Source organism: Pongo pygmaeus, chromosome 14 (genome assembly GCF_028885625.2).
Source record: "Pongo pygmaeus isolate AG05252 chromosome 14, NHGRI_mPonPyg2-v2.0_pri, whole genome shotgun sequence".
NCBI lineage: Eukaryota > Metazoa > Chordata > Mammalia > Primates > Hominidae > Pongo > Pongo pygmaeus.
The window spans coordinates 21,176,992-21,249,080 of record NC_072387.2 but is presented as its reverse complement, the minus strand read 5'-3'; positions in this window follow the sequence as shown (position 1 = coordinate 21,249,080).

Genomic DNA, 72,089 nt, shown 5'->3' with positions numbered 1-72,089 from the left:
GGAATGTGGAATGCAGAGGGGAATGGAATGTGGAATGGAACAAAATGGAATGTGCAATGGTATGTGGAATGGAGTGTGGAATGCAATGTAGAGTGGAAAAGAATGGAATGTGGAATGGAATGTGGAAGGGAGTGTGGAATGGAATGGGGAGTAGAACAGAATGGAATATGGAATGGAATACGGAATGAAATGTGGAATGGAATGGAAGAGAGTGTGGAATGGAATGGATTGTAAAGGTACGGAACATGGAATGGAACAGAATGGAATGTGGAATGGAACGTGGAAACGAACGTGGAAGGGAACTTGGAATGGAACGAGGAATGGAAGATGGAACAGAATGGAATGGTACATGGAATGGAATATGGAATGGAGTAAAAAGGAACATGTAATGGAATGTGGAATGTAAGGTGGAATGGAACGTGGAATGGAACGGAATAGAATGTGGAAAGGAATGTGGAATGGAATGTGGAATGGAACGTGAAATGGAATGGAACGGAATGTGAAATGGAACTTGGAATGGAATGGAAAGTGGAAAGGAACATTGAATCTAACGTGGAATGTTGCGTGGAATGGAACGTGGAGTGGTACGTGGAATAGAAAGTGGAATGGAATTGAATGGAATGTGGAATTGAATGTGAAATGGAATGTGGAATGGAATGGAATGGAATGTAGTAGAGAATGGAATGGAATGTGGAGAGGAATGGAATGGAAACTGGAATGGAATGTGTAATGGAATGTAATTGAACGTGGAATGGAACCTGGAATGGAATGTGGAATGGAACGTGGAAAGGAATCTGGAAAGGAACGTAGAATGGAATGGAATGGAATGGAATGTGGAATGGAATTTGGAATGCAATGGAAAGGAATGTGGAATGGAATGTGGAATGCAATGGAATGGAATATAGAATGCAATCTGGAATGGAATAGAATGGAATTTGGAATGGAATGGAATGGAATGGAATGTGGAATGGAATGAGCAATGCAATGGAATGGAATGTGGAATGGAAAGCAATGGAATGGAATGTGGAAGGGATTGGAATATGTAATGGAATGGAATGGAATGTGGAAGGGAATGGAATGGAAAGTGGAAGGGAACGGAATGGAATGTGGAATGGAATGAGGAATGGAATTTAATGGAATGAGGAAAGGAATGGAATGGAATGGAATGGAATGTGGAATGGAATGGAATGGAATGTGGAATGGAATGAAATGAAATGGAATCGAATGTGGAATGGTATGGAATGGAATGTGGAATGAAATGTGGAATTGAATGGAATGGAAATTGGAATCGACTGTGGATTGGAATGGAATGGAATATGGATTGGAATTTGTAATGGAATATGGAATGGAATTTGAAATGGAATGGAATGGAATTTGGAATGGAATGTAAAGGAATGTGGATTGGAATGGAATGTGGAATGGAATGGAATGGACTATACAATGGAATGGAATGGAATGTGGAATGGAATGGAATGGAAATTGGTATGGAATGGAATGCAATGTGGAATGGAATGTGTATTGGAATGGAATGTGGAGTGGAATGGAATGGAATGTGGAATGGAATGAAATGGAATGTGGAATGGATTGTGGAATCGATTGGAATGGAATGTGGAATGAAATGTTAAATGAAATGGAATGGAATTTAATGGAATTTGGAATGGAATGGAATGGAAAGTGGAATCGAATGGAATGGAATGCTATGTGGAATGGATTGGAAAGGAATGGAAAGGAATGGAATGCGGAAAGCAATGGAATGGAATGCGGAATGGAATGGAATGGAATCTGGAACAAAACGGAATGGAATGTGGATTGGAATGTGGAATGGAGTTTGGAATGGAATGCGGAATGGAATGGAATTGAATGTGGAATGGAATAGGGAATGTAATGTGGAATGGAAAGGAACAGAGTGTGGAATGCAATGGAATGGAAAGGTATGGAACATGGACTGGAATGGAATGGAATGTGGAATGGAACGTGGAAACGAACGTGGAATGGAACTTGGAATGGAACGTGGAATGGAAGGTGGAATGGAATGGAATGGTAGGTGGAATGGAATGTGGAATGTAATGAAATGGAACATGTAATGGAACGTGGGATGGAATGTAATGGAATGTGGAATGTAAGGTGGAATGGAAAGTGGAATGGAAAGGAAAAGAATGTGGAAAGCAACGTGAAATGGAATGTGGAATGGAACGTGAAATGGAATGGAATGGAATGTGAAATGGAACTTGGAATGGAATGGAATGGAAAGTGGAAAGGAACATTGAATCTAAAGTGGAGTGTTACACGGAATGGAACGTGGAGTGGTACGTGGAATAGAAAGTGGAATGGAATTGAATGGAACGTGGAATTGAATGTGAAAAGGAATGTGGAATGGAATGCAATGGAATGTAGCAGAGAATGGAATGGAATGTGGAATGAAATGTGGAATGCAATGGAATGGAATGTGGAATGGAATGGAATGGAAACTGGAATGGAATGTGCAGTGGAATGTTATTGAACGTGGAATGGAACGTGGAATGGAACCTGGAATGGAACGTGGAATGGAACGTGGAAAGGCATATGGAAAGGAATGTAGAATGGAATGGAATGGAATGAGTATTGGAATGGAATGGAATGTGGAATGGAATTTGGAATGCAATGGAATGGAATGTGGAATGGAATGTGGAATGAAATGGAATGGAATATAGAATGCAAAGTGGAATTGAATAGAATGGAATTTGGAATGGAATGTAATGGAATGGAATGTGGAATGGAATGAGGAATAGAATGGAATGGAATGTGGAATGGAAAGGAATGGAATGGAATGTGGAAGGGAATGGAATGAGGAATGGAATGGAATGGAATGTGGAAGGGAATGGAATGGAATGTGGAATGGAATGAGGAATGGAATGGAATGGAATGTGGAAAGGAATGGAATGGAATTGAATGTGGATTGGAATGGAATGTGGAAATGGAATGTGGAATGGAATGAGGAATGGAATGGAATGGAATGTGGAAAGGAATGGAATGGAATTGAATGTGGATTGGAATGGAATGTGGAAAGGAATGGAATGGAATGGAATGTGGAATGGAATGGAATGTGGAATGGAATAGAACAGAATGAGGAATGAATGGAGTGGAATGTGGAATGGAATGTTGAATGAAATGTGGAATCTTATGTGTCTTGCAATGTAATGGAAAGTGGAATGGAAAGTTGAATTGAATGTGTAATGGAATGTGGAATGGAATGAAATGGAATGGGGTATCAAATAGAATGGAATGTTGAACGGAATGTGGAATGTAATGCAATAGATTATGGAAAGGATTTTGGAATGGAATGTGGAATGGAATGGAACAGAATGTGGAATGGATTGTGCAATGGAGTAGAATGGAATGCGGAATGGAATGTGGAATGGAAAGGAATGTGGAAAGGAATGGAATGCAACGTGGAATGGAATGGAATGGAATGTGGAATGGAATGGAATGGAATGTGGATTGGAATGTTGAATGGAATGTGGAATGGTATGTGGAATGGAATTTAATGGATTCTGCAATGGAATGTGGAATGGAATGTGGAATGGAATGGAATGGAATGTGGAATAGAGTGGAATGCAATGTTGAATGGAATGTGGAATGTAATGAAAGGGAATGTGGAATGAATTTTGTAATGGAATGTGGAATGAAATGGAATAGAATGTGGGATGGAATGGAATGTGGAATGGAATGTTAAAAGGAATGGAATGTGGAATGGAAATGAATGGAATGGAATGGAATGTGAAATGGAATGGAATGGAAAGTGGAATAGAATGGAGTGGAATGGAATGTGGAACGGAAAGTGCAATAGAATGGAGTGGTATGTAATGCGGAATGGAATGTGGAGTGGAATGTGGAATGGAAAGTTATGGGATGCGGAATAGAATGGAACGCAATGCGGAATGGAATGGAATGAAATGCAGAATGGAATTTGAAATGAAATGCAATGGAATGTGGAATGGAATGTGGAATGGAATGGAATTTAATGGTATGGAATGTGTAATTTAATGTAATGCGGAATGGAATGTGGAATGGAATGTGGAATGGAATTCAGTGGAACATGGAATGGAACGTGGAATTGAACGTGGAATGGAACATGGAATGCAACGTAAAATGAAACATGGAATGAAATATATAATGGAATGTAATGGAATGTGGAATGGAAGGGAATGGAATGAAATGGAATGTGGAATGCAATGTATTGGAATGTGTAGTGGAAAGGAATGGAATGTGGAATGGAATGGAATCATAGGGAAAGTGGAATGCAATAGAATGGAATGAAATGCGGAATGGAAAGTAATGGAATGTGGAATAGAATGGAATGGAAAGTGGAATGAATTTCAATGAAATGTGGAATGAAACGTGGAATGATATTGAAAGGAACTTGGAATAGAATGTAGAATGGAAAGTGGGATGGAATGTGGAATGGAATGGAATGGAATGTGAAATGGAATGGAATCAAAAGTGGTATGAAATGGCATGGAATATGGCATGGAATGTGGAATGGAATGTGGAATGGAATGGACTGGAATGCGGAATCACACATGGAATGGAATGTGGAATGCAATGTGGAGTGGAACGGAATGGAATGTGGAATGGAATGTGGAGTGTAGTGTGGAGTGGAATGTGGAATGGAAAGGAATAGAAAGTAGAATGGAATATGGAATGGAATGTGGAATGGAACTTTAAATGGAATGGAAAGCAATGTGGAATTGAACGTGGAATGGAATGTGGAAAGGATTGGAATCTGGAAAGTAACGGAATGGAAATTGGAATTTAATGGAATATAATGGAATGTGAAATGGAAAGTGAAATGGAACGGAATGGAATGTGGAATGGAATGGAATGGAAAGTTGATTGGAACCCCGAATGGAATGTGGAATGGAAAGTGGAATGCAAAGTCGAATGGAATGGAATGGAATGTGGAAAGGAATGTAATGGAATGTGCAATGGAATGTGGAAGGGAAAGGAATGCAATGTGGAATGGAATGTGAAATGCTATGTGGAAGGTAATGTGGAATGGAATGTGAAATGGAATGTGAATTGGAATGGAATGCAATGTGGAATGGAATTGCATGGAATGTGGATTAGAATGTAATGGAATGGAACTTAATGTGGAAAGGAACGTGGAATGGAATGTGGAATGGAATGGAATGGAATGTGGAATGGAATGGAATGTGGAATAGAATGGAATGGAATGGAATGTGGAATAGAATGGGAAGAAAAGGAATGGAATTCGGAATGCAATGGAAAGGAATTAGGAATGGAATGGAATGGAATTCCGAACATAACGGAATGGAATGTGGAATGCAATGTAATGTAATCTAATGTTAAATTGTATGGAATGGAATGTGGAAAGGAATGGAATGGAATGTGGAAAGAAATGGAATAGAACGTGGAATGGAAAGTGGAATGGAGTGTGGAATGGAATGTGCAAAGGAATGGAATGGAATGGAATGTGGAATAGAATGGAATGGAATCAAAGGTGGAATGGAATGTGGAATAGAATGGAATGGAACGTGGAATGGAATGCAATGGAATGTGTAATGGAATGGAATGGAATGGAATGGAGAATGAAATGGACTGCGGAATGAAATGTGGAATGGAATGTGGAATGGAATGGAAAGTGGAATGGAAAGTGGAATGGAACGTGGAAGGGAATGGAAAGGAACGTGGAATGGAACCTGGAAGGGAATGGAAAGGAACGTGTAATGGAACGTGGAATGGAACGTGGAATGGAAAGTGGAGTGGAAGGTGGAATGTAATGGAATGGAATGCAAACTGGAATGGAATGTAATGGAATGTGGAATGGAATCGAATGGAATGTGGATTGGAGTGGAATGGAATGCAATGTGGAATAAAATGGAATGCTCTACAATGTGGAATGGAATGGTATTGAATGTGGAATGGAAAGCAATGGAATGTAGAATGGAATGGAATGGAATGGCATAGAATGTGGAATGGAATGGAATGGAAAGTTGAATGGAATGGATTTGAATCTGGAATGCAATGGAATGGAATGGAATTCAATTTGCTATGGAATAGAATGCAACGTTGAATGGAATGCAATCGAATGTGGAATGGAATGGAATGGAATGGAATGAAATGTGGAATGGAATGGAATGGAGTGCAATCTGGAATGGAGTAGAATGGAATGTGGAATGCAATGGAATGGAATTTGGAATGGAACGGAATGAAATGTGGAATAGAATGGAATGGAATGTAGAATGGAAAGTGGAATGGAATGGAATGGAATGAAATGTGGAATGGAATGGAATGGAATGCAATGTGGAATGGAATGCAATGTGGAATGGAATGTGGAAAGGAATGGAATGACATGGAATGGAATATGGAACGGAATGGATCGTGGAGTGGAATGTGGAATGTAATGGAATGGAAAGTGGAATGGAATGTGGAATGGAATGGGATGGAATGTGGACTGGAATCTGGAATGGAATTGAATGGAATGGAATATGGAACGGAATGTAATGGAATGGAATGGAATGTGGAACGCAATGTCATGGAATGTGGAATGTAACGGAATGTGCAATGGCATGGAATACAATGTTTAATGGAATGTGAAATGGAATGGAATGGAATGTGGAATGGAATGGAATGGAACGTGGAAAGAAAATGAATGGAATGTGGAATGGAATGGAATGGAATGAGGAATGCAATTGAATGGAATGGAATAAAATGTGGAATAGAATTGAATGGAATGTGGAATGGAATGTCGTATGGAATGGAATGGAAAGTGGAATGAAATGTAGAATCGAACGTAATGGAAGGTGGAATGGAACATGGAATGGAATGTGGGATGGAACGTGGAATGGAATGCAATGGAATGTGGAATGGAATGTGAAATGCAATGTGGAATGGAAAGTGGAATGGAATGTCTACTTTAATGTGGAATGGAATGTGAAGTGGTAGGGAATGGAAAGTGGAATGGAATGTGGAATGCAATGTGGAATGGAATGTGGAAAGGAATGTCAACTTTAATGTGGAATGGAATGTGGAATGGAATGGAACGGAATGTGGAATCAAATGGAATGGAATTCTATAGAATGTGGAATGGAATGGAATGGAATGTGCAATGGAATGGAATGGAATGTGCAATGGAACGGAATGGAATGTGGAATGGAATGGAATGGAATGAGGAATGGAATGGAATGAAATTTGGAATTAAATGGAAAGGAGTGGAATGTGGAATGGAGTGGAATGTGGAATGGAGTGGAATGTGGAATGGAATGGAATGGATCGTGGAATGGAATGTGGAATGTAAAGTGGAAGGGAATGTGAAATGGGATGTGGAATGGAATGTGGAAAGGAATGCAATGGAAAGTGGAATGGAAAATGGAATGGAATGGAATGTAGTGTGAAAGGATTGGAATGGGATGTGGAAATTAATGTGGAATGGAATTGAATGGAACGTGGAATAGAGGGGAATGGAATGTGGAATGGAATGTGGAACGTGGAATGGAACTTGGAATGGTATGTTGATTGGATTTCAATGGGATGTGGAATGGATAGTGGACTGGAATGGAATGGAATTTGGAATGGAATGATATGGAAAGTGGAATGGAATTGAATGGAATGGAATGGAATGTGGACTGGAATGGAATGGAATGTGGAATAGAATGGAACTGAATGGAAAATGGAATGGAAAGGAATGGAATGTGGAGTGGAATGGAAAGGAATGGAATGTGGAGTAGAATGGAATGGAATGGAATGTGGAATGGAATGGAATGGAATGTGCAATGGAGTGGAGTGGATTGTGTAATGCAATGTAAAATGGAATAGGATGGAATGTGGAATGGAATGTTTAATGGAATGGAATGAAATGTGGAATGGAATGTGCAATGGCATGGAAAAGAATGGAATGGAATATGGAATGGAATGGAATCGAATGGAATGGAACGTTGAATGGAATGGTATGTGGGAATCAATGGAACGGTGTGGAAAGTGGAATGGAATGGAAAGGAATGGTATGGAATGGAATGTGGGATGGAATGGAATGGAATGTGGAATGGAATATGGAATGGAATAGGAGGCAATGTGGAATGGAAAGTGGAATAAAATGGAATGGAATGTGGAATGGAAAGTGGAATGGAATGGAATGGGTAATGGAACGGAACCGAAAGGAATGTGGAATGGAATAGAATGGGATGGAATGGAATGTGGAAAGGAAAGGAATCGAAAGGAATGGAATGTGGAATGGAACGGAATGGAATATGGAAAGGAAAGAATGGAATTTGGAGTGGAATGGAAAGGAACGGAATGAGGAATGGAAGGGTATGTGTTATGGAATGGAATGGAATTGAAGGTGGAATGGAGTGGAATGGAATGAGGAATGCAATGGAGAACGGAAAGGGATGGAATGTGGAATGGAATGTTTAATTAAATGGAATGAAATGTGCAATGGAATGTCCAATGGAATGGGCTGGAATGTGGAATGGATTGTGAAATGGAACGTGGAATGGAATGGAATGGAATGTGGAATAGAATGGGATGGAAAGGAATGGAATTCGGAATGGAATGGAAAGGAATTAGGAATGGAATGGAATGGAAATCCGAACGCAATGTGATGGAATGTGGAATGCAATTGAACGGAATGGAATGGTTTGGAATTTGGAATGCAATTGAACGGAATTTAATGAAATGTGGAATGGAATTGAATGGAATGCGGAATGGAATGTGGAATGAAATTGAATGGAATGTGGAATGGAATGTGGAATGGAATGTGGAATGGAAAGTGGAATGGAATGGAATGGAATGGAATTTGGAATATAATGTGGAATGGAATGCAATGGGATGTGAATGGAATTTAATGGAAAGTGGAATGGAATGGAGTGGAAAGTGGAATGGAATGTAGAATGAAATGTAATGTAATGTGGAATGGAATGTGGAATGGAATGGGGTGGAATGTGGAATGGAAAGTGGAATGTAATGTAATGGAATGTGGAATGGAATGTGGAATGGAGGGTGGGGTTGATTTGAATGTGGAGTGGAAGGTGGAATGGAATGGAATGGAATGTGGAATGGAATGTGGAAAGGAAAGTGGAAGGGAATGTGGAAGGGAACGTGGAAATGAAAGTGTAATGGAATGTGGAATGGAATGTGGAATGTGGAATGGAACGTGGAATGAAATTTGGAATGGAAGTGAAGGGAATGTGGAAAGGAATGTGGAATGGAATGGCATGAATCGTGGAATGGAATGGAATGGAATGTGGAATGGAATGTGGAATGCAATGGAATGGAATGTAGAGTGGAATGTGGACTGGAACGTGGAATATAATGCAACGTGGAATTGAATGGAATGAAATGGAATGAGGAATGGAATTGAATGGAATGGAAAGGAATGTGGAATGGAATGTGGAACAAATGGAATGGAATGTGAAATGGATTGTGGAATGGAATGTGGAATGAAAAGGAATGGAAAGTGGAGTGGAATGTGCAATGAAAAGGAATGGAAAGTGGAGTGGAATGCGGAATGGAACGTGGAATAGAATGTAACGTGGAATGGATTGGAATGTAGAAAGTAATGTGGAACGGAATGGAATGAAATGGAATGTGGAATGGAATGGAATGGAATGTGGAATTCAAAGGAACGAAATGAAATGTGGAATGGAATCCAATGGAATGGCATGGAATGGAATGCGGAATGAAATGGAATGTGGAACCTAATGGAATCAAATGTGGAATGGAAAAGACTGGATTGGCATGGAAAGTGGAATGGAATGGAATGACATGGAATGTGGAACGGAATGGAATGGAGTTTGGAATGGAATGTGGAATGGAATGCTATGGAATGTGGAATGGAATGGAATGGAATGGAATGGAATGGAATGGAATGTGGAATTAAATGCTATGGAATGTGGAATGGAATTGAATGGCATATGGAATGGAAAGTCGAATGTAATGGAATGGAATGTGGAATGGAATGTGGAGTAGAATGGAAAGGAATGTGGAATGGAAGGTTGAAGGGAATTTATTGCAATGTGGAAAGGAATGTGGAATGGAATCAAATGGAATGGGGAATATATTGTGCAATGGAATGGAATAGATAGTGAATGGAATGGCATGGAAAGTGGAATGGAATGGAGTGGAATGTGGAATGGAATATGGAATGTAATGTAATGTAATGTGGAATGGAATGTGGAATGGAATATGGGATGGATTTGAATGTGGAATGGAATGTCAAGTGGAATGCAATGTAATGTGGAATGGACTGTGGAATGTTATGTAATGTAATGTGGAATGGAATATGGAATGGAATGTGGAAGAGAATGTGGAATGCAATCTGGAATGGAATGTGGAATGGAATGGAAAGGAATGTGGAATACACTGCGGAATGGAAAGGAATGGAATGGAATGGAATGTGGAAAGCAATGTGAAATGGAATGGAATGGAATGCAGAATGTAATGTGGTATGCATTGGAATTGAATGTGGAATGAAATGTGGAATGCAATGGAATGGAAAGTTTAATTTAATGTGGAATGGAATGGAATGCAATGAGGAATGGAATGTGGAACGGAACGTGGAATGGAAGATGGAACAGAATGGAATGGAATGTGGAATGGAAGATGGAACAGAATGGAATGGAATGTGTAATAGAATAGAATGTGGAATGGAAGGTGCAATGGAATGGAATGGAATTTGGAATAGAATAGAATGTGTAATGGAATATGGAATGGAATGTTTAAAAAGAATTGAATGGAATGTGCAATGGAATGTGGACTGGAATGGAATGCTATGTGGAAAACAATGTGTAATGGAATGGAATGGAAAGTTGAATGGAATGTTCAATGGAACGTGGAATAGAATGGGGAATGGAATGTGGAATGGAATGTGGAATGGAACGTGGAATGGAACCTAATGGAATGTTGAATTCAATATGGAATGGAATGTGGAAAGGAACAGGGAATGGAATGTGGAATGGAAAGCGGAATGGAACGGAATGGAAAGTGGAATTTAATGTGGAATGGAATAGAGTGTGGACTGGAACGTGGAATGGAAATTGGAATGGAATGGAATGGAACGTAGCATGGAATGTGGAGTGGAATGGAATGGAACGTGGAATGGAATGGAATGGAAAGTGGAATGGAAAGGAATGGAACGAGGAATGGAACATAGAATAGAACGTGCAAAGCAACATGGAATGGAACGTGGAATGGAATGTGAAATGGAATGGAATGGAATGTGGAATGGAATAGAATGGAATGCGGAATCGAGTGGAATGGAATGTTGAATGGAATGTGGAATGCAGAGGGGAATGGAATGTGGAATGGAACAAAATGGAATGTGCAATGGTATGTGGAATGGAGTGTGGAATGCAATGTAGAGTGGAAAAGAATGGAATGTGGAATGGAATGTGGAAGGGAGTGTGGAATGGAATGGGGAGTAGAACGGAATGGAATATGGAATGGAATACGGAATGAAATGTGGAATGGAATGGAAGAGAGTGTGGAATGGAATGGAATGTAAAGGTACGGATCATGGAATGGAACAGAATGGAATGTGGAATGGAACGTGGAAACGAACATGGAAGGGAACTTGGAATGGAACGAGGAATGGAAGATGGAACAGAATGGAATGGTACATGGAATGGAATATGGAATGGAGTAAAAAGGAACATGTAATGGAATGTGGAATGTAAGGTGGAATGGAACGTGGAATGGAACGGAATAGAATGTGGAAAGGAATGTGGAATGGAATGTGGAATGGAACGTGAAATGGAATGGAACGGAATGTGAAATGGAACTTGGAATGGAATGGAAAGTGGAAAGGAACATTGAATCTAACGTGGAATGTTGCGTGGAATGGAACGTGGAGTGGTACGTGGAATAGAAAGTGGAATGGAATTGAATGGAATGTGGAATTGAATGTGAAATGGAATGTGGAATGGAATGGAATGGAATGTAGTAGAGAATGGAATGGAATGTGGAGAGGAATGGAATGGAAACTGGAATGGAATGTGTAATGGAATGTAATTGAACGTGGAATGGAACCTGGAATGGAATGTGGAATGGAACGTGGAAAGGAATCTGGAAAGGAACGTAGAATGGAATGGAATGGAATGGAATGTGGAATGGAATTTGGAATGCAATGGAAAGGAATGTGGAATGGAATGTGGAATGCAATGGAATGGAATATAGAATGCAATCTGGAATGGAATAGAATGGAATTTGGAATGGAATGGAATGGAATGGAATGTGGAATGGAATGAGCAATGCAATGGAATGGAATGTGGAATGGAAAGCAATGGAATGGAATGTGGAAGGGATTGGAATATGTAATGGAATGGAATGGAATGTGGAAGGGAATGGAATGGAAAGTGGAAGGGAACGGAATGGAATGTGGAATGGAATGAGGAATGGAATTTAATGGAATGAGGAAAGGAATGGAATGGAATGGAATGGAATGTGGAATGGAATGGAATGGAATGTGGAATGGAATGAAATGAAATGGAATCGAATGTGGAATGGTATGGAATGGAATGTGGAATGAAATGTGGAATTGAATGGAATGGAAATTGGAATCGACTGTGGATTGGAATGGAATGGAATATGGATTGGAATTTGTAATGGAATATGGAATGGAATTTGAAATGGAATGGAATGGAATTTGGAATGGAATGTAAAGGAATGTGGATTGGAATGGAATGTGGAATGGAATGGAATGCACTATACAATGGAATGGAATGGAATGTGGAATGGAATGGAATGGAAATTGGTATGGAATGGAATGCAATGTGGAATGGAATGTGTATTGGAATGGAATGTGGAGTGGAATGGAATGGAATGTGGAATGGAATGAAATGGAATGTGGAATGGATTGTGGAATCGATTGGAATGGAATGTGGAATGAAATGTTAAATGAAATGGAATGGAATTTCATGGAATTTGGAATGGAATGGAATGGAAAGTGGAATCGAATGGAATGGAATGCTATGTGGAATGGATTGGAAAGGAATGGAAAGGAATGGAATGCGGAAAGCAATGGAATGGAATGCGGAATGGAATGGAATGGAATCTGGAACAAAACGGAATGGAATGTGGATTGGAATGTGGAATGGAGTTTGGAATGGAATGTGGAATGGAACGGAATTGAATGTGGAATGGAATAGGGAATGTAATGTGGAATGGAAAGGAACAGAGTGTGGAATGCAATGGAATGGAAAGGTATGGAACATGGACTGGAATGGAATGGAATGTGGAATGGAACGTGGAAACGAACGTGGAATGGAATGTGGAATGGAACGTGGAAACGAACGTGGAATGGAACTTGGAATGGAACGTGGAATGGAAGGTGGAACGGAATGGAATGGTAGGTGGAATGGAATGTGGAATGTAATGAAATGGAACATGTAATGGAACGTGGGATGGAATGTAATGGAATGTGGAATGTAAGGTGGAATGGAAAGTGGAATGGAAAGGAAAAGAATGTGGAAAGCAACGTGAAATGGAATGTGGAATGGAACGTGAAATGGAATGGAATGGAATGTGAAATGGAACTTGGAATGGAATGGAATGGAAAGTGGAAAGGAACATTGAATCTAAAGTGGAGTGTTACACGGAATGGAACGTGGAGTGGTACGTGGAATAGAAAGTGGAATGGAATTGAATGGAACGTGGAATTGAATGTGAAAAGGAATGTGGAATGGAATGCAATGGAATGTAGCAGAGAATGGAATGGAATGTGGAATGAAATGTGGAATGCAATGGAATGGAATGTGGAATGGAATGGAATGGAAACTGGAATGGAATGTGCAGTGGAATGTTATTGAACGTGGAATGGAATGTGGAATGGAACCTGGAATGGAACGTGGAATGGAACGTGGAAAGGCATATGGAAAGGAATGTAGAATGGAATGGAATGGAATGAGTATTGGAATGGAATGGAATGTGGAATGAAATTTGGAATGCAATGGAATGGAATGTGGAATGGAATGTGGAATGAAATGGAATGGAATATAGAATGCAAAGTGGAATTGAATAGAATGGAATTTGGAATGGAATGTAATGGAATGGAATGTGGAATGGAATGAGGAATAGAATGGAATGGAATGTGGAATGGAAAGGAATGGAATGGAATGTGGAAGGGAATGGAATGAGGAATGGAATGGAATGGAATGTGGAAGGGAATGGAATGGAATGTGGAATGGAATGAGGAATGGAATGGAATGGAATGTGGAAAGGAATGGAATGGAATGGAATGTGGATTGGAATGGAATGTGGAAAGGAATGGAATGGAATGGAATGTGGAATGGAATGGAATGTGGAATGGAATAGAACGGAATGAGGAATGAATGGAGTGGAATGTGGAATGGAATGTTGAATGAAATGTGGAATCTTATGTGTCTTGCAATGTAATGGAAAGTGGAATGGAAAGTTGAATTGAATGTGTAATGGAATGTGGAATGGAATGAAATGGAATGGGGTATCAAATAGAATGGAATGTTGAACGGAATGTGGAATGTAATGCAATAGATTATGGAAAGGATTTTGGAATGGAATGTGGAATGGAATGGAACAGAATGTGGAATGGATTGTGCAATGGAGTAGAATGGAATGCGGAATGGAATGTGGAATGGAAAGGAATGTGGAAAGGAATGGAATGCAACGTGGAATGGAATGGAATGGAATGTGGAATGGAATGGAATGGAATGTGGATTGGAATGTTGAATGGAATGTGGAATGGTATGTGGAATGGAATTTAATGGATTCTGCAATGGAATGTGGAATGGAATGTGGAATGGAATGGAATGGAATGTGGAATAGAGTGGAATGCAATGTTGAATGGAATGTGGAATGTAATGAAAGGGAATGTGGAATGAATTTTGTAATGGAATGTGGAATGAAATGGAATAGAATGTGGGATGGAATGGAACGTGGAATGGAATGTTAAAAGGAATGGAATGTGGAATGGAAATGAATGGAATGGAATGGAATGTGAAATGGAATGGAATGGAAAGTGGAATAGAATGGAGTGGAATGGAATGTGGAACGGAAAGTGCAATAGAATGGAGTGGTATGTAATGCGGAATGGAATGTGGAGTGGAATGTGGAATGGAAAGTTATGGGATGCGGAATAGAATGGAACGCAATGCGGAATGGAATGGAATGAAATGCAGAATGGAATTTGAAATGAAATGCAATGGAATGTGGAATGGAATGTGGAATGGAATGGAATTTAATGGTATGGAATGTGTAATTTAATGTAATGCGAAATGGAATGTGGAATGGAATTCAGTGGAACATGGAATGGAACGTGGAATTGAACGTGGAATGGAACATGGAATGCAACGTAAAATGAAACACGGAATGAAATATATAATGGAATGTAATGGAATGTGGAATGGAAGGGAATGGAATGAAATGGAATGTGGAATGCAATGTATTGGAATGTGTAATGGAAAGGAATGGAATGTGGAATGGAATGGAATCATAGGGAAAGTGGAATGCAATAGAATGGAATGAAATGTGGAATGGAAAGTAATGGAATGTGGAATAGAATGGAATGGAAAGTGGAATGAATTTCAATGAAATGTGGAATGAAACGTGGAATGATATTGAAAGGAACTTGGAATAGAATGTAGAATGGAAAGTGGGATGGAATGTGGAATGGAATGGAATGGAATGTGAAATGGAATGGAATCAAAAGTGGTATGAAATGGCATGGAATATGGCATGGAATGTGGAATGGAATGTGGAATGGAATGGACTGGAATGCGGAATGAAACATGGAATGGAATGTGGAATGCAATGTGGAGTGGAACGGAATGGAATGTGGAATGGAATGTGGAGTGTAGTGTGGAGTGGAATGTGGAATGGAAAGGAATAGAAAGTAGAATGGAATATGGAATGGAATGTGGAATGGAACTTTAAATGGAATGGAAAGCAATGTGGAATTGAACGTGGAATGGAATGTGGAAAGGATTGGAATGCGGAAAGTAACGGAATGGAAATTGGAATTTAATGAAATATAATGGAATGTGAAATGGAAAGTGAAATGGAACGGAATGGAATGTGGAATGGAATGGAATGGAAAGTTGATTGGAACCCCGAATGGAATGTGGAATGGGAAGTGGAATGCAAAGTCGAATGGAATGGAATGGAATGTGGAAAGGAATGTAATGGAATGTGCAATGGAATGTGGAAGGGAAAGGAATGCAATGTGGAATGGAATGTGAAATGCTATGTGGAAGGTAATGTGGAATGGAATGTGAAATGGAATGTGAATTGGAATGGAATGCAATGTGGAATGGAATTGCATGGAATGTGGATTAGAATGTAATGGAATGGAACTTAATGTGGAAAGGAACGTGGAATGGAATGTGGAATGGAACGGAATGGAATGTGGAATGGAATGGAATGTGGAATAGAATGGAATGGAATGGAATGTGGAATAGAATGGGAAGAAAAGGAATGGAATTCGGAATGCAATGGAAAGGAATTAGGAATGGAATGGAATGGAATTCCGAACGTAACGGAATGGAATGTGGAATGCAATGTAATGTAATCTAATGTTAAATTGTATGGAATGGAATGTGGAAAGGAATGGAATGGAATGTGGAAAGAAATGGAATAGAACGTGGAATGGAAAGTGGAATGGAGTGTGGAATGGAATGTGCAAAGGAATGGAATGGAATGGAATGTGGAATAGAATGGAATGGAATCAAAGGTGGAATGGAATGTGGAATAGAATGGAATGGAACGTGGAATGGAATGCAATGGAATGTGTAATGGAATGGAATGGAATGGAATGGAGAATGAAATGGACTGCGGAATGAAATGTGGAATGGAATGTGGAATGGAATGGAAAGTGGAATGGAAAGTGGAATGGAACGTGGAAGGGAATGGAAAGGAACGTGGAATGGAACCTGGAAGGGAATGGAAAGGAACGTGTAATGGAACGTGGAATGGAACGTGGAATGGAAAGTGGAGTGGAAGGTGGAATGTAATGGAATGGAATGCAAACTGGAATGGAATGTAATGGAATGTGTAATGGAATCGAATGGAATGTGGATTGGAGTGGAATGGAATGCAATGTGGAATAAAATGGAATGCTCTACAATGTGGAATGGAATGGTATTGAATGTGGAATGGAAAGCAATGGAATGTAGAATGGAATGGAATGGAATGGCATAGAATGTGGAATGGAATGGAATGGAAAGTTGAATGGAATGGATTTGAATCTGGAATGCAATGGAATGGAATGGAATTCAATTTGCTATGGAATAGAATGCAACGTTGAATGGAATGCAATCGAATGTGGAATGGAATGGAATGGAATGGAATGAAATGTGGAATGGAATGGAATGGAGTGCAATCTGGAATGGAGTAGAATGGAATGTGGAATGCAATGGAATGGAATTTGGAATGGAACGGAATGAAATGTGGAATAGAATGGAATGGAATGTAGAATGGAAAGTGGAATGGAATGGAATGGAATGAAATGTGGAATGGAATGGAATGGAATGCAATGTGGAATGGAATGCAATGTGGAATGGAATGTGGAAAGGAATGGAATGACATGGAATGGAATATGGAACGGAATGGATCGTGGAGTGGAATGTGGAATGTAATGGAATGGAAAGTGGAATGGAATGTGGAATGGAATGGGATGGAATGTGGACTGGAATCTGGAATGGAATTGAATGGAATGGAATATGGAACGGAATGTAATGGAATGGAATGGAATGTGGAACGCAATGTCATGGAATGTGGAATGTAACGGAATGTGCAATGGCATGGAATACAATGTTTAATGGAATGTGAAATGGAATGGAATGGAATGTGGAATGGAATGGAATGGAACGTGGAAAGAAAATGAATGGAATGTGGAATGGAATGGAATGGAATGAGGAATGCAATTGAATGGAATGGAATAAAATGTGGAATAGAATTGAATGGAATGTGGAATGGAATGTCGTATGGAATGGAATGGAAAGTGGAATGAAATGTAGAATCGAACGTAATGGAAGGTGGAATGGAACATGGAATGGAATGTGGGATGGAACGTGGAATGGAATGCAATGGAATGTGGAATGGAATGTGAAATGCAATGTGGAATGGAAAGTGGAATGGAATGTCTACTTTAATGTGGAATGGAATGTGAAGTGGTAGGGAATGGAAAGTGGAATGGAATGTGGAATGCAATGTGGAATGGAATGTGGAAAGGAATGTCAACTTTAATGTGGAATGGAATGTGGAATGGAATGGAACGGAATGTGGAATCAAATGGAATGGAATTCTATAGAATGTGGAATGGAATGGAATGGAATGTGCAATGGAATGGAATGGAATGTGCAATGGAACGGAATGGAATGTGGAATGGAATGGAATGGAATGAGGAATGGAATGGAATGAAATTTGGAATTAAATGGAAAGGAGTGGAATGTGGAATGGAGTGGAATGTGGAATGGAGTGGAATGTGGAATGGAATGGAATGGATCGTGGAATGGAATGTGGAATGTAAAGTGGAAGGGAATGTGAAATGGGATGTGGAATGGAATGTGGAAAGGAATGCAATGGAAAGTGGAATGGAAAATGGAATGGAATGGAATGTAGTGTGAAAGGATTGGAATGGGATGTGGAAATTAATGTGGAATGGAATTGAATGGAACGTGGAATAGAGGGGAATGGAATGTGGAATGGAATGTGGAACGTGGAATGGAACTTGGAATGGTATGTTGATTGGATTTCGATGGGATGTGGAATGGATAGTGGACTGGAATGGAATGGAATTTGGAATGGAATGATATGGAAAGTGGAATGGAATTGAATGGAATGGAATGGAATGTGGACTGGAATGGAATGGAATGTGGAATAGAATGGAACGGAATGGAAAATGGAATGGAAAGGAATGGAATGTGGAGTGGAATGGAAAGGAATGGAATGTGGAGTAGAATGGAATGGAATGGAATGTGGAATGGAATGGAATGGAATGTGCAATGGAGTGGAGTGGATTGTGTAATGCAATGTAAAATGGAATAGGATGGAATGTGGAATGGAATGTTTAATGGAATGGAATGAAATGTGGAATGGAATGTGCAATGGCATGGAAAAGAATGGAATGGAATATGGAATGGAATGGAATCGAATGGAATGGAACGTTGAATGGAATGGTATGTGGGAATCAATGGAACGGTGTGGAAAGTGGAATGGAATGGAAAGGAATGGTATGGAATGGAATGTGGGATGGAATGGAATGGAATGTGGAATGGAATATGGAATGGAATAGGAGGCAATGTGGAATGGAAAGTGGAATAAAATGGAATGGAATGTGGAATGGAAAGTGGAATGGAATGGAATGGGTAATGGAACGGAACGGAAAGGAATGTGGAATGGAATAGAATGGGATGGAATGGAATGTGGAAAGGAAAGGAATCGAAAGGAATGGAATGTGGAATGGAACGGAATGGAATATGGAAAGGAAAGAATGGAATTTGGAGTGGAATGGAAAGGAACGGAATGAGGAATGGAAGGGTATGTGTTATGGAATGGAATGGAATTGAAGGTGGAATGGAGTGGAATGGAATGAGGAATGCAATGGAGAACGGAAAGGGATGGAATGTGGAATGGAATGTTTAATTAAATGGAATGAAATGTGCAATGGAATGTCCAATGGAATGGGCTGGAATGTGGAATGGATTGTGAAATGGCACGTGGAATGGAATGGAATGGAATGTGGAATAGAATGGGATGGAAAGGAATGGAATTCGGAATGGAATGGAAAGGAATTAGGAATGGAATGGAATGGAAATCCGAACGCAATGTGATGGAATGTGGAATGCAATTGAACGGAATGGAATGGTTTGGAATTTGGAATGCAATTGAACGGAATTTAATGAAATGTGGAATGGAATTGAATGGAATGCGGAATGGAATGTGGAATGAAATTGAATGGAATGTGGAATGGAATGTGGAATGGAATGTGGAATGGAAAGTGGAATGGAATGGAATGGAATGGAATTTGGAATATAATGTGGAATGGAATGCAATGGGATGTGAATGGAATTTAATGGAAAGTGGAATGGAATGGAGTGGAAAGTGGAATGGAATGTAGAATGAAATGTAATGTAATGTGGAATGGAATGTGGAATGGAATGGGGTGGAATGTGGAATGGAAAGTGGAATGTAATGTAATGGAATGTGGAATGGAATGTGGAATGGAGGGTGGGGTTGATTTGAATGTGGAGTGGAAGGTGGAATGGAATGGAATGGAATGTGGAATGGAATGTGGAAAGGAAAGTGGAAGGGAATGTGGAAGGGAACGTGGAAATGAAAGTGTAATGGAATGTGGAATGGAATGTGGAATGTGGAATGGAACGTGGAATGAAATTTGGAATGGAAGTGAAGGGAATGTGGAAAGGAATGTGGAATGGAATGGCATGAATCGTGGAATGGAATGGAATGGAATGTGGAATGGAATGTGGAATGCAATGGAATGGAATGTAGAGTGGAATGTGGACTGGAACGTGGAATATAATGCAACGTGGAATTGAATGGAATGAAATGGAATGAGGAATGGAATTGAATGGAATGGAAAGGAATGTGGAATGGAATGTGGAACAAATGGAATGGAATGTGAAATGGATTGTGGAATGGAATGTGGAATGAAAAGGAATGGAAAGTGGAGTGGAATGTGCAATGAAAAGGAATGGAAAGTGGAGTGGAATGCGGAATGGAACGTGGAATAGAATGTAACGTGGAATGGATTGGAATGTAGAAAGTAATGTGGAACGGAATGGAATGAAATGGAATGTGGAATGGAATGGAATGGAATGTGGAATTCAAAGGAACGAAATGAAATGTGGAATGGAATCCAATGGAATGGCATGGAATGGAATGCGGAATGAAATGGAATGTGGAACCTAATGGAATCAAATGTGGAATGGAAAAGACTGGATTGGCATGGAAAGTGGAATGGAATGGAATGACATGGAATGTGGAACGGAATGGAATGGAGTTTGGAATGGAATGTGGAATGGAATGCTATGGAATGTGGAATGGAATGGAATGGAATGGAATGGAATGGAATGTGGAATTAAATGCTATGGAATGTGGAATGGAATTGAATGGCATATGGAATGGAAAGTCGAATGTAATGGAATGGAATGTGGAATGGAATGTGGAGTAGAATGGAAAGGAATGTGGAATGGAAGGTTGAAGGGAATTTATTACAATGTGTAAAGGAATGTGGAATGGAATCAAATGGAATGGGGAATATATTGTGCAATGGAATGGAATAGATAGTGAATGGAATGGCATGGAAAGTGGAATGGAATGGAGTGGAATGTGGAATGGAATATGGAATGTAATGTAATGTAATGTGGAATGGAATGTGGAATGGAATATGGGATGGATTTGAATGTGGAATGGAATGTCAAGTGGAATGCAATGTAATGTGGAATGGACTGTGGAATGTTATGTAATGTAATGTGGAATGGAATATGGAATGGAATGTGGAAGAGAATGTGGAATGCAATCTGGAATGGAATGTGGAATGGAATGGAAAGGAATGTGGAATACACTGCGGAATGGAAAGGAATGGAATGGAATGGAATGTGGAAAGCAATGTGAAATGGAATGGAATGGAATGCAGAATGTAATGTGGTATGCATTGGAATTGAATGTGGAATGAAATGTGGAATGCAATGGAATGGAAAGTTTAATTTAATGTGGAATGGAATGGAATGCAATGAGGAATGGAATGTGGAACGGAATGTGGAATGGAAGATGGAACAGAATGGAATGGAATGTGGAATGGAAGATGGAACAGAATGGAATGGAATGTGTAATAGAATAGAATGTGGAATGGAAGGTGCAATGGAATGTAATGGAATTTGGAATAGAATAGAATGTGTAATGGAATATGGAATGGAATGTTTAAAAAGAATTGAATGGAATGTGCAATGGAATGTGGACTGGAATGGAATGCTATGTGGAAAACAATGTGTAATGGAATGGAATGGAAAGTTGAATGGAATGTTCAATGGAACGTGGAATAGAATGGGGAATGGAATGTGGAATGGAATGTGGAATGGAACGTGGAATGGAACCTAATGGAATGTTGAATTCAATATGGAATGGAATGTGGAAAGGAACAGGGAATGGAATGTGGAATGGAAAGCGGAATGGAACGGAATGGAAAGTGGAATTTAATGTGGAATGGAATAGAGTGTGGACTGGAACGTGGAATGGAAATTGGAATGGAATGGAATGGAACGTAGCATGGAATGTGGAGTGGAATGGAATGGAACGTGGAATGGAATGGAATGGAAAGTGGAATGGAAAGGAATGGAACGAGGAATGGAACATAGAATAGAACGTGCAAAGCAACATGGAATGGAACGTGGAATGGAATGTGAAATGGAATGGAATGGAATGTGGAATGGAATAGAATGGAATGCGGAATCGAGTGGAATGGAATGTTGAATGGAATGTGGAATGCAGAGGGGAATGGAATGTGGAATGGAACAAAATGGAATGTGCAATGGTATGTGGAATGGAGTGTGGAATGCAATGTAGAGTGGAAAAGAATGGAATGTGGAATGGAATGTGGAAGGGAGTGTGGAATGGAATGGGGAGTAGAACGGAATGGAATATGGAATGGAATACGGAATGAAATGTGGAATGGAATGGAAGAGAGTGTGGAATGGAATGGAATGTAAAGGTACGGAACATGGAATGGAACAGAATGGAATGTGGAATGGAACGTGGAAAAGAACATGGAAGGGAACTTGGAATGGAACGAGGAATGGAAGATGGAACAGAATGGAATGGTACATGGAATGGAATATGGAATGGAGTAAAAAGGAACATGTAATGGAATGTGGAATGTAAGGTGGAATGGAACGTGGAATGGAACGGAATAGAATGTGGAAAGGAATGTGGAATGGAATGTGGAATGGAACGTGAAATGGAATGGAACGGAATGTGAAATGGAACTTGGAATGGAATGGAAAGTGGAAAGGAACATTGAATCTAACGTGGAATGTTGCGTGGAATGGAACGTGGAGTGGTACGTGGAATAGAAAGTGGAATGGAATTGAATGGAATGTGGAATTGAATGTGAAATGGAATGTGGAATGGAATGGAATGGAATGTAGTAGAGAATGGAATGGAATGTGGAGAGGAATGGAATGGAAACTGGAATGGAATGTGTAATGGAATGTAATTGAACGTGGAATGGAACCTGGAATGGAATGTGGAATGGAACGTGGAAAGGAATCTGGAAAGGAACGTAGAATGGAATGGAATGGAATGGAATGTGGAATGGAATTTGGAATGCAATGGAAAGGAATGTGGAATGGAATGTGGAATGCAATGGAATGGAATATAGAATGCAATCTGGAATGGAATAGAATGGAATTTGGAATGGAATGGAATGGAATGGAATGTGGAATGGAATGAGCAATGCAATGGAATGGAATGTGGAATGGAAAGCAATGGAATGGAATGTGGAAGGGATTGGAATATGTAATGGAATGGAATGGAATGTGGAAGGGAATGGAATGGAAAGTGGAAGGGAACGGAATGGAATGTGGAATGGAATGAGGAATGGAATTTAATGGAATGAGGAAAGGAATGGAATGGAATGGAATGGAATGTGGAATGGAATGGAATGGAATCTGGAATGGAATGAAATGAAATGGAATCGAATGTGGAATGGTATGGAATGGAATGTGGAATGAAATGTGGAATTGAATGGAATGGAAATTGGAATCGACTGTGGATTGGAATGGAATGGAATATGGATTGGAATTTGTAATGGAATATGGAATGGAATTTGAAATGGAATGGAATGGAATTTGGAATGGAATGTAAAGGAATGTGGATTGGAATGGAATGTGGAATGGAATGGAATGCACTATACAATGGAATGGAATGGAATGTGGAATGGAATGGAATGGAAATTGGTATGGAATGGAATGCAATGTGGAATGGAATGTGTATTGGAATGGAATGTGGAGTGGAATGGAATGGAATGTGGAATGGAATGAAATGGAATGTGGAATGGATTGTGGAATCGATTGGAATGGAATGTGGAATGAAATGTTAAATGAAATGGAATGGAATTTCATGGAATTTGGAATGGAATGGAATGGAAAGTGGAATCGAATGGAATGGAATGCTATGTGGAATGGATTGGAAAGGAATGGAAAGGAATGGAATGCGGAAAGCAATGGAATGGAATGCGGAATGGAATGGAATGGAATCTGGAACAAAACGGAATGGAATGTGGATTGGAATGTGGAATGGAGTTTGGAATGGAATGTGGAATGGAACGGAATTGAATGTGGAATGGAATAGGGAATGTAATGTGGAATGGAAAGGAACAGAGTGTGGAATGCAATGGAATGGAAAGGTATGGAACATGGACTGGAATGGAATGGAATGTGGAATGGAACGTGGAAACGAACGTGGAATGGAACTTGCAATGGAACGTGGAATGGAAGGTGGAATGGAATGGAATGGTAGGTGGAATGGAATGTGGAATGTAATGAAATGGAACATGTAATGGAACGTGGGATGGAATGTAATGGAATGTGGAATGTAAGGTGGAATGGAAAGTGGAATGGAAAGGAAAAGAATGTGGAAAGCAACGTGAAATGGAATGTGGAATGGAACGTGAAATGGAATGGAATGGAATGTGAAATGGAACTTGGAATGGAATGGAATGGAAAGTGGAAAGGAACATTGAATCTAAAGTGGAGTGTTACACGGAATGGAACGTGGAGTGGTACGTGGAATAGAAAGTGGAATGGAATTGAATGGAACGTGGAATTGAATGTGAAAAGGAATGTGGAATGGAATGCAATGGAATGTAGCAGAGAATGGAATGGAATGTGGAATGAAATGTGGAATGCAATGGAATGGAATGTGGAATGGAATGGAATGGAAACTGGAATGGAATGTGCAGTGGAATGTTATTGAACGTGGAATGGAACGTGGAATGGAACCTGGAATGGAACGTGGAATGGAACGTGGAAAGGCATATGGAAAGGAATGTAGAATGGAATGGAATGGAATGAGTATTGGAATGGAATGGAATGTGGAATGGAATTTGGAATGCAATGGAATGGAATGTGGAATGGAATGTGGAATGAAATGGAATGGAATATAGAATGCAAAGTGGAATTGAATAGAATGGAATTTGGAATGGAATGGAATGGAATGGAATGTGGAATGGAATGAGGAATAGAATGGAATGGAATGTGGAATGGAAAGGAATGGAATGGAATGTGGAAGGGAATGGAATGAGGAATGGAATGGAATGGAATGTGGAAGGGAATGGAATGGAATGTGGAATGGAATGAGGAATGGAATGGAATGGAATGTGGAAAGGAATGGAATGGAATGGAATGTGGATTGGAATGGAATGTGGAAAGGAATGGAATGGAATGGAATGTGGAATGGAATGGAATGTGGAATGGAATAGAACGGAATGAGGAATGAATGGAGTGGAATGTGGAATGGAATGTTGAATGAAATGTGGAATCTTATGTGTCTTGCAATGTAATGGAAAGTGGAATGGAAAGTTGAATTGAATGTGTAATGGAATGTGGAATGGAATGAAATGGAATGGGGTATCAAATAGAATGGAATGTTGAACGGAATGTGGAATGTAATGCAATAGATTATGGAAAGGATTTTGGAATGGAATGTGGAATGGAATGGAACAGAATGTGGAATGGATTGTGCAATGGAGTAGAATGGAATGCGGAATGGAATGTGGAATGGAAAGGAATGTGGAAAGGAATGGAATGCAACGTGGAATGGAATGGAATGGAATGTGGAATGGAATGGAATGGAATGTGGATTGGAATGTTGAATGGAATGTGGAATGGTATGTGGAATGGAATTTAATGGATTCTGCAATGGAATGTGGAATGGAATGTGGAATGGAATGGAATGGAATGTGGAATAGAGTGGAATGCAATGTTGAATGGAATGTGGAATGTAATGAAAGGGAATGTGGAATGAATTTTGTAATGGAATGTGGAATGAAATGGAATAGAATGTGGGATGGAATGGAACGTGGAATGGAATGTTAAAAGGAATGGAATGTGGAATGGAAATGAATGGAATGGAATGGAATGTGAAATGGAATGGAATGGAAAGTGGAATAGAATGGAGTGGAATGGAATGTGGAACGGAAAGTGCAATAGAATGGAGTGGTATGTAATGCGGAATGGAATGTGGAGTGGAATGTGGAATGGAAAGTTATGGGATGCGGAATAGAATGGAACGCAATGCGGAATGGAATGGAATGAAATGCAGAATGGAATTTGAAATGAAATGCAATGGAATGTGGAATGGAATGTGGAATGGAATGGAATTTAATGGTATGGAATGTGTAATTTAATGTAATGCGAAATGGAATGTGGAATGGAATTCAGTGGAACATGGAATGGAACGTGGAATTGAACGTGGAATGGAACATGGAATGCAACGTAAAATGAAACATGGAATGAAATATATAATGGAATGTAATGGAATGTGGAATGGAAGGGAATGGAATGAAATGGAATGTGGAATGCAATGTATTGGAATGTGTAATGGAAAGGAATGGAATGTGGAATGGAATGGAATCATAGGGAAAGTGGAATGCAATAGAATGGAATGAAATGTGGAATGGAAAGTAATGGAATGTGGAATAGAATGGAATGGAAAGTGGAATGAATTTCAATGAAATGTGGAATGAAACGTGGAATGATATTGAAAGGAACTTGGAATAGAATGTAGAATGGAAAGTGGGATGGAATGTGGAATGGAATGGAATGGAATGTGAAATGGAATGGAATCAAAAGTGGTATGAAATGGCATGGAATATGGCATGGAATGTGGAATGGAATGTGGAATGGAATGGACTGGAATGCGGAATGAAACATGGAATGGAATGTGGAATGCAATGTGGAGTGGAACGGAATGGAATGTGGAATGGAATGTGGAGTGTAGTGTGGAGTGGAATGTGGAATGGAAAGGAATAGAAAGTAGAATGGAATATGGAATGGAATGTGGAATGGAACTTTAAATGGAATGGAAAGCAATGTGGAATTGAACGTGGAATGGAATGTGGAAAGGATTGGAATGCGGAAAGTAACGGAATGGAAATTGGAATTTAATGAAATATAATGGAATGTGAAATGGAAAGTGAAATGGAACGGAATGGAATGTGGAATGGAATGGAATGGAAAGTTGATTGGAACCCCGAATGGAATGTGGAATGGGAAGTGGAATGCAAAGTCGAATGGAATGGAATGGAATGTGGAAAGGAATGTAATGGAATGTGCAATGGAATGTGGAAGGGAAAGGAATGCAATGTGGAATGGAATGTGAAATGCTATGTGGAAGGTAATGTGGAATGGAATGTGAAATGGAATGTGAATTGGAATGGAATGCAATGTGGAATGGAATTGCATGGAATGTGGATTAGAATGTAATGGAATGGAACTTAATGTGGAAAGGAACGTGGAATGGAATGTGGAATGGAACGGAATGGAATGTGGAATGGAATGGAATGTGGAATAGAATGGAATGGAATGGAATGTGGAATAGAATGGGAAGAAAAGGAATGGAATTCGGAATGCAATGGAAAGGAATTAGGAATGGAATGGAATGGAATTCCGAACGTAACGGAATGGAATGTGGAATGCAATGTAATGTAATCTAATGTTAAATTGTGTGGAATGGAATGTGGAAAGGAATGGAATGGAATGTGGAAAGAAATGGAATAGAACGTGGAATGGAAAGTGGAATGGAGTGTGGAATGGAATGTGCAAAGGAATGGAATGGAATGGAATGTGGAATAGAATGGAATGGAATCAAAGGTGGAATGGAATGTGGAATAGAATGGAATGGAATGTGGAATGGAATGCAATGGAATGTGTAATGGAATGGAATGGAATGGAATGGAGAATGAAATGGACTGCGGAATGAAATGTGGAATGGAATGTGGAATGGAATGGAAAGTGGAATGGAACGTGGAAGGGAATGGAAAGGAACGTGGAATGGAACCTGGAAGGGAATGGAAAGGAACGTGTAATGGAACGTGGAATGGAACGTGGAATGGAAAGTGGAGTGGAAGGTGGAATGTAATGGAATGGAATGCAAACTGGAATGGAATGTAATGGAATGTGGAATGGAATCGAATGGAATGTGGATTGGAGTGGAATGGAATGCAATGTGGAATAAAATGGAATGCTCTACAATGTGGAATGGAATGGTATTGAATGTGGAATGGAAAGCAATGGAATGTAGAATGGAATGGAATGGAATGGCATAGAATGTGGAATGGAATGGAATGGAAAGTTGAATGGAATGGATTTGAATCTGGAATGCAATGGAATGGAATGGAATTCAATTTGCTATGGAATAGAATGCAACGTTGAATGGAATGCAATCGAATGTGGAATGGAATGGAATGGAATGGAATGAAATGTGGAATGGAATGGAATGGAGTGCAATCTGGAATGGAGTAGAATGGAATGTGGAATGCAATGGAATGGAATTTGGAATGGAACGGAATGAAATGTGGAATAGAATGGAATGGAATGTAGAATGGAAAGTGGAATGGAATGGAATGGAATGAAATGTGGAATGGAATGGAATGGAATGCAATGTGGAATGGAATGCAATGTGGAATGGAATGTGGAAAGGAATGGAATGACATGGAATGGAATATGGAACGGAATGGATCGTGGAGTGGAATGTGGAATGTAATGGAATGGAAAGTGGAATGGAATGTGGAATGGAATGGGATGGAATGTGGACTGGAATCTGGAATGGAATTGAATGGAATGGAATATGGAACGGAATGTAATGGAATGGAATGGAATGTGGAACGCAATGTCATGGAATGTGGAATGTAACGGAATGTGCAATGGCATGGAATACAATGTTTAATGGAATGTGAAATGGAATGGAATGGAATGTGGAATGGAATGGAATGGAACGTGGAAAGAAAATGAATGGAATGTGGAATGGAATGGAATGGAATGAGGAATGCAATTGAATGGAATGGAATAAAATGTGGAATAGAATTGAATGGAATGTGGAATGGAATGTCGTATGGAATGGAATGGAAAGTGGAATGAAATGTAGAATCGAACGTAATGGAAGGTGGAATGGAACATGGAATGGAATGTGGGATGGAACGTGGAATGGAATGCAATGGAATGTGGAATGGAATGTGAAATGCAATGTGGAATGGAAAGTGGAATGGAATGTCTACTTTAATGTGGAATGGAATGTGAAGTGGTAGGGAATGGAAAGTGGAATGGAATGTGGAATGCAATGTGGAATGGAATGTGGAAAGGAATGTCAACTTTAATGTGGAATGGAATGTGGAATGGAATGGAACGGAATGTGGAATCAAATGGAATGGAATTCTATAGAATGTGGAATGGAATGGAATGGAATGTGCAATGGAATGGAATGGAATGTGCAATGGAACGGAATGGAATGTGGAATGGAATGGAATGGAATGAGGAATGGAATGGAATGAAATTTGGAATTAAATGGAAAGGAGTCGAATGTGGAATGGAGTGGAATGTGGAATGGAGTGGAATGTGGAATGGAATGGAATGGATCGTGGAATGGAATGTGGAATGTAAAGTGGAAGGGAATGTGAAATGGGATGTGGAATGGAATGTGGAAAGGAATGCAATGGAAAGTGGAATGGAAAATGGAATGGAATGGAATGTAGTGTGAAAGGATTGGAATGGGATGTGGAAATTAATGTGGAATGGAATTGAATGGAACGTGGAATAGAGGGGAATGGAATGTGGAATGGAATGTGGAACGTGGAATGGAACTTGGAATGGTATGTTGATTGGATTTCAATGGGATGTGGAATGGATAGTGGACTGGAATGGAATGGAATTTGGAATGGAATGATATGGAAAGTGGAATGGAATTGAATGGAATGGAGTGGAATGTGGACTGGAATGGAATGGAATGTGGAATAGAATGGAACGGAATGGAAAATGGAATGGAAAGGAATGGAATGTGGAGTGGAATGGAATGGAATGGAATGTGGAATGGAATGGAATGGAATGTGCAATGGAGTGGAGTGGATTGTGTAATGCAATGTAAAATGGAATAGGATGGAATGTGGAATGGAATGTTTAATGGAATGGAATGAAATGTGGAATGGAATGTGCAATGGCATAGAAAAGAATGGAATGGAATATGGAATGGAATGGAATCGAATGGAATGGAACGTTGAATGGAATGGTATGTGGGAATCAATGGAACGGTGTGGAAAGTGGAATGGAATGGAAAGGAATGGTATGGAATGGAATGTGGGATGGAATGGAATGGAATGTGGAATGGAATATGGAATGGAATAGGAGGCAATGTGGAATGGAAAGTGGAATAAAATGGAATGGAATGTGGAATGGAAAGTGGAATGGAATGGAATGGGTAATGGAACGGAACGGAAAGGAATGTGGAATGGAATAGAATGGGATGGAATGGAATGTGGAAAGGAAAGGAATCGAAAGGAATGGAATGTGGAATGGAACGGAATGGAATATGGAAAGGAAAGAATGGAATTTGGAGTGGAATGGAAAGGAACGGAATGAGGAATGGAAGGGTATGTGTTATGGAATGGAATGGAATTGAAGGTGGAATGGAGTGGAATGGAATGAGGAATGCAATGGAGAACGGAAAGGGATGGAATGTGGAATGGAATGTTTAATTAAATGGAATGAAATGTGCAATGGAATGTCCAATGGAATGGGCTGGAATGTGGAATGGATTGTGAAATGGCACGTGGAATGGAATGGAATGGAATGTGGAATAGAATGGGATGGAAAGGAATGGAATTCGGAATGGAATGGAAAGGAATTAGGAATGGAATGGAATGGAAATCCGAACGCAATGTGATGGAATGTGGAATGCAATTGAACGGAATGGAATGGTTTGGAATTTGGAATGCAATTGAACGGAATTTAATGAAATGTGGAATGGAATTGAATGGAATGCGGAATGGAATGTGGAATGAAATTGAATGGAATGTGGAATGGAATGTGGAATGGAATGTGGAATGGAAAGTGGAATGGAATGGAATGGAATGGAATTTGGAATATAATGTGGAATGGAATGCAATGGGATGTGAATGGAATTGAATGGAAAGTGGAATGGAATGGAGTGGAAAGTGGAATGGAATGTAGAATGAAATGTAATGTAATGTGGAATGGAATGTGGAATGGAATGGGGTGGAATGTGGAATGGAAAGTGGAATGTAATGTAATGGAATGTGGAATGGAATGTGGAATGGAGGGTGGGGTTGATTTGAATGTGGAGTGGAAGGTGGAATGGAATGGAATGGAATGTGGAATGGAATGTGGAAAGGAAAGTGGAAGGGAATGTGGAAGGGAACGTGGAAATGAAAGTGTAATGGAATGTGGAATGGAATGTGGAATGTGGAATGGAACGTGGAATGAAATTTGGAATGGAAGTGAAGGGAATGTGGAAAGGAATGTGGAATGGAATGGCATGAATCGTGGAATGGAATGGAATGGAATGTGGAATGGAATGTGGAATGCAATGGAATGGAATGTAGAGTGGAATGTGGACTGGAACGTGGAATATAATGCAACGTGGAATTGAATGGAATGAAATGGAATGAGGAATGGAATTGAATGGAATGGAAAGGAATGTGGAATGGAATGTGGAACAAATGGAATGGAATGTGAAATGGATTGTGGAATGGAATGTGGAATGAAAAGGAATGGAAAGTGGAGTGGAATGTGCAATGAAAAGGAATGGAAAGTGGAGTGGAATGCGGAATGGAACGTGGAATAGAATGTAACGTGGAATGGATTGGAATGTAGAAAGTAATGTGGAACGGAATGGAATGAAATGGAATGTGGAATGGAATGGAATGGAATGTGGAATTCAAAGGAACGAAATGAAATGTGGAATGGAATCCAATGGAATGGCATGGAATGGAATGCGGAATGAAATGGAATGTGGAACCTAATGGAATCAAATGTGGAATGGAAAAGACTGGATTGGCATGGAAAGTGGAATGGAATGGAATGACATGGAATGTGGAACGGAATGGAATGGAGTTTGGAATGGAATGTGGAATGGAATGCTATGGAATGTGGAATGGAATGGAATGGAATGGAATAGAATGTGGAATTAAATGCTATGGAATGTGGAATGGAATTGAATGGCATATGGAATGGAAAGTCGAATGGAATGGAATGGAATGTGGAATGGAATGTGGAGTAGAATGGAAAGGAATGTGGAATGGAAGGTTGAAGGGAATTTATTGCAATGTGGAAAGGAATGTGGAATGGAATCAAATGGAATGGGGAATATATTGTGCAATGGAATGGAATAGATAGTGAATGGAATGGCATGGAAAGTGGAATGGAATGGAGTGGAATGTGGAATGGAATATGGAATGTAATGTAATGTAATGTGGAATGGAATGTGGAATGGAATATGGGATGGATTTGAATGTGGAATGGAATGTCAAGTGGAATGCAATGTAATGTGGAATGGACTGTGGAATGTTATGTAATGTAATGTGGAATGGAATATGGAATGGAATGTGGAATGCAATCTGGAATGGAATGTGGAATGGAATGGAAAGGAATGTGGAATACACTGCGGAATGGAAAGGAATGGAATGGAATGGAATGTGGAAAGCAATGTGAAATGGAATGGAATGGAATGCAGAATGTAATGTGGTATGCATTGGAATTGAATGTGGAATGAAATGTGGAATGCAATGGAATGGAAAGTTTAATTTAATGTGGAATGGAATGGAATGCAATGAGGAATGGAATGTGGAATGGAACGTGGAATGGAAGATGGAACAGAATGGAATGGAATGTGGAATGGAAGATGGAACAGAATGGAATGGAATGTGTAATAGAATAGAATGTGGAATGGAAGGTGCAATGGAATGGAATGGAATTTGGAATAGAATAGAATGTGTAATGGAATATGGAATGGAATGTTTAAAAAGAATTGAATGGAATGTGCAATGGAATGTGGACTGGAATGGAATGCTATGTGGAAAACAATGTGTAATGGAATGGAATGGAAAGTTGAATGGAATGTTCAATGGAACGTGGAATAGAATGGGGAATGGAATGTGGAATGGAATGTGGAATGGAACGTGGAATGGAACCTAATGGAATGTTGAATTCAATATGGAATGGAATGTGGAAAGGAACAGGGAATGGAATGTGGAATGGAAAGCGGAATGGAACGGAATGGAAAGTGGAATTTAATGTGGAATGGAATAGAGTGTGGACTGGAACGTGGAATGGAATTTGGAATGGAATGGAATGGAACGTGGAATGGAATGGAATGGAAAGTGGAATGGAAAGGAATGGAACGAGGAATGGAACATAGAATAGAACGTGCAAAGCAACATGGAATGGAACGTGGAATGGAATGTGAAATGGAATGGAATGGAATGGAATGTGGAATGGAATAGAATGGAATGCGGAATCGAGTGGAATGGAATGTTGAATGGAATGTGGAATGCAGAGGGGAATGGAATGTGGAATGGAACAAAATGGAATGTGCAATGATATGTGGAATGGATTGTGGAATGCAATGTAGAGTGGAAAAGAATGGAATGTGGAATGGAATGTGGAAGGGAGTGTGGAATGGAATGGGGAGTAGAACGGAATGGAATATGGAATGGAATACGGAATGAAATGTGGAATGGAATGGAAGAGAGTGTGGAATGGAATGGATTGTAAAGGTACGGAACATGGAATGGAACAGAATGGAATGTGGAATGGAACGTGGAAACGAACGTGGAAGGGAACTTGGAATGGAACGAGGAATGGAAGATGGAACAGAATGGAATGGTACATGGAATGGAATATGGAATGGAGTAAAAAGGAACATGTAATGGAATGTGGAATGTAAGGTGGAATGGAACGTGGAATGGAACGGAATAGAATGTGGGAAGGAATGTGGAATGGAATGTGGAATGGAACGTGAAATGGAATGGAATGGAATGTGAAATGGAACTTGGAATGGAATGGAAAGTGGAAAGGAACATTGAATCTAACGTGGAATGTTGCGTGGAATGGAACGTGGAGTGGTACGTGGAATAGAAAGTGGAATGGAATTGAATGGAATGTGGAATTGAATGTGAAATGGAATGTGGAATGGAATGGAATGGAATGTAGTAGAGAATGGAATGGAATGTGGAGAGGAATGGAATGGAAACTGGAATGGAATGTGTAATGGAATGTAATTGAACGTGGAATGGAACCTGGAATGGAATGTGGAATGGAACGTGGAAAGGAATCTGGAAAGGAACGTAGAATGGAATGGAATGGAATGGAATTTGGAATGCAATGGAAAGGAATGTGGAATGCAATGTGGAATGCAATGGAATGGAATATAGAATGCAATCTGGAATGGAATAGAATGGAATTTGGAATGGAATGGAATGGAATGGAATGTGGAATGGAATGAGCAATGCAATGGAATGGAATGTGGAATGGAAAGCAATGGAATGGAATGTGGAAGGGATTGGAATATGTAATGGAATGGAATGGAATGTGGAAGGGAATGGAATGGAAAGTGGAAGGGAACGGAATGGAATGTGGAATGGAATGAGGAATGGAATTTAATGGAATGAGGAAAGGAATGGAATGGAATGGAATGGAATGTGGAATGGAATGGAATGGAATGTGGAATGGAATGAAATGAAATGGAATCGAATGTGGAATGGTATGGAATGGAATGTGGAATGAAATGTGGAATTGAATGGAATGGAAATTGGAATCGACTGTGGATTGGAATGGAATGGAATATGGATTGGAATTTGTAATGGAATATGGAATGGAATTTGAAATGGAATGGAATGGAATTTGGAATGGAATGTAAAGGAATGTGGATTGGAATGGAATGTGGAATGGAATGGAATGGACTATACAATGGAATGGAATGGAATGTGGAATGGAATGGAATGGAAATTGGTATGGAATGGAATGCAATGTGGAATGGAATGTGTATTGGAATGGAATGTGTATTGGAATGGAATGTTGAGTGGAATGGAATGGAATGTGGAATGGAATGAAATGGAATGTGGAATGGATTGTGGAATCGATTGGAATGGAATGTGGAATGAAATGTTAAATGAAATGGAATGGAATTTAATGGAATTTGGAATGGAATGGAATGGAAAGTGGAATCGAATGGAATGGAATGCTATGTGGAATGGATTGGAAAGGAATGGAAAGGAATGGAATGCGGAAAGCAATGGAATGGAATGCGGAATGGAATGGAATGGAATCTGGAACAAAACGGAATGGAATGTGGATTGGAATGTGGAATGGAGTATGGAATGGAATGCGGAATGGAACGGAATTGAATGTGGAATGGAATAGGGAATGTAATGTGGAATGGAAAGGAACAGAATGTGGAATGCAATGGAATGGAAAGGTATGGAACATGGACTGGAATGGAATGGAATGTGGAATGGAACGTGGAAACGAACGTGGAATGGAACTTGGAATGGAACGTGGAATGGAAGGTGGAATGGAATGGAATGGTATGTGGAATGGAATGTGGAATGTAATGAAATGGAACATGTAATGGAACGTGGGATGGAATGTAATGGAATGTGGAATGTAAGGTGGAATGGAAAGTGGAATGGAAAGGAAAAGAATGTGGAAAGCAACGTGAAATGGAATGTGGAATGGAACGTGAAATGGAATGGAATGGAATGTGAAATGGAACTTGGAATGGAATGGAATGGAAAGTGGAAAGGAACATTGAATCTAAAGTGGAGTGTTACACGGAATGGAACGTGGAGTGGTACGTGGAATAGAAAGTGGAATGGAATTGAATGGAACGTGGAATTGAATGTGAAAAGGAATGTGGAATGGAATGCAATGGAATGTAGCAGAGAATGGAATGGAATGTGGAATGAAATGTGGAATGCAATGGAATGGAATGTGGAATGGAATGGAATGGAAACTGGAATGGAATGTGCAGTGGAATGTTATTGAACGTGGAATGGAACGTGGAATGGAACCTGGAATGGAACGTGGAATGGAACGTGGAAAGGCATATGGAAAGGAATGTAGAATGGAATGGAATGGAATGAGTATTGGAATGGAATGGAATGTGGAATGGAATTTGGAATGCAATGGAATGGAATGTGGAATGGAATGTGGAATGAAATGGAATGGAATATAGAATGCAAAGTGGAATTGAATAGAATGGAATTTGGAATGGAATGTAATGGAATGGAATGTGGAATGGAATGAGGAATAGAATGGAATGGAATGTGGAATGGAAAGGAATGGAATGGAATGTGGAAGGGAATGGAATGAGGAATGGAATGGAATGGAATGTGGAAGGGAATGGAATGGAATGTGGAATGGAATGAGGAATGGAATGGAATGGAATGTGGAAAGGAATGGAATGGAATTGAATGTGGATTGGAATGGAATGTGGAAAGGAATGGAATGGAATGGAATGTGGAATGGAATGGAATGTGGAATGGAATAGAACGGAATGAGGAATGAATGGAGTGGAATGTGGAATGGAATGTTGAATGAAATGTGGAATCTTATGTGTCTTGCAATGTAATGGAAAGTGGAATGGAAAGTTGAATTGAATGTGTAATGGAATGTGGAATGGAATGAAATGGAATGGGGTATCAAATAGAATGGAATGTTGAACGGAATGTGGAATGTAATGCAATAGATTATGGAAAGGATTTTGGAATGGAATGTGGAATGGAATGGAACAGAATGTGGAATGGATTGTGCAATGGAGTAGAATGGAATGCGGAATGGAATGTGGAATGGAAAGGAATGTGGAAAGGAATGGAATGCAACGTGGAATGGAATGGAATGGAATGTGGAATGGAATGGAATGGAATGTGGATTGGAATGTTGAATGGAATGTGGAATGGTATGTGGAATGGAATTTAATGGATTCTGCAATGGAATGTGGAATGGAATGTGGAATGGAATGGAATGGAATGTGGAATAGAGTGGAATGCAATGTTGAATGGAATGTGGAATGTAATGAAAGGGAATGTGGAATGAATTTTGTAATGGAATGTGGAATGAAATGGAATAGAATGTGGGATGGAATGGAACGTGGAATGGAATGTTAAAAGGAATGGAATGTGGAATGGAAATGAATGGAATGGAATGGAATGTGAAATGGAATGGAATGGAAAGTGGAATAGAATGGAGTGGAATGGAATGTGGAACGGAAAGTGCAATAGAATGGAGTGGTATGTAATGCGGAATGGAATGTGGAGTGGAATGTGGAATGGAAAGTTATGGGATGCGGAATAGAATGGAACGCAATGCGGAATGGAATGGAATGAAATGCAGAATGGAATTTGAAATGAAATGCAATGGAATGTGGAATGGAATGTGGAATGGAATGGAATTTAATGGTATGGAATGTGTAATTTAATGTAATGCGAAATGGAATGTGGAATGGAATTCAGTGGAACATGGAATGGAACGTGGAATTGAACGTGGAATGGAACATGGAATGCAACGTAAAATGAAACATGGAATGAAATATATAATGGAATGTAATGGAATGTGGAATGGAAGGGAATGGAATGAAATGGAATGTGGAATGCAATGTATTGGAATGTGTAATGGAAAGAAATGGAATGTGGAATGGAATGGAATCATAGGGAAAGTGGAATGCAATAGAATGGAATGAAATGTGGAATGGAAAGTAATGGAATGTGGAATAGAATGGAATGGAAAGTGGAATGAATTTCAATGAAATGTGGAATGAAACGTGGAATGATATTGAAAGGAACTTGGAATAGAATGTAGAATGGAAAGTGGGATGGAATGTGGAATGGAATGGAATGGAATGTGAAATGGAATGGAATCAAAAGTGGTATGAAATGGCATGGAATATGGCATGGAATGTGGAATGGAATGTGGAATGGAATGGACTGGAATGCGGAATGAAACATGGAATGGAATGTGGAATGCAATGTGGAGTGGAACGGAATGGAATGTGGAATGGAATGTGGAGTGTAGTGTGGAGTGGAATGTGGAATGGAAAGGAATAGAAAGTAGAATGGAATATGGAATGGAATGTGGAATGGAACTTTAAATGGAATGGAAAGCAATGTGGAATTGAACGTGGAATGGAATGTGGAAAGGATTGGAATGCGGAAAGTAACGGAATGGAAATTGGAATTTAATGAAATATAATGGAATGTGAAATGGAAAGTGAAATGGAACGGAATGGAATGTGGAATGGAATGGAATGGAAAGTTGATTGGAACCCCGAATGGAATGTGGAATGGGAAGTGGAATGCAAAGTCGAATGGAATGGAATGGAATGTGGAAAGGAATGTAATGGAATGTGCAATGGAATGTGGAAGGGAAAGGAATGCAATGTGGAATGGAATGTGAAATGCTATGTGGAAGGTAATGTGGAATGGAATGTGAAATGGAATGTGAATTGGAATGGAATGCAATGTGGAATGGAATTGCATGGAATGTGGATTAGAATGTAATGGAATGGAACTTAATGTGGAAAGGAACGTGGAATGGAATGTGGAATGGAACGGAATGGAATGTGGAATGGAATGGAATGTGGAATAGAATGGAATGGAATGGAATGTGGAATAGAATGGGAAGAAAAGGAATGGAATTCGGAATGCAATGGAAAGGAATTAGGAATGGAATGGAATGGAATTCCGAACGTAACGGAATGGAATGTGGAATGCAATGTAATGTAATCTAATGTTAAATTGTATGGAATGGAATGTGGAAAGGAATGGAATGGAATGTGGAAAGAAATGGAATAGAACGTGGAATGGAAAGTGGAATGGAGTGTGGAATGGAATGTGCAAAGGAATGGAATGGAATGGAATGTGGAATAGAATGGAATGGAATCAAAGGTGGAATGGAATGTGGAATAGAATGGAATGGAATGTGGAATGGAATGCAATGGAATGTGTAATGGAATGGAATGGAATGGAATGGAGAATGAAATGGACTGCGGAATGAAATGTGGAATGGAATGTGGAATGGAATGGAAAGTGGAATGGAAAGTGGAATGGAACGTGGAAGGGAATGGAAAGGAACATGGAATGGAACCTGGAAGGGAATGGAAAGGAACGTGTAATGGAACGTGGAATGGAACGTGGAATGGAAAGTGGAGTGGAAGGTGGAATGTAATGGAATGGAATGCAAACTGGAATGGAATGTAATGGAATGTGGAATGGAATCGAATGGAATGTGGATTGGAGTGGAATGGAATGCAATGTGGAATAAAATGGAATGCTCTACAATGTGGAATGGAATGGTATTGAATGTGGAATGGAAAGCAATGGAATGTAGAATGGAATGGAATGGAATGGCATAGAATGTGGAATGGAATGGAATGGAAAGTTGAATGGAATGGATTTGAATCTGGAATGCAATGGAATGGAATGGAATTCAATTTGCTATGGAATAGAATGCAACGTTGAATGGAATGCAATCGAATGTGGAATGGAATGGAATGGAATGGAATGAAATGTGGAATGGAATGGAATGGAGTGCAATCTGGAATGGAGTAGAATGGAATGTGGAATGCAATGGAATGGAATTTGGAATGGAACGGAATGAAATGTGGAATAGAATGGAATGGAATGTAGAATGGAAAGTGGAATGGAATGGAATGGAATGAAATGTGGAATGGAATGGAATGGAATGCAATGTGGAATGGAATGCAATGTGGAATGGAATGTGGAAAGGAATGGAATGACATGGAATGGAATATGGAACGGAATGGATCGTGGAGTGGAATGTGGAATGTAATGGAATGGAAAGTGGAATGGAATGTGGAATGGAATGGGATGGAATGTGGACTGGAATCTGGAATGGAATTGAATGGAATGGAATATGGAACGGAATGTAATGGAATGGAATGGAATGTGGAACGCAATGTCATGGAATGTGGAATGTAACGGAATGTGCAATGGCATGGAATACAATGTTTAATGGAATGTGAAATGGAATGGAATGGAATGTGGAATGGAATGGAATGGAACGTGGAAAGAAAATGAATGGAATGTGGAATGGAATGGAATGGAATGAGGAATGCAATTGAATGGAATGGAATAAAATGTGGAATAGAATTGAATGGAATGTGGAATGGAATGTCGTATGGAATGGAATGGAAAGTGGAATGAAATGTAGAATCGAACGTAATGGAAGGTGGAATGGAACATGGAATGGAATGTGGGATGGAACGTGGAATGGAATGCAATGGAATGTGGAATGGAATGTGAAATGCAATGTGGAATGGAAAGTGGAATGGAATGTCTACTTTAATGTGGAATGGAATGTGAAGTGGTAGGGAATGGAAAGTGGAATGGAATGTGGAATGCAATGTGGAATGGAATGTGGAAAGGAATGTCAACTTTAATGTGGAATGGAATGTGGAATGGAATGGAACGGAATGTGGAATCAAATGGAATGGAATTCTATAGAATGTGGAATGGAATGGAATGGAATGTGCAATGGAATGGAATGGAATGTGCAATGGAACGGAATGGAATGTGGAATGGAATGGAATGGAATGAGGAATGGAATGGAATGAAATTTGGAATTAAATGGAAAGGAGTCGAATGTGGAATGGAGTGGAATGTGGAATGGAATGGAATGGATCGTGGAATGGAATGTGGAATGTAAAGTGGAAGGGAATGTGAAATGGGATGTGGAATGGAATGTGGAAAGGAATGCAATGGAAAGTGGAATGGAAAATGGAATGGAATGGAATGTAGTGTGAAAGGATTGGAATGGGATGTGGAAATTAATGTGGAATGGAATTGAATGGAACGTGGAATAGAGGGGAATGGAATGTGGAATGGAATGTGGAACGTGGAATGGAACTTGGAATGGTATGTTGATTGGATTTCAATGGGATGTGGAATGGATAGTGGACTGGAATGGAATGGAATTTGGAATGGAATGATATGGAAAGTGGAATGGAATTGAATGGAATGGAATGGAATGTGGACTGGAATGGAATGGAATGTGGAATAGAATGGAACGGAATGGAAAATGGAATGGAAAGGAATGGAATGTGGAGTGGAATGGAAAGGAATGGAATGTGGAGTAGAAAGGAATGGAATGGAATGTGGAATGGAATGGAATGGAATGTGCAATGGAGTGGAGTGGATTGTGTAATGCAATGTAAAATGGAATAGGATGGAATGTGGAATGGAATGTTTAATGGAATGGAATGAAATGTGGAATGGAATGTGCAATGGCATGGAAAAGAATGGAATGGAATATGGAATGGAATGGAATCGAATGGAATGGAACGTTGAATGGAATGGTATGTGGGAATCAATGGAACGGTGTGGAAAGTGGAATGGAATGGAAAGGAATGGTATGGAATGGAATGTGGGATGGAATGGAATGGAATGTGGAATGGAATATGGAATGGAATAGGAGGCAATGTGGAATGGAAAGTGGAATAAAATGGAATGGAATGTGGAATGGAAAGTGGAATGGAATGGAATGGGTAATGGAACGCAACGGAAAGGAATGTGGAATGGAATAGAATGGGATGGAATGGAATGTGGAAAGGAAAGGAATCGAAAGGAATGGAATGTGGAATGGAACGGAATGGAATATGGAAAGGAAAGAATGGAATTTGGAGTGGAATGGAAAGGAACGGAATGAGGAATGGAAGGGTATGTGTTATGGAATGGAATGGAATTGAAGGTGGAATGGAGTGGAATGGAATGAGGAATGCAATGGAGAACGGAAAGGGATGGAATGTGGAATGGAATGTTTAATTAAATGGAATGAAATGTGCAATGGAATGTCCAATGGAATGGGCTGGAATGTGGAATGGATTGTGAAATGGAACGTGGAATGGAATGGAATGGAATGTGGAATAGAATGGGATGGAAAGGAATGGAATTCGGAATGGAATGGAAAGGAATTAGGAATGGAATGGAATGGAAATCCGAACGCAATGTGATGGAATGTGGAATGCAATTGAACGGAATGGAATGGTTTGGAATTTGGAATGCAATTGAACGGAATTTAATGAAATGTGGAATGGAATTGAATGGAATGCGGAATGGAATGTGGAATGAAATTGAATGGAATGTGGAATGGAATGTGGAATGGAATGTGGAATGGAAAGTGGAATGGAATGGAATGGAATGGAATTTGGAATATAATGTGGAATGGAATGCAATGGGATGTGAATGGAATTTAATGGAAAGTGGAATGGAATGGAGTGGAAAGTGGAATGGAATGTAGAATGAAATGTAATGTAATGTGGAATGGAATGTGGAATGGAATGGGGTGGAATGTGGAATGGAAAGTGGAATGTAATGTAATGGAATGTGGAATGGAATGTGGAATGGAGGGTGGGGTTGATTTGAATGTGGAGTGGAAGGTGGAATGGAATGGAATGGAATGTGGAATGGAATGTGGAAAGGAAAGTGGAAGGGAATGTGGAAGGGAACGTGGAAATGAAAGTGTAATGGAATGTGGAATGGAATGTGGAATGTGGAATGGAACGTGGAATGAAATTTGGAATGGAAGTGAAGGGAATGTGGAAAGGAATGTGGAACGGAATGGCATGAATCGTGGAATGGAATGGAATGGAATGTGGAATGGAATGTGGAATGCAATGGAATGGAATGTAGAGTGGAATGTGGACTGGAACGTGGAATATAATGCAACGTGGAATTGAATGGAATGAAATGGAATGAGGAATGGAATTGAATGGAATGGAAAGGAATGTGGAATGGAATGTGGAACAAATGGAATGGAATGTGAAATGGATTGTGGAATGGAATGTGGAATGAAAAGGAATGGAAAGTGGAGTGGAATGTGCAATGAAAAGGAATGGAAAGTGGAGTGGAATGCGGAATGGAACGTGGAATAGAATGTAATGTGTAATGGATTGGAATGTAGAAAGTAATGTGGAACGGAATGGAATGAAATGGAATGTGGAATGGAATGGAATGGAATGTGGAATTCAAAGGAACGAAATGAAATGTGGAATGGAATCCAATGGAATGGCATGGAATGGAATGCGGAAGGAAATGGAATGTGGAACCTAATGGAATCAAATGTGGAATGGAAAAGACTGGATTGGCATGGAAAGTGGAATGGAATGGAATGACATGGAATGTGGAACGGAATGGAATGGAGTTTGGAATGGAATGTGGAATGGAATGCTATGGAATGTGGAATGGAATGGAATGGAATGGAATGTGGAATTAAATGCTATGGAATGTGGAATGGAATTGAATGGCATATGGAATGGAAAGTCGAATGTAATGGAATGGAATGTGGAATGGAATGTGGAGTAGAATGGAAAGGAATGTGGAATGGAAGGTTGAAGGGAATTTATTGCAATGTGGAAAGGAATGTGGAATGGAATCAAATGGAATGGGGAATATATTGTGCAATGGAATGGAATAGATAGTGAATGGAATGGCATGGAAAGTGGAATGGAATGGAGTGGAATGTGGAATGGAATATGGAATGTAATGTAATGTAATGTGGAATGGAATGTGGAATGGAATATGGGATGGATTTGAATGTGGAATGGAATGTCAAGTGGAATGCAATGCAATGTGGAATGGACTGTGGAATGTTATGTAATGTAATGTGGAATGGAATATGGAATGGAATGTGGAATGCAATCTGGAATGGAATGTGGAATGTAATGGAAAGGAATGTGGAATACACTGCGGAATGGAAAGGAATGGAATGGAATGGAATGTGGAAAGCAATGTGAAATGGAATGGAATGGAATGCAGAATGTAATGTGGTATGCATTGGAATTGAATGTGGAATGAAATGTGGAATGCAATGGAATGGAAAGTTTAATTTAATGTGGAAAGGAATGGAATGCAATGAGGAATGGAATGTGGAATGGAACGTGGAATGGAAGATGGAACAGAATGGAATGGAATGTGGAATGGAAGATGGAACAGAATGGAATGGAATGTGTAATAGAATAGAATGTGGAATGGAAGGTGCAATGGAATGGAATGGAATTTGGAATAGAATAGAATGTGTAATGGAATATGGAATGGAATGTTTAAAAAGAATTGAATGGAATGTGCAATGGAATGTGGACTGGAATGGAATGCTATGTGGAAAACAATGTGTAATGGAATGGAATGGAAAGTTGAATGGAATGTTCAATGGAACGTGGAATAGAATGGGGAATGGAATGTGGAATGGAATGTGGAATGCAACGTGGAATGGAACCTAATGGAATGTTGAATTCAATATGGAATGGAATGTGGAAAGGAACAGGGAATGGAATGTGGAATGGAAAGCGGAATGGAACGGAATGGAAAGTGGAATTTAATGTGGAATGGAATAGAGTGTGGACTGGAACGTGGAATGGAAATTGGAATGGAATGGAATGGAACATAGCATGGAATGTGGAGTGGAATGGAATGGAACGTGGAATGGAATGGAATGGAAAGTGGAATGGAAAGGAATGGAACGAGGAATGGAACATAGAATAGAACGTGCAAAGCAACATGGAATGGAACGTGGAATGGAATGTGAAATGGAATGGAATGGAATGTGGAATGGAATAGAATGGAATGCGGAATCGAGTGGAATGGAATGTTGAATGGAATGTGGAATGCAGAGGGGAATGGAATGTGGAATGGAACAAAATGGAATGTGCAATGGTATGTGGAATGGAGTGTGGAATGCAATGTAGAGTGGAAAAGAATGGAATGTGGAATGGAATGTGGAAGGGAGTGTGGAATGGAATGGGGAGTAGAACGGAATGGAATATGGAATGGAATACGGAATGAAATGTGGAATGGAATGGAAGAGAGTGTGGAATGGAATGGAATGTAAAGGTACGGAACATGGAATGGAACAGAATGGAATGTGGAATGGAACGTGGAAACGAACGTGGAAGGGAACTTGGAATGGAACGAGGAATGGAAGATGGAACAGAATGGAATGGTACATGGAATGGAATATGGAATGGAGTAAAAAGGAACATGTAATGGAATGTGGAATGTAAGGTGGAATGGAACGTGGAATGGAACGGAATAGAATGTGGAAAGGAATGTGGAATGGAATGTGGAATGGAACGTGAAATGGAATGGAACGGAATGTGAAATGGAACTTGGAATGGAATGGAAAGTGGAAAGGAACATTGAATCTAACGTGGAATGTTGCGTGGAATGGAACGTGGAGTGGTACGTGGAATAGAAAGTGGAATGGAATTGAATGGAATGTGGAATTGAATGTGAAATGGAATGTGGAATGGAATGGAATGGAATGTAGTAGAGAATGGAATGGAATGTGGAGAGGAATGGAATGGAAACTGGAATGGAATGTGTAATGGAATGTAATTGAACGTGGAATGGAACCTGGAATGGAATGTGGAATGGAACGTGGAAAGGAATCTGGAAAGGAACGTAGAATGGAATGGAATGGAATGGAATGTGGAATGGAATTTGGAATGCAATGGAAAGGAATGTGGAATGGAATGTGGAATGCAATGGAATGGAATATAGAATGCAATCTGGAATGGAATAGAATGGAATTTGGAATGGAATGGAATGGAATGGAATGTGGAATGGAATGAGCAATGCAATGGAATGGAATGTGGAATGGAAAGCAATGGAATGGAATGTGGAAGGGATTGGAATATGTAATGGAATGGAATGGAATGTGGAAGGGAATGGAATGGAAAGTGGAAGGGAACGGAATGGAATGTGGAATGGAATGAGGAATGGAATTTAATGGAATGAGGAAAGGAATGGAATGGAATGGAATGGAATGTGGAATGGAATGGAATGGAATGTGGAATGGAATGAAATGAAATGGAATCGAATGTGGAATGGTATGGAATGGAATGTGGAATGAAATGTGGAATTGAATGGAATGGAAATTGGAATCGACTGTGGATTGGAATGGAATGGAATATGGATTGGAATTTGTAACGGAATATGGAATGGAATTTGAAATGGAATGGAATGGAATTTGGAATGGAATGTAAAGGAATGTGGATTGGAATGGAATGTGGAATGGAATGGAATGGACTATACAATGGAATGGAATGGAAAGTGGAATGGAATGGAATGGAAATTGGTATGGAATGGAATGCAATGTGGAATGGAATGTGTATTGGAATGGAATGTGGAGTGGAATGGAATGGAATGTGGAATGGAATGAAATGGAATGTGGAATGGATTGTGGAATCGATTGGAATGGAATGTGGAATGAAATGTTAAATGAAATGGAATGGAATTTAATGGAATTTGGAATGGAATGGAATGGAAAGTGGAATTGAATGGAATGGAAATTGGAATCGAATGGAATGGAATGCTATGTGGAATGGATTGGAAAGGAATGGAAAGGAATGGAATACGGAAAGCAATGGAATGGAATGCGGAATGGAATGGAATGGAATCTGGAACAAAACGGAATGGAATGTGGATTGGAATGTGGAATGGAGTTTGGAATGGAATGTGGAATGGAACGGAATTGAATGTGGAATGGAATAGGGAATGTAATGTGGAATGGAAAGGAACAGAGTGTGGAATGCAATGGAATGGAAAGGTATGGAACATGGACTGGAATGGAATGGAATGTGGAATGGAACGTGGAAACGAACGTGGAATGGAACTTGGAATGGAACGTGGAATGGAAGGTGGAACGGAATGGAATGGTAGGTGGAATGGAATGTGGAATGTAATGAAATGGAACATGTAATGGAACGTGGGATGGAATGTAATGGAATGTGGAATGTAAGGTGGAATGGAAAGTGGAATGGAAAGGAAAAGAATGTGGAAAGCAACGTGAAATGGAATGTGGAATGGAACGTGAAATGGAATGGAATGGAATGTGAAATGGAACTTGGAATGGAATGGAATGGAAAGTGGAAAGGAACATTGAATCTAAAGTGGAGTGTTACACGGAATGGAACGTGGAGTGGTACGTGGAATAGAAAGTGGAATGGAATTGAATGGAACGTGGAATTGAATGTGAAAAGGAATGTGGAATGGAATGCAATGGAATGTAGCAGAGAATGGAATGGAATGTGGAATGAAATGTGGAATGCAATGGAATGGAATGTGGAATGGAATGGAATGGAAACTGGAATGGAATGTGCAGTGGAATGGTATTGAACGTGGAATGGAACGTGGAATGGAACCAGGAATGGAACGTGGAATGGAACGTGGAAAGGCATATGGAAAGGAATGTAGAATGGAATGGAATGGAATGAGTATTGGAATGGAATGGAATGTGGAATGGAATTTGGAATGCAATGGAATGGAATGTGGAATGGAATGTGGAATGAAATGGAATGGAATATAGAATGCAAAGTGGAATTGAATAGAATGGAATTTGGAATGGAATGTAATGGAACGGAATGTGGAATGGAATGAGGAATAGAATGGAATGGAATGTGGAATGGAAAGGAATGGAATGGAATGTGGAAGGGAATGGAATGAGGAATGGAATGGAATGGAATGTGGAAGGGAATGGAATGGAATGTGGAATGGAATGAGGAATGGAATGGAATGGAATGTGGAAAGGAATGGAATGGAATGGAATGTGGATTGGAATGGAATGTGGAAAGGAATGGAATGGAATGGAATGTGGAATGGAATGGAATGTGGAATGGAATAGAACGGAATGAGGAATGAATGGAGTGGAATGTGGAATGGAATGTTGAATGAAATGTGGAATCTTATGTGTCTTGCAATGTAATGGAAAGTGGAATGGAAAGTTGAATTGAATGTGGAATGGAATGTGGAATGGAATGAAATGGAATGGGGTATCAAATAGAATGGAATGTTGAACGGAATGTGGAATGTAATGCAATAGATTATGGAAAGGATTTTGGAATGGAATGTGGAATGGAATGGAACAGAATGTGGAATGGATTGTGCAATGGAGTAGAATGGAATGCGGAATGGAATGTGGAATGGAAAGGAATGTGGAAAGGAATGGAATGCAACGTGGAATGGAATGGAATGGAATGTGGAATGGAATGGAATGGAATGTGGATTGGAATGTTGAATGGAATGTGGAATGGTATGTGGAATGGAATTTAATGGATTCTGCAATGGAATGTGGAATGGAATGTGGAATGGAATGGAATGGAATGTGGAATAGAGTGGAATGCAATGTTGAATGGAATGTGGAATGTAATGAAAGGGAATGTGGAATGAATTTTGTAATGGAATGTGGAATGAAATGGAATAGAATGTGGGATGGAATGGAACGTGGAATGGAATGTTAAAAGGAATGGAATGTGGAATGGAAATGAATGGAATGGAATGGAATGTGAAATGGAATGGAATGGAAAGTGGAATAGAATGGAGTGGAATGGAATGTGGAACGGAAAGTGCAATAGAATGGAGTGGTATGTAATGCGGAATGGAATGTGGAGTGGAATGTGGAATGGAAAGTTATGGGATGCGGAATAGAATGGAACGCAATGCGGAATGGAATGGAATGAAATGCAGAATGGAATTTGAAATGAAATGCAATGGAATGTGGAATGGAATGTGGAATGGAATGGAATTTAATGGTATGGAATGTGTAATTTAATGTAATGCGAAATGGAATGTGGAATGGAATTCAGTGGAACATGGAATGGAACGTGGAATTGAACGTGGAATGGAACATGGAATGCAACGTAAAATGAAACATGGAATGAAATATATAATGGAATGTAATGGAATGTGGAATGGAAGGGAATGGAATGAAATGGAATGTGGAATGCAATGTATTGGAATGTGTAATGGAAAGAAATGGAATGTGGAATGGAATGGAATCATAGGGAAAGTGGAATGCAATAGAATGGAATGAAATGTGGAATGGAAAGTAATGGAATGTGGAATAGAATGGAATGGAAAGTGGAATGAATTTCAATGAAATGTGGAATGAAACGTGGAATGATATTGAAAGGAACTTGGAATAGAATGTAGAATGGAAAGTGGGATGGAATGTGGAATGGAATGGAATGGAATGTGAAATGGAATGGAATCAAAAGTGGTATGAAATGGCATGGAATATGGCATGGAATGTGGAATGGAATGTGGAATGGAATGGACTGGAATGCGGAATGAAACATGGAATGGAATGTGGAATGCAATGTGGAGTGGAACGGAATGGAATGTGGAATGGAATGTGGAGTGTAGTGTGGAGTGGAATGTGGAATGGAAAGGAATAGAAAGTAGAATGGAATATGGAATGGAATGTGGAATGGAACTTTAAATGGAATGGAAAGCAATGTGGAATTGAACGTGGAATGGAATGTGGAAAGGATTGGAATGCGGAAAGTAACGGAATGGAAATTGGAATTTAATGAAATATAATGGAATGTGAAATGGAAAGTGAAATGGAACGGAATGGAATGTGGAATGGAATGGAATGGAAAGTTGATTGGAACCCCGAATGGAATGTGGAATGGGAAGTGGAATGCAAAGTCGAATGGAATGGAATGGAATGTGGAAAGGAATGTAATGGAATGTGCAATGGAATGTGGAAGGGAAAGGAATGCAATGTGGAATGGAATGTGAAATGCTATGTGGAAGGTAATGTGGAATGGAATGTGAAATGGAATGTGAATTGGAATGGAATGCAATGTGGAATGGAATTGCATGGAATGTGGATTAGAATGTAATGGAATGGAACTTAATGTGGAAAGGAACGTGGAATGGAATGTGGAATGGAACGGAATGGAATGTGGAATGGAATGGAATGTGGAATAGAATGGAATGGAATGGAATGTGGAATAGAATGGGAAGAAAAGGAATGGAATTCGGAATGCAATGGAAAGGAATTAGGAATGGAATGGAATGGAATTCCGAACGTAACGGAATGGAATGTGGAATGCAATGTAATGTAATCTAATGTTAAATTGTATGGAATGGAATGTGGAAAGGAATGGAATGGAATGTGGAAAGAAATGGAATAGAACGTGGAATGGAAAGTGGAATGGAGTGTGGAATGGAATGTGCAAAGGAATGGAATGGAATGGAATGTGGAATAGAATGGAATGGAATCAAAGGTGGAATGGAATGTGGAATAGAATGGAATGGAATGTGGAATGGAATGCAATGGAATGTGTAATGGAATGGAATGGAATGGAATGGAGAATGAAATGGACTGCGGAATGAAATGTGGAATGGAATGTGGAATGGAATGGAAAGTGGAATGGAAAGTGGAATGGAACGTGGAAGGGAATGGAAAGGAACATGGAATGGAACCTGGAAGGGAATGGAAAGGAACGTGTAATGGAACGTGGAATGGAACGTGGAATGGAAAGTGGAGTGGAAGGTGGAATGTAATGGAATGGAATGCAAACTGGAATGGAATGTAATGGAATGTGGAATGGAATCGAATGGAATGTGGATTGGAGTGGAATGGAATGCAATGTGGAATAAAATGGAATGCTCTACAATGTGGAATGGAATGGTATTGAATGTGGAATGGAAAGCAATGGAATGTAGAATGGAATGGAATGGAATGGCATAGAATGTGGAATGGAATGGAATGGAAAGTTGAATGGAATGGATTTGAATCTGGAATGCAATGGAATGGAATGGAATTCAATTTGCTATGGAATAGAATGCAACGTTGAATGGAATGCAATCGAATGTGGAATGGAATGGAATGGAATGGAATGAAATGTGGAATGGAATGGAATGGAGTGCAATCTGGAATGGAGTAGAATGGAATGTGGAATGCAATGGAATGGAATTTGGAATGGAACGGAATGAAATGTGGAATAGAATGGAATGGAATGTAGAATGGAAAGTGGAATGGAATGGAATGGAATGAAATGTGGAATGGAATGGAATGGAATGCAATGTGGAATGGAATGCAATGTGGAATGGAATGTGGAAAGGAATGGAATGACATGGAATGGAATATGGAACGGAATGGATCGTGGAGTGGAATGTGGAATGTAATGGAATGGAAAGTGGAATGGAATGTGGAATGGAATGGGATGGAATGTGGACTGGAATCTGGAATGGAATTGAATGGAATGGAATATGGAACGGAATGTAATGGAATGGAATGGAATGTGGAACGCAATGTCATGGAATGTGGAATGTAACGGAATGTGCAATGGCATGGAATACAATGTTTAATGGAATGTGAAATGGAATGGAATGGAATGTGGAATGGAATGGAATGGAACGTGGAAAGAAAATGAATGGAATGTGGAATGGAATGGAATGGAATGAGGAATGCAATTGAATGGAATGGAATAAAATGTGGAATAGAATTGAATGGAATGTGGAATGGAATGTCGTATGGAATGGAATGGAAAGTGGAATGAAATGTAGAATCGAACGTAATGGAAGGTGGAATGGAACATGGAATGGAATGTGGGATGGAACGTGGAATGGAATGCAATGGAATGTGGAATGGAATGTGAAATGCAATGTGGAATGGAAAGTGGAATGGAATGTCTACTTTAATGTGGAATGGAATGTGAAGTGGTAGGGAATGGAAAGTGGAATGGAATGTGGAATGCAATGTGGAATGGAATGTGGAAAGGAATGTCAACTTTAATGTGGAATGGAATGTGGAATGGAATGGAACGGAATGTGGAATCAAATGGAATGGAATTCTATAGAATGTGGAATGGAATGGAATGGAATGTGCAATGGAATGGAATGGAATGTGCAATGGAACGGAATGGAATGTGGAATGGAATGGAATGGAATGAGGAATGGAATGGAATGAAATTTGGAATTAAATGGAAAGGAGTGGAATGTGGAATGGAGTGGAATGTGGAATGGAGTGGAATGTGGAATGGAATGGAATGGATCGTGGAATGGAATGTGGAATGTAAAGTGGAAGGGAATGTGAAATGGGATGTGGAATGGAATGTGGAAAGGAATGCAATGGAAAGTGGAATGGAAAATGGAATGGAATGGAATGTAGTGTGAAAGGATTGGAATGGGATGTGGAAATTAATGTGGAATGGAATTGAATGGAACGTGGAATAGAGGGGAATGGAATGTGGAATGGAATGTGGAACGTGGAATGGAACTTGGAATGGTATGTTGATTGGATTTCGATGGGATGTGGAATGGATAGTGGACTGGAATGGAATGGAATTTGGAATGGAATGATATGGAAAGTGGAATGGAATTGAATGGAATGGAATGGAATGTGGACTGGAATGGAATGGAATGTGGAATAGAATGGAACGGAATGGAAAATGGAATGGAAAGGAATGGAATGTGGAGTGGAATGGAAAGGAATGGAATGTGGAGTAGAAAGGAATGGAATGGAATGTGGAATGGAATGGAATGGAATGTGCAATGGAGTGGAGTGGATTGTGTAATGCAATGTAAAATGGAATAGGATGGAATGTGGAATGGAATGTTTAATGGAATGGAATGAAATGTGGAATGGAATGTGCAATGGCATGGAAAAGAATGGAATGGAATATGGAATGGAATGGAATCGAATGGAATGGAACGTTGAATGGAATGGTATGTGGGAATCAATGGAACGGTGTGGAAAGTGGAATGGAATGGAAAGGAATGGTATGGAATGGAATGTGGGATGGAATGGAATGGAATGTGGAATGGAATATGGAATGGAATAGGAGGCAATGTGGAATGGAAAGTGGAATAAAATGGAATGGAATGTGGAATGGAAAGTGGAATGGAATGGAATGGGTAATGGAACGGAACGGAAAGGAATGTGGAATGGAATAGAATGGGATGGAATGGAATGTGGAAAGGAAAGGAATCGAAAGGAATGGAATGTGGAATGGAACGGAATGGAATATGGAAAGGAAAGAATGGAATTTGGAGTGGAATGGAAAGGAACGGAATGAGGAATGGAAGGGTATGTGTTATGGAATGGAATGGAATTGAAGGTGGAATGGAGTGGAATGGAATGAGGAATGCAATGGAGAACGGAAAGGGATGGAATGTGGAATGGAATGTTTAATTAAATGGAATGAAATGTGCAATGGAATGTCCAATGGAATGGGCTGGAATGTGGAATGGATTGTGAAATGGCACGTGGAATGGAATGGAATGGAATGTGGAATAGAATGGGATGGAAAGGAATGGAATTCGGAATGGAATGGAAAGGAATTAGGAATGGAATGGAATGGAAATCCGAACGCAATGTGATGGAATGTGGAATGCAATTGAACGGAATGGAATGGTTTGGAATTTGGAATGCAATTGAACGGAATTTAATGAAATGTGGAATGGAATTGAATGGAATGCGGAATGGAATGTGGAATGAAATTGAATGGAATGTGGAATGGAATGTGGAATGGAATGTGGAATGGAAAGTGGAATGGAATGGAATGGAATGGAATTTGGAATATAATGTGGAATGGAATGCAATGGGATGTGAATGGAATTGAATGGAAAGTGGAATGGAATGGAGTGGAAAGTGGAATGGAATGTAGAATGAAATGTAATGTAATGTGGAATGGAATGTGGAATGGAATGGGGTGGAATGTGGAATGGAAAGTGGAATGTAATGTAATGGAATGTGGAATGGAATGTGGAATGGAGGGTGGGGTTGATTTGAATGTGGAGTGGAAGGTGGAATGGAATGGAATGGAATGTGGAATGGAATGTGGAAAGGAAAGTGGAAGGGAATGTGGAAGGGAACGTGGAAATGAAAGTGTAATGGAATGTGGAATGGAATGTGGAATGTGGAATGGAACGTGGAATGAAATTTGGAATGGAAGTGAAGGGAATGTGGAAAGGAATGTGGAATGGAATGGCATGAATCGTGGAATGGAATGGAATGGAATGTGGAATGGAATGTGGAATGCAATGGAATGGAATGTAGAGTGGAATGTGGACTGGAACGTGGAATATAATGCAACGTGGAATTGAATGGAATGAAATGGAATGAGGAATGGAATTGAATGGAATGGAAAGGAATGTGGAATGGAATGTGGAACAAATGGAATGGAATGTGAAATGGATTGTGGAATGGAATGTGGAATGAAAAGGAATGGAAAGTGGAGTGGAATGTGCAATGAAAAGGAATGGAAAGTGGAGTGGAATGCGGAATGGAACGTGGAATAGAATGTAATGTGTAATGGATTGGAATGTAGAAAGTAATGTGGAACGGAATGGAATGAAATGGAATGTGGAATGGAATGGAATGGAATGTGGAATTCAAAGGAACGAAATGAAATGTGGAATGGAATCCAATGGAATGGCATGGAATGGAATGCGGAATGAAATGGAATGTGGAACCTAATGGAATCAAATGTGGAATGGAAAAGACTGGATTGGCATGGAAAGTGGAATGGAATGGAATGACATGGAATGTGGAACGGAATGGAATGGAGTTTGGAATGGAATGTGGAATGGAATGCTATGGAATGTGGAATGGAATGGAATGGAATGGAATGTGGAATTAAATGCTATGGAATGTGGAATGGAATTGAATGGCATATGGAATGGAAAGTCGAATGTAATGGAATGGAATGTGGAATGGAATGTGGAGTAGAATGGAAAGGAATGTGGAATGGAAGGTTGAAGGGAATTTATTGCAATGTGGAAAGGAATGTGGAATGGAATCAAATGGAATGGGGAATATATTGTGCAATGGAATGGAATAGATAGTGAATGGAATGGCATGGAAAGTGGAATGGAATGGAGTGGAATGTGGAATGGAATATGGAATGTAATGTAATGTAATGTGGAATGGAATGTGGAATGGAATATGGGATGGATTTGAATGTGGAATGGAATGTCAAGTGGAATGCAATGCAATGTGGAATGGACTGTGGAATGTTATGTAATGTAATGTGGAATGGAATATGGAATGGAATGTGGAATGCAATCTGGAATGGAATGTGGAATGGAATGGAAAGGAATGTGGAATACACTGCGGAATGGAAAGGAATGGAATGGAATGGAATGTGGAAAGCAATGTGAAATGGAATGGAATGGAATGCAGAATGTAATGTGGTATGCATTGGAATTGAATGTGGAATGAAATGTGGAATGCAATGGAATGGAAAGTTTAATTTAATGTGGAAAGGAATGGAATGCAATGAGGAATGGAATGTGGAATGGAACGTGGAATGGAAGATGGAACAGAATGGAATGGAATGTGGAATGGAAGATGGAACAGAATGGAATGGAATGTGTAATAGAATAGAATGTGGAATGGAAGGTGCAATGGAATGGAATGGAATTTGGAATAGAATAGAATGTGTAATGGAATATGGAATGGAATGTTTAAAAAGAATTGAATGGAATGTGCAATGGAATGTGGACTGGAATGGAATGCTATGTGGAAAACAATGTGTAATGGAATGGAATGGAAAGTTGAATGGAATGTTCAATGGAACGTGGAATAGAATGGGGAATGGAATGTGGAATGGAATGTGGAATGCAACGTGGAATGGAACCTAATGGAATGTTGAATTCAATATGGAATGGAATGTGGAAAGGAACAGGGAATGGAATGTGGAATGGAAAGCGGAATGGAACGGAATGGAAAGTGGAATTTAATGTGGAATGGAATAGAGTGTGGACTGGAACGTGGAATGGAAATTGGAATGGAATGGAATGGAACATAGCATGGAATGTGGAGTGGAATGGAATGGAACGTGGAATGGAATGGAATGGAAAGTGGAATGGAAAGGAATGGAACGAGGAATGGAACATAGAATAGAACGTGCAAAGCAACATGGAATGGAACGTGGAATGGAATGTGAAATGGAATGGAATGGAATGTGGAATGGAATAGAATGGAATGCGGAATCGAGTGGAATGGAATGTTGAATGGAATGTGGAATGCAGAGGGGAATGGAATGTGGAATGGAACAAAATGGAATGTGCAATGGTATGTGGAATGGAGTGTGGAATGCAATGTAGAGTGGAAAAGAATGGAATGTGGAATGGAATGTGGAAGGGAGTGTGGAATGGAATGGGGAGTAGAACGGAATGGAATATGGAATGGAATACGGAATGAAATGTGGAATGGAATGGAAGAGAGTGTGGAATGGAATGGAATGTAAAGGTACGGAACATGGAATGGAACAGAATGGAATGTGGAATGGAACGTGGAAACGAACGTGGAAGGGAACTTGGAATGGAACGAGGAATGGAAGATGGAACAGAATGGAATGGTACATGGAATGGAATATGGAATGGAGTAAAAAGGAACATGTAATGGAATGTGGAATGTAAGGTGGAATGGAACGTGGAATGGAACGGAATAGAATGTGGAAAGGAATGTGGAATGGAATGTGGAATGGAACGTGAAATGGAATGGAACGGAATGTGAAATGGAACTTGGAATGGAATGGAAAGTGGAAAGGAACATTGAATCTAACGTGGAATGTTGCGTGGAATGGAACGTGGAGTGGTACGTGGAATAGAAAGTGGAATGGAATTGAATGGAATGTGGAATTGAATGTGAAATGGAATGTGGAATGGAATGGAATGGAATGTAGTAGAGAATGGAATGGAATGTGGAGAGGAATGGAATGGAAACTGGAATGGAATGTGTAATGGAATGTAATTGAACGTGGAATGGAACCTGGAATGGAATGTGGAATGGAACGTGGAAAGGAATCTGGAAAGGAACGTAGAATGGAATGGAATGGAATGGAATGTGGAATGGAATTTGGAATGCAATGGAAAGGAATGTGGAATGGAATGTGGAATGCAATGGAATGGAATATAGAATGCAATCTGGAATGGAATAGAATGGAATTTGGAATGGAATGGAATGGAATGGAATGTGGAATGGAATGAGCAATGCAATGGAATGGAATGTGGAATGGAAAGCAATGGAATGGAATGTGGAAGGGATTGGAATATGTAATGGAATGGAATGGAATGTGGAAGGGAATGGAATGGAAAGTGGAAGGGAACGGAATGGAATGTGGAATGGAATGAGGAATGGAATTTAATGGAATGAGGAAAGGAATGGAATGGAATGGAATGGAATGTGGAATGGAATGGAATGGAATGTGGAATGGAATGAAATGAAATGGAATCGAATGTGGAATGGTATGGAATGGAATGTGGAATGAAATGTGGAATTGAATGGAATGGAAATTGGAATCGACTGTGGATTGGAATGGAATGGAATATGGATTGGAATTTGTAACGGAATATGGAATGGAATTTGAAATGGAATGGAATGGAATTTGGAATGGAATGTAAAGGAATGTGGATTGGAATGGAATGTGGAATGGAATGGAATGGACTATACAATGGAATGGAATGGAAAGTGGAATGGAATGGAATGGAAATTGGTATGGAATGGAATGCAATGTGGAATGGAATGTGTATTGGAATGGAATGTGGAGTGGAATGGAATGGAATGTGGAATGGAATGAAATGGAATGTGGAATGGATTGTGGAATCGATTGGAATGGAATGTGGAATGAAATGTTAAATGAAATGGAATGGAATTTAATGGAATTTGGAATGGAATGGAATGGAAAGTGGAATCGAATGGAATGGAATGCTATGTGGAATGGATTGGAAAGGAATGGAAAGGAATGGAATGCGGAAAGCAATGGAATGGAATGCGGAATGGAATGGAATGGAATCTGGAACAAAACGGAATGGAATGTGGATTGGAATGTGGAATGGAGTTTGGAAGGGAATACGGAATGGAACGGAATTGAATGTGGAATGGAATAGGGAATGTAATGTGGAATGGAAAGGAACAGAGTGTGGAATGCAATGGAATGGAAAGGTATGGAACATGGACTGGAATGGAATGGAATGTGGAATGGAACGTGGAAACGAACGTGGAATGGAACTTGCAATGGAACGTGGAATGGAAGGTGGAATGGAATGGAATGGTAGGTGGAATGGAATGTGGAATGTAATGAAATGGAACATGTAATGGAACGTGGGATGGAATGTAATGGAATGTGGAATGTAAGGTGGAATGGAAAGTGGAATGGAAAGGAAAAGAATGTGGAAAGCAACGTGAAATGGAATGTGGAATGGAACGTGAAATGGAATGGAATGGAATGTGAAATGGAACTTGGAATGGAATGGAATGGAAAGTGGAAAGGAACATTGAATCTAAAGTGGAGTGTTACACGGAATGGAACGTGGAGTGGTACGTGGAATAGAAAGTGGAATGGAATTGAATGGAACGTGGAATTGAATGTGAAAAGGAATGTGGAATGGAATGCAATGGAATGTAGCAGAGAATGGAATGGAATGTGGAATGAAATGTGGAATGCAATGGAATGGAATGTGGAATGGAATGGAATGGAAACTGGAATGGAATGTGCAGTGGAATGTTATTGAACGTGGAATGGAACGTGGAATGGAACCTGGAATGGAACGTGGAATGGAACGTGGAAAGGCATATGGAAAGGAATGTAGAATGGAATGGAATGGAATGAGTATTGGAATGGAATGGAATGTGGAATGGAATTTGGAATGCAATGGAATGGAATGTGGAATGGAATGTGGAATGAAATGGAATGGAATATAGAATGCAAAGTGGAATTGAATAGAATGGAATTTGGAATGGAATGGAATGGAATGGAATGTGGAATGGAATGAGGAATAGAATGGAATGGAATGTGGAATGGAAAGGAATGGAATGGAATGTGGAAGGGAATGGAATGAGGAATGGAATGGAATGGAATGTGGAAGGGAATGGAATGGAATGTGGAATGGAATGAGGAATGGAATGGAATGGAATGTGGAAAGGAATGGAATGGAATGGAATGTGGATTGGAATGGAATGTGGAAAGGAATGGAATGGAATGGAATGTGGAATGGAATGGAATGTGGAATGGAATAGAACGGAATGAGGAATGAATGGAGTGGAATGTGGAATGGAATGTTGAATGAAATGTGGAATCTTATGTGTCTTGCAATGTAATGGAAAGTGGAATGGAAAGTTGAATTGAATGTGTAATGGAATGTGGAATGGAATGAAATGGAATGGGGTATCAAATAGAATGGAATGTTGAACGGAATGTGGAATGTAATGCAATAGATTATGGAAAGGATTTTGGAATGGAATGTGGAATGGAATGGAACAGAATGTGGAATGGATTGTGCAATGGAGTAGAATGGAATGCGGAATGGAATGTGGAATGGAAAGGAATGTGGAAAGGAATGGAATGCAACGTGGAATGGAATGGAATGGAATGTGGAATGGAATGGAATGGAATGTGGATTGGAATGTTGAATGGAATGTGGAATGGTATGTGGAATGGAATTTAATGGATTCTGCAATGGAATGTGGAATGGAATGTGGAATGGAATGGAATGGAATGTGGAATAGAGTGGAATGCAATGTTGAATGGAATGTGGAATGTAATGAAAGGGAATGTGGAATGAATTTTGTAATGGAATGTGGAATGAAATGGAATAGAATGTGGGATGGAATGGAACGTGGAATGGAATGTTAAAAGGAATGGAATGTGGAATGGAAATGAATGGAATGGAATGGAATGTGAAATGGAATGGAATGGAAAGTGGAATAGAATGGAGTGGAATGGAATGTGGAACGGAAAGTGCAATAGAATGGAGTGGTATGTAATGCGGAATGGAATGTGGAGTGGAATGTGGAATGGAAAGTTATGGGATGCGGAATAGAATGGAACGCAATGCGGAATGGAATGGAATGAAATGCAGAATGGAATTTGAAATGAAATGCAATGGAATGTGGAATGGAATGTGGAATGGAATGGAATTTAATGGTATGGAATGTGTAATTTAATGTAATGCGAAATGGAATGTGGAATGGAATGTGGAATGGAATTCAGTGGAACATGGAATGGAACGTGGAATTGAACGTGGAATGGAACATGGAATGCAACGTAAAATGAAACATGGAATGAAATATATAATGGAATGTAATGGAATGTGGAATGGAAGGGAATGGAATGAAATGGAATGTGGAATGCAATGTATTGGAATGTGTAATGGAAAGGAATGGAATGTGGAATGGAATGGAATCATAGGGAAAGTGGAATGCAATAGAATGGAATGAAATGTGGAATGGAAAGTAATGGAATGTGGAATAGAATGGAATGGAAAGTGGAATGAATTTCAATGAAATGTGGAATGAAACGTGGAATGATATTGAAAGGAACTTGGAATAGAATGTAGAATGGAAAGTGGGATGGAATGTGGAATGGAATGGAATGGAATGTGAAATGGAATGGAATCAAAAGTGGTATGAAATGGCATGGAATATGGCATGGAATGTGGAATGGAATGTGGAATGGAATGGACTGGAATGCGGAATGAAACATGGAATGGAATGTGGAATGCAATGTGGAGTGGAACGGAATGGAATGTGGAATGGAATGTGGAGTGTAGTGTGGAGTGGAATGTGGAATGGAAAGGAATAGAAAGTAGAATGGAATATGGAATGGAATGTGGAATGGAACTTTAAATGGAATGGAAAGCAATGTGGAATTGAACGTGGAATGGAATGTGGAAAGGATTGGAATGCGGAAAGTAACGGAATGGAAATTGGAATTTAATGGAATATAATGGAATGTGAAATGGAAAGTGAAATGGAACGCAATGGAATGTGGAATGGAATGGAATGGAAAGTTGATTGGAACCCCGAATGGAATGTGGAATGGAAAGTGGAATGCAAAGTCGAATGGAATGGAATGGAATGTAGAAAGGAATGTAATGGAATGTGCAATGGAATGTGGAAGGGAAAGGAATGCAATGTGGAATGGAATGTGAAATGCTATGTGGAAGGTAATGTGGAATGGAATGTGAAATGGAATGTGAATTGGAATGGAATGCAATGTGGAATGGAATTGCATGGAATGTGGATTAGAATGTAATGGAATGGAACTTAATGTGGAAAGGAACGTGGAATGGAATGTGGAATGGAACGGAATGGAATGTGGAATGGAATGGAATGTGGAATAGAATGGAATGGAATGGAATGTGGAATAGAATGGGAAGAAAAGGAATGGAATTCGGAATGCAATGGAAAGGAATTAGGAATGGAATGGAATGGAATTCCGAACGTAACGGAATGGAATGTGGAATGCAATGTAATGTAATCTAATGTTAAATTGTATGGAATGGAATGTGGAAAGGAATGGAATGGAATGTGGAAAGAAATGGAATAGAACGTGGAATGGAAAGTGGAATGGAGTGTGGAATGGAATGTGCAAAGGAATGGAATGGAATGGAATGTGGAATAGAATGGAATGGAATCAAAGGTGGAATGGAATGTGGAATAGAATGGAATGGAATGTGGAATGGAATGCAATGGAATGTGTAATGGAATGGAATGGAATGGAATGGAGAATGAAATGGACTGCGGAATGAAATGTGGAATGGAATGTGGAATGGAATGGAAAGTGGAATGGAAAGTGGAATGGAACGTGGAAGGGAATGGAAAGGAACGTGGAATGGAACCTGGAAGGGAATGGAAAGGAACGTGTAATGGAACGTGGAATGGAACGTGGAATGGAAAGTGGAGTGGAAGGTGGAATGTAATGGAATGGAATGCAAACTGGAATGGAATGGAATGGAATGTGGAATGGAATCGAATGGAATGTGGATTGGAGTGGAATGGAATGCAATGTGGAATAAAATGGAATGCTCTACAATGTGGAATGGAATGGTATTGAATGTGGAATGGAAAGCAATGGAATGTAGAATGGAATGGAATGGAATGGCATAGAATGTGGAATGGAATGGAATGGAAAGTTGAATGGAATGGATTTGAATCTGGAATGCAATGGAATGGAATGGAATTCAATTTGCTATGGAATAGAATGCAACGTTGAATGGAATGCAATCGAATGTGGAATGGAATGGAATGGAATGGAATGAAATGTGGAATGGAATGGAATGGAGTGCAATCTGGAATGGAGTAGAATGGAATGTGGAATGCAATGGAATGGAATTTGGAATGGAACGGAATGAAATGTGGAATAGAATGGAATGGAATGTAGAATGGAAAGTGGAATGGAATGGAATGGAATGAAATGTGGAATGGAATGGAATGGAATGCAATGTGGAATGGAATGCAATGTGGAATGGAATGTGGAAAGGAATGGAATGACATGGAATGGAATATGGAACGGAATGGATCGTGGAGTGGAATGTGGAATGTAATGGAATGGAAAGTGGAATGGAATGTGGAATGGAATGGGATGGAATGTGGACTGGAATCTGGAATGGAATTGAATGGAATGGAATATGGAACGGAATGTAATGGAATGGAATGGAATGTGGAACGCAATGTCATGGAATGTGGAATGTAACGGAATGTGCAATGGCATGGAATACAATGTTTAATGGAATGTGAAATGGAATGGAATGGAATGTGGAATGGAATGGAATGGAACATGGAAAGAAAATGAATGGAATGTGGAATGGAATGGAATGGAATGAGGAATGCAATTGAATGGAATGGAATAAAATGTGGAATAGAATTGAATGGAATGTGGAATGGAATGTCGTATGGAATGGAATGGAAAGTGGAATGAAATGTCGAATCGAACGTAATGGAAGGTGGAATGGAACATGGAATGGAATGTGGGATGGAACGTGGAATGGAATGCAATGGAATGTGGAATGGAATGTGAAATGCAATGTGGAATGGAAAGTGGAATGGAATGTCTACTTTAATGTGGAATGGAATGTGAAGTGGTAGGGAATGGAAAGTGGAATGGAATGTGGAATGCAATGTGGAATGGAATGTGGAAAGGAATGTCAACTTTAATGTGGAATGGAATGTGGAATGGAATGGAACGGAATGTGGAATCAAATGGAATGGAATTCTATAGAATGTGGAATGGAATGGAATGGAATGTGCAATGGAATGGAATGGAATGTGCAATGGAACGGGATGGAATGTGGAATGGAATGGAATGGAATGAGGAATGGAATGGAATGAAATTTGGAATTAAATGGAAAGGAGTGGAATGTGGAATGGAGTGGAATGTGGAATGGAATGGAATGGATCGTGGAATGGAATGTGGAATGTAAAGTGGAAGGGAATGTGAAATGGGATGTGGAATGGAATGTGGAAAGGAATGCAATGGAAAGTGGAATGGAAAATGGAATGGAATGGAATGTAGTGTGAAAGGATTGGAATGGGATGTGGAAATTAATGTGGAATGGAATTGAATGGAACGTGGAATAGAGGGGAATGGAATGTGGAATGGAATGTGGAACGTGGAATGGAACTTGGAATGGTATGTTGATTGGATTTCAATGGGATGTGGAATGGATAGTGGACTGGAATGGAATGGAATTTGGAATGGAATGATATGGAAAGTGGAATGGAATTGAATGGAATGGAATGGAATGTGGACTGGAATGGAATGGAATGTGGAATAGAATGGAACGGAATGGAAAATGGAATGGAAAGGAATGGAATGTGGAGTGGAATGGAAAGGAATGGAATGTGGAGTAGAATGGAATGGAATGGAATGTGGAATGGAATGGAATGGAATGTGCAATGGAGTGGAGTGGATTGTGTAATGCAATGTAAAATGGAATAGGATGGAATGTGGAATGGAATGTTTAATGGAATGGAATGAAATGTGGAATGGAATGTGCAATGGCATAGAAAAGAATGGAATGGAATATGGAATGGAATGGAATCGAATGGAATGGAACGTTGAATGGAATGGTATGTGGGAATCAATGGAACGGTGTGGAAAGTGGAATGGAATGGAAAGGAATGGTATGGAATGGAATGTGGGATGGAATGGAATGGAATGTGGAATGGAATATGGAATGGAATAGGAGGCAATGTGGAATGGAAAGTGGAATAAAATGGAATGGAATGTGGAATGGAAAGTGGAATGGAATGGAATGGGTAATGGAACGGAACGGAAAGGAATGTGGAATGGAATAGAATGGGATGGAATGGAATGTGGAAAGGAAAGGAATCGAAAGGAATGGAATGTGGAATGGAACGGAATGGAATATGGAAAGGAAAGAATGGAATTTGGAGTGGAATGGAAAGGAACGGAATGAGGAATGGAAGGGTATGTGTTATGGAATGGAATGGAATTGAAGGTGGAATGGAGTGGAATGGAATGAGGAATGCAATGGAGAACGGAAAGGGATGGAATGTGGAATGGAATGTTTAATTAAATGGAATGAAATGTGCAATGGAATGTCCAATGGAATGGGCTGGAATGTGGAATGGATTGTGAAATGGCACGTGGAATGGAATGGAATGGAATGTGGAATAGAATGGGATGGAAAGGAATGGAATTCGGAATGGAATGGAAAGGAATTAGGAATGGAATGGAATGGAAATCCGAACGCAATGTGATGGAATGTGGAATGCAATTGAACGGAATGGAATGGTTTGGAATTTGGAATGCAATTGAACGGAATTTAATGAAATGTGGAATGGAATTGAATGGAATGCGGAATGGAATGTGGAATGAAATTGAATGGAATGTGGAATGGAATGTGGAATGGAATGTGGAATGGAAAGTGGAATGGAATGGAATGGAATGGAATTTGGAATATAATGTGGAATGGAATGCAATGGGATGTGAATGGAATTTAATGGAAAGTGGAATGGAATGGAGTGGAAAGTGGAATGGAATGTAGAATGAAATGTAATGTAATGTGGAATGGAATGTGGAATGGAATGGGGTGGAATGTGGAATGGAAAGTGGAATGTAATGTAATGGAATGTGGAATGGAATGTGGAATGGAGGGTGGGGTTGATTTGAATGTGGAGTGGAAGGTGGAATGGAATGGAATGGAATGTGGAATGGAATGTGGAAAGGAAAGTGGAAGGGAATGTGGAAGGGAACGTGGAAATGAAAGTGTAATGGAATGTGGAATGGAATGTGGAATGTGGAATGGAACGTGGAATGAAATTTGGAATGGAAGTGAAGGGAATGTGGAAAGGAATGTGGAATGGAATGGCATGAATCGTGGAATGGAATGGAATGGAATGTGGAATGGAATGTGGAATGCAATGGAATGGAATGTAGAGTGGAATGTGGACTGGAACGTGGAATATAATGCAACGTGGAATTGAATGGAATGAAATGGAATGAGGAATGGAATTGAATGGAATGGAAAGGAATGTGGAATGGAATGTGGAACAAATGGAATGGAATGTGAAATGGATTGTGGAATGGAATGTGGAATGAAAAGGAATGGAAAGTGGAGTGGAATGTGCAATGAAAAGGAATGGAAAGTGGAGTGGAATGCGGAATGGAACGTGGAATAGAATGTAACGTGGAATGGATTGGAATGTAGAAAGTAATGTGGAACGGAATGGAATGAAATGGAATGTGGAATGGAATGGAATGGAATGTGGAATTCAAAGGAACGAAATGAAATGTGGAATGGAATCCAATGGAATGGCATGGAATGGAATGCGGAATGAAATGGAATGTGGAACCTAATGGAATCAAATGTGGAATGGAAAAGACTGGATTGGCATGGAAAGTGGAATGGAATGGAATGACATGGAATGTGGAACGGAATGGAATGGAGTTTGGAATGGAATGTGGAATGGAATGCAATGGAATGTGGAATGGAATGGAATGGAATGGAATGGAATGGAATGTGGAATTAAATGCTATGGAATGTGGAATGGAATTGAATGGCATATGGAATGGAAAGTCGAATGTAATGGAATGGAATGTGGAATGGAATGTGGAGTAGAATGGAAAGGAATGTGGAATGGAAGGTTGAAGGGAATTTATTACAATGTGTAAAGGAATGTGGAATGGAATCAAATGGAATGGGGAATATATTGTGCAATGGAATGGAATAGATAGTGAATGGAATGGCATGGAAAGTGGAATGGAATGGAGTGGAATGTGGAATGGAATATGGAATGTAATGTAATGTAATGTGGAATGGAATGTGGAATGGAATATGGGATGGATTTGAATGAGGAATTGAATGTCAAGTGGAATGCAATGTAATGTGGAATGGACTGTGGAATGTTATGTAATGTAATGTGGAATGGAATATGGAATGGAATGTGGAATGCAATCTGGAATGGAATGTAGAATGGAATGGAAAGGAATGTGGAATACACTGCGGAATGAAAAGGAATGGAATGGAATGGAATGTGGAAAGCAATGTGAAATGGAATGGAATGGAATGCAGAATGTAATGTGGTATGCATTGGAATTGAATGTGGAATGAAATGTGGAATGCAATGGAATGGAAAGTTTAATTTAATGTGGAATGGAATGGAATGCAATGAGGAATGGAATGTGGAATGGAACGTGGAATGGAAGATGGAACAGAATGGAATGGAATGTGGAATGGAAGATGGAACAGAATGGAATGGAATGTGTAATAGAATAGAATGTGGAATGGAAGGTGCAATGGAATGGAATGGAATTTGGAATAGAATAGAATGTGTAATGGAATATGGAATGGAATGTTTAAAAAGAATTGAATGGAATGTGCAATGGAATGTGGACTGGAATGGAATGCTATGTGGAAAACAATGTGTAATGGAATGGAATGGAAAGTTGAATGGAATGTTCAATGGAACGTGGAATAGAATGGGGAATGGAATGTGGAATGGAATGTGGAATGGAACGTGGAATGGAACCTAATGGAATGTTGAATTCAATATGGAATGGAATGTGGAAAGGAACAGGGAATGGAATGTGGAATGGAAAGCGGAATGGAACGGAATGGAAAGTGGAATTTAATGTGGAATGGAATAGAGTGTGGACTGGAACGTGGAATGGAAATTGGAATGGAATGGAATGGAACGTAGCATGGAATGTGGAGTGGAATGGAATGGAACGTGGAATGGAATGGAATGGAAAGTGGAATGGAAAGGAATGGAACGAGGAATGGAACATAGAATAGAACGTGCAAAGCAACATGGAATGGAACGTGGAATGGAATGTGAAATGGAATGGAATGGAATGTGGAATGGAATAGAATGGAATGCGGAATCGAGTGGAATGGAATGTTGAATGGAATGTGGAATGCAGAGGGGAATGGAATGTGGAATGGAACAAAATGGAATGTGCAATGGTATGTGGAATGGAGTGTGGAATGCAATGTAGAGTGGAAAAGAATGGAATGTGGAATGGAATGTGGAAGGGAGTGTGGAATGGAATGGGGAGTAGAACGGAATGGAATATGGAATGGAATACGGAATGAAATGTGGAATGGAATGGAAGAGAGTGTGGAATGGAATGGAATGTAAAGGTACGGAACATGGAATGGAACAGAATGGAATGTGGAATGGAACGTGGAAACGAACGTGGAAGGGAACTTGGAATGGAACGAGGAATGGAAGATGGAACAGAATGGAATGGTACATGGAATGGAATATGGAATGGAGTAAAAAGGAACATGTAATGGAATGTGGAATGTAAGGTGGAATGGAACGTGGAATGGAACGGAATAGAATGTGGAAAGGAATGTGGAATGGAATGTGGAATGGAACGTGAAATGGAATGGAACGGAATGTGAAATGGAACTTGGAATGGAATGGAAAGTGGAAAGGAACATTGAATCTAACGTGGAATGTTGCGTGGAATGGAACGTGGAGTGGTACGTGGAATAGAAAGTGGAATGGAATTGAATGGAATGTGGAATTGAATGTGAAATGGAATGTGGAATGGAATGGAATGGAATGTAGTAGAGAATGGAATGGAATGTGGAGAGGAATGGAATGGAAACTGGAATGGAATGTGTAATGGAATGTAATTGAACGTGGAATGGAACCTGGAATGGAATGTGGAATGGAACGTGGAAAGGAATCTGGAAAGGAACGTAGAATGGAATGGAATGGAATGGAATGTGGAATGGAATTTGGAATGCAATGGAAAGGAATGTGAAATGGAATGTGGAATGCAATGGAATGGAATATAGAATGCAATCTGGAATGGAATAGAATGGAATTTGGAATGGAATGGAATGGAATGGAATGTGGAATGGAATGAGCAATGCAATGGAATGGAATGTGGAATGGAAAGCAATGGAATGGAATGTGGAAGGGATTGGAATATGTAATGGAATGGAATGGAATGTGGAAGGGAATGGAATGGAAAGTGGAAGGGAACGGAATGGAATGTGGAATGGAATGAGGAATGGAATTTAATGGAATGAGGAAAGGAATGGAATGGAATGGAATGGAATGTGGAATGGAATGGAATGGAATGTGGAATGGAATGAAATGAAATGGAATCGAATGTGGAATGGTATGGAATGGAATGTGGAATGAAATGTGGAATTGAATGGAATGGAAATTGGAATCGACTGTGGATTGGAATGGAATGGAATATGGATTGGAATTTGTAATGGAATATGGAATGGAATTTGAAATGGAATGGAATGGAATTTGGAATGGAATGTAAAGGAATGTGGATTGGAATGGAATGTGGAATGGAATGCAATGGACTATACAATGGAATGGAATAGAAAGTGGAATGGAATGGAATGGAAATTGGTATGGAATGGAATGCAATGTGGAATGGAATGTGTATTGGAATGGAATGTGGAGTGGAATGGAATGGAATGTGGAATGGAATGAAATGGAATGTGGAATGGATTGTGGAATCGATTGGAATGGAATGTGGAATGAAATGTTAAATGAAATGGAATGGAATTTAATGGAATTTGGAATGGAATGGAATGGAAAGTGGAATCGAATGGAATGGAATGCTATGTGGAATGGATTGGAAAGGAATGGAAAGGAATGGAATGCGGAAAGCAATGGAATGGAATGCGGAATAGAATGGAATGGAATCTGGAACAAAACGGAATGGAATGTGGATTGGAATGTGGAATGGAGTTTGGAATGGAATACGGAATGGAACGGAATTGAATGTGGAATGGAATAGGGAATGTAATGTGGAATGGAAAGGAACAGAGTGTGGAATGCAATGGAATGGAAAGGTATGGAACATGGACTGGAATGGAATGGAATGTGGAATGGAACGTGGAAACGAACGTGGAATGGAACTTGCAATGGAACGTGGAATGGAAGGTGGAATGGAATGGAATGGTAGGTGGAATGGAATGTGGAATGTAATGAAATGGAACATGTAATGGAACGTGGGATGGAATGTAATGGAATGTGGAATGTAAGGTGGAATGGAAAGTGGAATGGAAAGGAAAAGAATGTGGAAAGCAACGTGAAATGGAATGTGGAATGGAACGTGAAATGGAATGGAATGGAATGTGAAATGGAACTTGGAATGGAATGGAATGGAAAGTGGAAAGGAACATTGAATCTAAAGTGGAGTGTTACACGGAATGGAACGTGGAGTGGTACGTGGAATAGAAAGTGGAATGGAATTGAATGGAACGTGGAATTGAATGTGAAAAGGAATGTGGAATGGAATGCAATGGAATGTAGCAGAGAATGGAATGGAATGTGGAATGAAATGTGGAATGCAATGGAATGGAATGTGGAATGGAATGGAATGGAAACTGAAATGGAATGTGCAGTGGAATGTTATTGAACGTGGAATGGAACGTGGAATGGAACCTGGAATGGAACGTGGAATGGAACGTGGAAAGGCATATGGAAAGGAATGTAGAATGGAATGGAATGGAATGAGTATTGGAATGGAATGGAATGTGGAATGGAATTTGGAATGCAATGGAATGGAATGTGGAATGGAATGTGGAATGAAATGGAATGGAATATAGAATGCAAAGTGGAATTGAATAGAATGGAATTTGGAATGGAATGTAATGGAATGGAATGTGGAATGGAATGAGGAATAGAATGGAATGGAATGTGGAATGGAAAGGAATGGAATGGAATGTGGAAGGGAATGGAATGAGGAATGGAATGGAATGGAATGTGGAAGGGAATGGAATGGAATGTGGAATGGAATGAGGAATGGAATGGAATGGAATGTGGAAAGGAATGGAATGGAATGGAATGTGGATTGGAATGGAATGTGGAAAGGAATGGAATGGAATGGAATGTGGAATGGAATGGAATGTGGAATGGAATAGAACGGAATGAGGAATGAATGGAGTGGAATGTGGAATGGAATGTTGAATGAAATGTGGAATCTTATGTGTCTTGCAATGTAATGGAAAGTGGAATGGAAAGTTGAATTGAATGTGTAATGGAATGTGGAATGGAATGAAATGGAATGGGGTATCAAATAGAATGGAATGTTGAACGGAATGTGGAATGTAATGCAATAGATTATGGAAAGGATTTTGGAATGGAATGTGGAATAGAATGGAACAGAATGTGGAATGGATTGTGCAATGGAGTAGAATGGAATGCGGAATGGAATGTGGAATGGAAAGGAATGTGGAAAGGAATGGAATGCAACGTGGAATGGAATGGAATGGAATGTGGAATGGAATGGAATGGAATGTGGATTGGAATGTTGAATGGAATGTGGAATGGTATGTGGAATGGAATTTAATGGATTCTGCAATGGAATGTGGAATGGAATGTGGAATGGAATGGAATGGAATGTGGAATAGAGTGGAATGCAATGTTGAATGGAATGTGGAATGTAATGAAAGGGAATGTGGAATGAATTTTGTAATGGAATGTGGAATGAAATGGAATAGAATGTGGGATGGAATGGAACGTGGAATGGAATGTTAAAAGGAATGGAATGTGGAATGGAAATGAATGGAATGGAATGGAATGTGAAATGGAATGGAATGGAAAGTGGAATAGAATGGAGTGGAATGGAATGTGGAACGGAAAGTGCAATAGAATGGAGTGGTATGTAATGCGGAATGGAATGTGGAGTGGAATGTGGAATGGAAAGTTATGGGATGCGGAATAGAATGGAACGCAATGCGGAATGGAATGGAATGAAATGCAGAATGGAATTTGAAATGAAATGCAATGGAATGTGGAATGGAATGTGGAATGGAATGGAATTTAATGGTATGGAATGTGTAATTTAATGTAATGCGGAATGGAATGTGGAATGGAATGTGGAATGGAATTCAGTGGAACATGGAATGGAACGTGGAATTGAACGTGGAATGGAACATGGAATGCAACGTAAAATGAAACATGGAATGAAATATATAATGGAATGTAATGGAATGTGGAATGGAAGGGAATGGAATGAAATGGAATGTGGAATGCAATGTATTGGAATGTGTAATGGAAAGGAATGGAATGTGGAATGGAATGGAATCATAGGGAAAGTGGAATGCAATAGAATGGAATGAAATGTGGAATGGAAAGTAATGGAATGTGGAATAGAATGGAATCGAAAGTGGAATGAATTTCAATGAAATGTGGAATGAAACGTGGAATGATATTGAAAGGAACTTGGAATAGAATGTAGAATGGAAAGTGGGATGGAATGTGGAATGGAATGGAATGGAATGTGAAATGGAATGGAATCAAAAGTGGTATGAAATGGCATGGAATATGGCATGGAATGTGGAATGGAATGTGGAATGGAATGGACTGGAATGCGGAATGAAACATGGAATGGAATGTGGAATGCAATGTGGAGTGGAACGGAATGGAATGTGGAATTGAATGTGGAGTGGAGTGTGCAGTGGAATGTGGAATGGAAAGGAATAGAAAGTAGAATGGAATATGGAATGGAATGTGGAATGGAACTTTAAATGGAATGGAAAGCAATGTGGAATTGAACGTGGAATGGAATGTGGAAAGGATTGGAATGCGGAAAGTAACGGAATGGAAATTGGAATTTAATGAAATATAATGGAATGTGAAATGGAAAGTGAAATGGAACGGAATGGAATGTGGAATGGAATGGAATGGAAAGTTGATTGGAACCCCGAATGGAATGTGGAATGGGAAGTGGAATGCAAAGTCGAATGGAATGGAATGGAATGTGGAAAGGAATGTAATGGAATGTGCAATGGAATGTGGAAGGGAAAGGAATGCAATGTGGAATGGAATGTGAAATGCTATGTGGAAGGTAATGTGGAATGGAATGTGAAATGGAATGTGAATTGGAATGGAATGCAATGTGGAATGGAATTGCATGGAATGTGGATTAGAATGTAATGGAATGGAACTTAATGTGGAAAGGAACGTGGAATGGAATGTGGAATGGAACGGAATGGAATGTGGAATGGAATGGAATGTGGAATAGAATGGAATGGAATGGAATGTGGA